A 71,889-nucleotide genomic window follows, 5' to 3' on the forward strand; every position below is an offset into this window, starting at 1 on the left:
ATTAAGCAAATAATCCTTGTTAAACAAATCCAAGGCTCCATCTGGGGCGCTTAATGCACATATTGCAAATGGAAATATCTCCCTTGTCATTCATGGGAGATGTTCGCAGGTGTTTGGTGGATAGAGATGTGGGAACAATTTGTGGATAGCAGATTCGGAGTGATCATAATCGAACACTTTCAAAGGTGTCATAGCACATAAAATCATATGTATCTACACAGCTAGTCTGAACTGAAAATTAAGTAATTTCCTATTATTGATGATACAAAAGTGTTGTACTAGCCTCTGTTTAAATCATATTTACAACAAAGGGGAAAAGAAAAGAGGGCTCCCAAAATTGCATCCTATTCAGTGTCTAAGTGTAAACCGGCAATGGTCATGGTTAACATATGACACAGGGGTCACCAATATTTTCTGCATGAAGCAAGCCACATGAAATGCAGGAAAAGAATGGTCAAAGAATGGCTAAAAGAATAAGAAACAGTTTGACGATGGTGTATTGGAGACAAAACACATGACGGTGGGTAGCATGACTGGGATGAGGTGGTCCTGCTGCAATCTCAGAACTGTTCCTCCTTGTCTGTTTTGTTGCTTCTGGAGTATAACTATGTGGTCCGACAGCAACAGCAGGAGGCACACCGGTGGAGTTATGTGGTTTTAGTGGGAACGTATTGGAATCCTCGGTATCATAACCTGAAGGAGCAAGTCATGGAAGGATCAGTAGATATGAATGAAAAAACAAAATAAATAAAAGGTGAAATAACACTTACAGTCAAACTTCTTCCAGCCCAACACAAGTTTCTCTCGATCAAATACAATCCGGTAGCCAGTCATAAAGTTCTCTGCATTGATGTTGACACTGGATTTCAACAACCTCTTACACAGGCACATTTTTAGTCCATTAGAGATTAAGCATCATATTACTTTGACCCATGGCAGATTGTTACAAGTATTTTTTTGCTTATTGATGTCATTTCTGCAAATTGTTTAGCATCAGTGAATGCAGAATTATGGATATAATTACATTTCTCATTTGAGAAGCAAAGCTTTTCTATATAAGAAACTATAACATAGATTGAACTTAGATATCAAACTCATGGGCATCTAGCAGTCTGGGAGTGCACCTAGTTATATTTGTCAATTTGACCAAACCATCATGTTAGTTTCTTGGAGAGTAAAGGTTCAAGACATGAATTTGAGGTACACTAGTTGATAAATTTAAATAGAATCTCCTGGTTGAACATGTTCTCAAAGTACCTAGCACAGGCTGGGGATAATAAATGAACAAACGTTTGTAAAAGACTTGAGATGAGGTTAATGTGCATGTGTATTTGACTACCATTTGTGTGCTATATGAACATAACTTCTCTCTTTAACCTGTCTTCTACAGTCAATTGTTGTTAAACAGATACTGAAGAAAACAAATTGCTTGAAACAAAAATACACTTACGCCCAATTATACTCAATTCTCCACTCTTGACAACAGCCAAACAATATACAAGCTCAGCCTGCACATTTTGAGGTACAAATAAGTTCAGATAAGTTTCAGGATATACCATTCCTCCCCCTTTTTCCAAAGCAGCATCTTACCTGGGTGGAGATTACAATTATTGGATCATAAACAGGAAACTGACTTCCACCTCTCATGGTTAGACTCATGCTGGGTATCAAACTACTATTGGCACCAGGCCTGCATATTATCAAGAAACCAAGTTAGGCTTACAATAAAGAAATGGTTAGGCTTTTATTTCAAAATCTCCATAGAGAAATATTAACAAATCAATATAGAGAAATGAGTTAGGAGATAAATGACCGCATATTGTAACAATATTCAAAAGGGATCCTTGGATCAGGTGGACGCCGTCTATCTTGTGCCTGTAAATTGAACTGCACATAAGACATAAATGTGCATTTAGCAATTTAGACCAAGAATCACTAGACATGGTTAACTTTCATGGATCTAAATACTTACACTCTCTGTAAGGCGTGTATATGCAGGATCAACAAGGTAGGTGAAGGAAGTACCAGAATCAAAAAGTGCACTAAGATTTGTATCAATGATGCTTGTCCCAACACGCATTTGAGTTATGCTGATATTATACATTGGACTGCCACAGAATATTTTATGATAAGCATTTGGTTTTCCTGTTAACTTCTATCATTCTTGACTGAGAATATAGATGAACACTCACTGTAGTTGGTCAATATTAAATGGTGTTTCTTCTTGGTCTGAGCTGCCTTTGTCTCCAAAGCTTATCCTTCCAATTCCATCACTTCCAAAACACATAGAAAAGGAGTCTGCTGTCAGTCCCTCCTTGGATAAAATGCTAGGAACAGATACCTTTTCCATACCAAGACCAAATAAACCATTGGGAGCTGCAACATCTAGAAATGAACCAGTCTGCACCTGTCCACAACTGCATGACGAAGTGAAATTATCAGGCTTAACTGTTATAGAAGTGAGATATACTGGGGAGCAACATAGACCAATCCCAGGACAGGAGCATGAAAAAGCTTAATTTATTGGAGAGATAGCAAGTTAGCAACCTATCCAGGTCAAATGTCCAATCCCAGCTTATGCACCAAAACTATGAGGTCAAGTGTCTGAGAACATCACAACTTGGCCCCAGGCCCTAGAATCCCCCATACAGTTGCCCTGTAGAAACCCCTTCTCTGGCAAGAGAGCCAGCAAGGCCAACAGCTCCACCTGTATGGGATATTTGCGTTTGATGCTAATGGCCTTTCTTCTCTCAGCAAACATCCAAACTAGATGAATTAAATAAGAAAAAAACTAACCCAAATGTGATAATTGCATCAACATCCTGTGGACGACTATCATCTGTTATTAGGTGCAAGACATCTTCCACTAGAACACCAGAAGTTGATGTGTCAGCAGAAACATATGAAACCATGTAAGGGCAACTGCTGAATGTTCCAAGGCAACGATTACGGTGTGCACATAAATTATTGTTGCAAGTTACTTTCTTGCTTGTTGATGATCCTCTAGGATTATAAATATTGAGCTCAAAATCCTGTAATAAGAAGATAACGAGTTCGAGGTAAATGTCATGGTTTACTGAAGTACATAACATGAGTTGGAACATCAAATTTTTTTAGCAAAATAAAAGAAATTTTCATAAAATAAAATGATTTTATGATTGATGATGTTTTACCAAACCTCAAAGTACAATTTCCATCACCAACCGAGGGCTGGATCGTTGGTGTGTTAACTGGTTTGTTCCAGTGTTGACACGGAATCAAATCCCGCAATTAGCACTTTGGGGAAAAGGGGTCAGGGGAAAGTTATTACTGGTGCATAACGCCAAATACCAAAGAGAGAGAGAGTACAATTTCCATCAAAAGTAGAAACCAAAATAAACAACAAACAATATTCTTCCACTTCCCTTATGCCATAATCTAAAATCTAAATCTCTTTTCTTGATATCTATAAATCCATAATGACAAAGAACCCAATCTACCACAATGAATATTTAGAATATATTTAAGTACTGAGATTGCATTTCAAGCCGGTTGATCCTCTACATATCAGGTCATACATTCAAATTGTGGAGGCTACCCATGGTAAAGTCATAGTTTTATGCCAATGGCTGTTCCCTGAAAATCAATGTTTAAAATGTTGATTTCAATGAAAATGTAGACCACTTAAACATCTAATGAAGTAGCTCCGATAAGAGATGGAACCAGTAGTTTTCAAGTCACCACTTTCACAGACATCTTTAATCTCTTAAAGTTGGCATCTTCTGGGATCAACCAGGAGATTCATCATCTACCAAGTGAGAAACATCGATTGACATTTGCTAATAATAGGCGCTAGTTTCTTATGAAGTGAAAACTGTAATTATGCTGATAATTAGGATTTGGGAGGTTATGAGAATGTTAGCCCAAGATAAACTGCAGTAATAAGCACTAAGATGTAACTCTATTCAAGGCAGGGAACAAGAGCTTTTCATAAAAAACAACTCTTGTAACAAAAGAGTTGTTAAACAATTAGTACCCATGCAAAGATGAAATTTTTACATCCCCAGGTTTAGAGATGATATGTTTTTGATTATTGATAAAAAAAAGGATGATATGTTTTTGACAAGTTGGTAACTTCTGCAACAAATGATGCTCTTAAAAATATGAAAAAAATTTCTTTTATTGGGAAGGTTTTATAGGTTTTCGGAGTTTTTGAAGCCACATCCGCATGGCATGTTTGTAAAGAAGTTATCTGTTGCAAGTTGAAAGGGCTAGAAGGTCTAGGAGATGGAGCAAAAAGGAAATGATTTGAAATAGTAAGAAATGATTTAATCACTAATAATTTAACAATGGATATGACATTAAACAGAATGGAATGGAAAAACAGGTTTCATGTAGATGACCCCATATAGTTGGGATAAGGCTTGGGTGATGCAGTGTTTTCGACCCATCATTAACCCGGCCGGTCAGACTGTTGAACCCATCATCCAGTCGCAACTTCAATTTGGGTTAACCCTAAACCTGCTCTTGCTTTAAAATCCATTGACTTGGTCAGCAACCTGTCAACCTGGATGGTTAAACTGTTGGCCCACTTGACCCGGTCAGTGGATAATAGGTTACAAATTACAAAATATGTTTTTACATTTTTTACGTTTAATTTTTTTAAATAACACCTATATCCATGTATTTGGCAGAAATGTGAATGCTAAAATGGATGAGTGGAAAAACTAGAAAGGATAGGATTAGGAATGAAGTTATCCATAGGAACCTAGGAGTAGTGGCTCAAATAGGTGATAAAATGAGAAGAGTAGACTAAGATGGTTTGGGCACGTGCATAGAAGACCACCAACTGTGCCAGTTAGATGAACTGCTTTATTACCCATTGAAGGGGCTAGAAGAGCTCAGGGTAGACTAAAAAGGACATGGGTAGTAGTAAGCACTAGGGATTTCCTACTCACTTTTCCTACCCACTCTCTACTCGCCGTGAATTGGAGCCACACATCTCTATTATGAATTGAGAGATATGTCGCTACAATTTACGGTGGGTAGAGAGTGGGTAGGAAAAGTGAGTAGGAAATCTGGGCTCAGTAGTTAGAAATGATTTAAGTACTAATAATTTAACAATGGATATGTCTTTAAATAGAATGAATTGGCGAAACATAATTAATGTAGCCGGCCCCATCATCATCGTATGTGAGGGCATCCATAAAATTATATATTTATGATATGAAATATTATGATAAGGTTCAACTCGTAATGGTGGAGCTGCTTCGAGGGAGCTTGCCCTCCTGAAAAGAAAAAGGGGATTGGGGAAGAAAAGGAAATATTCTTTCTATGATTCTAACTACTGAGGCCTCATATAGTGATGGCCGTATTACAAACCTCATGCACATGGGAAACCTCACAATCTCTAGCAACCTTCATGTAGTTTCCTGGTGTAGACAAATCGAACAGGAGGTTTCGTGGGCTGCTTCATGTTTGTGACCATCATGGGCCAGGGTTGTGGGCTAACCTGTGTCCTATCATATTATTTTCTGCATATATAATTATGTACATATAGGTGCAATTAAAAAATTAAACCTAAAAATAAATTATATGTTATATATGCAAACTTCGGGAGACCATAACCATGGTTCAAAGTATCGATACTCTAATATGCAAATTTTGCATATTCAAAACTTTAACTTTTTGTCTATTCTTTTGTCAGATGTGTTGTCATATCATATAAAATTATATAAGACAAACCAAAAAACTCACAAATTACTAGTAGTTAGCATTTCAGAGAGCCAAAGATACATTATGACATGCCTGATACAGGGAATATTGTATCAATTTTTTGAACCTTGGCCATAACTTTGCACTCAGTGGGAAAGAAAAAAAAATCACATAGCCTTTCATCTTCCCTCACAATTAAAAATGAAAACAATGGTTGAAAGGGTTCGGCTGTATTTTCTTTCTTTTTCATCTATATTGAAGTTCTTTATTTCCTCAACTCCTTCTAAATTGGATTTTCCTTCCATGGCTGTTTAGTGTGGTCCTGCCCCACCTAAAATCTGGGCTTTCTGCTGGGAGATTGCTCATAAGAAATCAATAAATGTGAACTGAACATCTTCAAAATAAAAGGCCTCCTTTTTGTTGCATCTGTCCTAACATGTGTGTTTTATGCAGAGCAAGTTGCGAGTCTACCTTGCATTTATTAATCACCTGCACATTTGTAGCTTGCATTTGGGCATTCTTCTTTGACTTCTTTGAATACAGGTGAAATCCCCCAAGTAAGGTGGGTAGCCTATTTAAGACTTCCTATGAACAGTTTAGGAGGAAAGAAATGGCAAGAACATTGAAAGATAGGAGCCATACAAGGGAAGCATTGTTTTTTTTTTTTTATCAGCATATACAAGGGAAGCATTGGGTGAAGAGTGAAAAGTGAAAACTTTGCCCAAGTTTGAATGCTTCACCACAGATGATAGATATCATAATGAATTGGTAGAACATTGCAAAATCCTAACCATGAGAGCAAGAGCAACCAACCTATATATCCTCTTGTCAAGATGAATTTTGATGAAATGCAGCTTGGGTCACCCTGGAAATTTGGAGATTGGAGGAGTCTTTAGAAGCTCCCATGGACATATAATTGTTCTTCACACAGGTCCTATGGGTTATGGGAACTCAACAAGGGCAGAAATCTTGGTGGTATTACATGGATTAACATTTGGTTGGAATCTTAAGTACACGAACATTGTGGTGGAAGGAGATTCAAAAGTAGTGATGGGTTTTCGATAAGGTTCCCACCTACAAGGGGAGTTCAAGCTTGCAGCAAGATGGAGTTCGAAGAAAAGAAATTTGTGTTCAAAGATTGCAGAAACAATGGTCAAGTTTGTTTGAAAATCAGGGAAGAGAAGAAAACAACCATTTTCCTCTTCAGAGATGCAGTGGTTTGGGTGAAAGGATTTGTGGATGGAGCAGTCTACACAAAAAAGATAACAGATGGAAGGGGCAGCTGAATATGGAGAGGAAGAATTTCATAGCAGAAGTGAAAAACAACAGGAAGGGTTGGTATATAGTGATAACAGAATGCTTTGGGGAAGGTAATAGGAAGATGGTGTCTATCCCTGAAGGAAATAGAAAGACAGGGTGGAAAGGTTTTGCAGAGAAGTTACAGGAATACCTTGTGTTGATGGAGAAAGCTGAGAATGCTCTACAGAAGACTGTACTGGAGAAAGATGAGAGGGGAGAGATGGCAACTAATATGATTAACAGTGGAGAGCAATCAAGTCAAGGGGCAGAGGCAGAATAGAGATCAAATCTCACAGTAGTGTGCTCTGTGAAGTCGCACAAGTTGGAATTGGAAGTGGATCCCAAGACCCTTCTTGGCTCCTCCACAATCTGTTTTCCACTTCGAAGAAGGCGAAGAAGGAAAATATGCAGTGGATCCCAAGACCCCCTTACAAAGAACAGGAGATGGGTAGGAAGAGTACAGATCGCCCTAATTCAAGGTACTCTAGGGTGTGTAGGGAAGATTTGGATGTTGAAGATGATGGATGGATCAATTGTGAGACTTCAGATGAAGAGGAAGAAGATTCGACAAACTCTTCTGTGGCTGATAGCTTGGAGGAAAATATGGAGGTGGTAGCCCTTGAGGACTAAGTGATCGATACTACCATTCTGTTTGGTGTCAATCAAGGTGTGGCAAGCATAACCCCTGTTCTGATTCCATCTAAGGATTTGAAGAACATAAATGTAGTCTTGAACTGCCAAACTGGTTTGAAAAGTGAGAAGACTGAGAACAAGAAAAGTCACAGTCTCACAGACAAACAGAGAGCAAGTGAGCACTGAGCAGTGCGAGTGTGCGTCAAACGAAGACGCCGAAGAGGATTACCTACGGTCTGCGACTCTGTGACAAGCCTGCAAATCGCCAAATCGGTTCCAGCCTTCCAGGTCGTTGGCTCGTTGCAACTTGCAAAGCTGCAACCTGCAAATCACTGCGACAAGCTCAAAAGCCCTAGAAAAATCGACAAGCTGCAAATCAATTCCAGTCAGTTGATTTGGAGTTTGTATACGGGTTTCATATGGTACAGCCTCCATAAAGCGGCCGAATCCTTGGAATGGTTGAGCTTGAAAACCCACTAGCAGGAGACTACAATCTGGATAAAAGAGGATGGGATTCATAGGAAGAGATTTCACACCCTACTAGAAGACAAAATTTTGCTTTGTGCCTCCACTCTTTTTTTGCAAGATAGTGAAATGGTATTTACATTGGCAAGGGAGATGGGTTCAAACACCTTCCCCCTCTCAACTTACCCAGATGGCCTCTTCCTTGGCTGAGGAGCCACTAGGTTTCAAAATATGTTTTCGATGCTGAATCCGGGAGACATAGATGGGTTTCTAGGGAGTGATGACTCAGCCTTGACAACCTTGCTATGAGGAGAGTGATGACTCAGCCTTGACAACCTTGACACATAGATGGGTTTCTAGGGAACTAAAAAGATCACATGATGGAGTTTGCACCACCAAGGAGATGGAGAAGAGTTCTGAAGATTGAGGCAAAAACATTTGTTTTGGAAGAAGTTTGGACAAGAAGAGGGGCTGCCCTGAAGATAGTGGAACTAAGAAAAGCTTCGTTGATTCTTGAAGAGAAAGCAATATCCTGGCTTCAGGGATTCCTGGAAGGAGCGAAGAGAACATTAAGAACAATAGAATGGAAGTGTAGTCTTGTGGAAGAAGGAAGAAGGTATGCTGCTGAAAGAAGAGAAAACAACAAGGGAAGATTTGTGGGTATCTATGAATATTATGGTAATGGTATGAAACAGTTCACTTGCTTCCCTGAAGGGAGAGAAACATCGGGTTGGGATAGGCTAATTCAGGCAATGTAGGATTTTCTGGTGTTAGTGTATGAAAGACGAAGTTCTCCAATCAGAAAGGAAGAGGGTCAGAAGAACCTTGAAGAGAAGATGGAATTAACAGACTGGAAGGAAACGCAAAATAAGAGAACCAACACAGATAAGGATGTTCAGATTGATGCAAGGTTAGGGTCAATGAGAATGTGGATCAATAAAGCCAAAACAGAATGGGAGAACAAATTAGTGTTATCCATGAGTAAGGATGTTACAGATTGGAAAGCCCTGGGTGAAGAGATTGAACAAATTTTGAAGGTATCAGAAAGACTACAGATTATTCCTATTGATGGACAGCTGCGATTCTTTGTAAAAAATCCCTGGCCGGATTTTGAAGCTGTGTCAGCAGTAACAAAGCAAGGATTGGCAGTGGTAGGAAGATGGTCCCCAAGTTGTAATGAGAAAACTGTAAACCCAACAGATAGCATTGAGTTGAGAATTCTGGGGCTGCCTTATCATCTATGGTCAGATGAGATTCTTAACAGAATTGCAAAGTTGTCTGGCGCGGAACTCTCGACTGTGGATGCCTCAGATCTTCAAGCTGTGCATATAGAGGTGAATGGAGCGAAACCAGAATTCATCCCACGTTCTGTAGATTTTTTTTTTTTTTTTGATAAATACGTTCTGTAGATGTTTTCTCAGATGGTCAAATGTTCAAAGCTTGGATAGCCTCCTCTGTGGAAGCTCAATGGTGGAAGGAAGGACTGGAGAAGATGATGCTGACGTGGCCAAAATCTGGTCTCGAGGAAACCTTGGAAAGAGAGAACAGAGAAAAGTAGGAAATTTCATGAATATGGAAACTGGAAAAGACTGAGAATTGGAAAGGTATAAATCAAGCTACCTCTCAAGTGTGGGATTTCGAAGCAGCAGGTCAGAAATTCAACGGGCAGATGTAAAACTTTTGCTCAGGCTTTGCCATGTGATCACTTAAGTGGTCACGTGACTACTAAAAGAGGTCGACCTTTGGACCTTTGTTTGGGTGTATCATCATCCCAAACTTCTGTAGCAATGGCAAAATTTACCTCCAGATGCAAATCTCCAGCTGCAGACTCGATGAGAAGCTCTAGTTTGGGGCTTGCTTGGGTGCCAAGACTGGTTTCCTACTCTACTAGTCCAGAGAAGCTGAATCCCAGGTACAATAGAACAAAGAACAGAGATGAAACTTCAGATTCAGGGTGGGTAAGTTTGGAAGACATACAGAAGGAGAGAACTCTGGAGGTTTTAGCCTTGGAAGTATTCAAAGCAAATGCCACTCTCGACTTGGGGAAGGAGCAGAAGATGGCGTGAAACTACTGTTTGATGAAGATCTTTCTACTACTCTTCCTAGACTCTTAATCCAACCTGACAAAGGGGAAGGAAGATTAGGCACCACCTCGGGGGAAGTAAAATCTAGAACAAAGATTAGTGAAGTTCTGTGTTCAGAACAAGACCAAATACAGGATATTAGTAGGGGCTGTAAAGTCAACCCAGAACCTCTGAGTAGAGCTACAAACTGCCCTGTTCCCACGGCTAGCTATCTAGAGGGTGATTCTGAAGGTTATACCTCTGACTTTAGCCCAATGATTGGGGTTAAAGGGTCGCCAAATCCTCCAGTAATTCCTACCTATTTACAAAAGTCTCCTTTGAACCAGATTTTTGTTGCTACTAATGTTTCTTCTAGTCCTGTGTATGTTGTGCTTACAGGGGAGACTAACCCAACCATGCAGTCTGCCAATCAAAATGATCAAGTACAGGAAACAGAGGTGATAGGAGAGTTATTTTCAGAAAATGTAGACATGGAAGTCGGGGATAGAATTTGGGAGCTGATTATGGAACTGCTTACAATTCAGGTGAAGGAAGAGATGGCTGAACAGATTGAATGGGATGAGGAGGGTGACACTCCTAATCCTATTGTTGAAGAGGAAGTAAAGGGTGATGGTAGATTAAATGCAGAAGATGGGTCAAAAAAACAAAAGGGGAAAATAAAGAAAAAGGGTCCAAATAGAAAGAAAGAGGGGAAAGAGAAGCTAGAGGAGCCTAGTTCTAAAGGAGCTGGTGTAAAAAAGCAGAGAAAGAAAAAATTAAGTGAGGTGGAAAGGCTAAGATGTGAGGTGGATTATGATAAAGGGAGTGTTGCAAAAAAGGAGAAGCGGTGAGTGGTTTGTTTGGTTAAAGGGTTTTTTGTCGCGGTCTCCATGAAATTGATTAGCTGGAATGTAAGAGGGTTGGGAAGCTCAAGAAAAAGAGGAGTGATTAGGGATTTGTTGCGAAGAGAAAAACCAGATATTGTGTTGATTCAAGAATCTAAATTGTCTGAGATAGATAGGATTTGGGTAAGAAGTATTTGGTCAGCAAGAGATATAAGTTGGGCTTACACACAATCTTGGGGAGCTTCAGGGGGAATTATAACTTTGTGGAAAAATGCAGAGATGGAGTGTACCGAGGAGTTAATTGGGAGGTATTCAGTGTCCAACAAGTTGAAGAGGAGGATGGATGACTGGGAATGGGTTTTAACTAATGTGTATGGTCCCACCTCTTATAAGGAAAGGGAGGGACTTTGGGAGGAATTAGCAGCAGTGAGAGGTCTATGGGAGGGACCCTAGTGTCTAGGAGGAGATTTTAATGTCATAAGATTTTTGAGTGAATCAAACAACCCAAATCACAGGATAACAACGAGTATGAGGAAGTCTAACCTCTTCATAGAGAGCTTTGAGTTGCGGGATTTACCTATTCAGAGGGCAAATTATACTTGGTCAAATTTTCAAAAGGTTCCCACTTGCTGTAAATAAGACAGATTCCTATTCACAACTGACTGAGAAGTGGCTTGGTGGGGCTTAGTAGTTACAGCTCTACCAAGACCTGTTTTAGACCACTGCCCAATAAGTTTGACCCAAGAGAGATTGGAGGGTGGCCCTTGCCCTTTTAGGTTTGAGAATATGTGGCTTCTGCACTCTGAATTCTTGCCAAAGGTGAAGGAGTGGTGGGAGGAAGATCAAGTGGATTTCAGATGGAAGGGCTATAGATTCTATAAGAAATTGCAATTGCTGAAAGCAAGAATTAAGTTGTGGAATAAAGAGAGTTTTGGAAAGATTGAGGAAAGAAAACAAGAAATTCTAGGCAGAATAGAGGAGCTAGATGGTGAGGAAGCTGAGAGAAGTTTGAGTTCAGAAGAGAGGAGAGAGAGATGGGGATTGAAGAAGGAGTTGGAAGACATCCTAAGAAAAGAGGAGGTTACTTGGAGACAAAAATCTAGATGTCAATGGCTCCGGGAGGGGGATGGCAATACCAGTTTTTTCCATATGTTGGCAAATGGGAGAAAGAGGAAAAACTCAGTGTTGAAATTGGAATGGAATGGGCAAGTATTGACTAGAGATGAGGGCATAGCCTAAGCCTTTGTGAATCATTTCAAAACTCTCTATGAGAGTCCAAGGAGGTCTGGAGAAAACTTAGAGGACCTGGACTGGAGGGTTCGGAACAGAGAGCTGTTGGACTCCTTGGAAAGGAAATTTGAGGTTCAATAAGTCAAAAATGCAGTTTTCTCGATGGTGAGATCTAAAGCCCCAGGACCTGATGGTTTTACGATGGCTTTCTATCAAGATTGTTGGGAAATAAATGAGGGTGACTTGATGGAGGTGTTTGATGAGTTCTATGAGAGGGGCAAATTTAACTTAGGTGCAAATGCAACCTTCATCACTTTGATACCAAAGAAAGTGGATGCAATTCAACCAAAGGATTTTAGGCCCATAAGTCTGATAGGTAGCATGTACAAAATCATTTCCAAGGTTTTAGCCCTAAGAATAAAATATGTTCTTCCCTCGATGATTTCTCCAAATCAAGGGGCTTTTGTGTTTGGGAGACAAATAATTGATCAAATCCTTATTGCCAATGAATGTTTAGAGGTTAGAAGAAGGAAAAAACAAAAGGGAATGGTGTGCAAATTGGATTTAGAGAAAGCTTATGACATGGTGGATTGGGAGTTTTTGTTGGAAATTCTTAAGCATAGGGATTTCGGAGAGAGATGGTGTAAATGGGTGAACGACTGCATTACTTCATGTCATTTTTCAATTCTGGTAAATGAAGCAGCAAGAGATTTTTTTCCTGCCAAAAGGGGCCTAAGACAAGGAGATCCTCTATCTCCCTTCCTCTTCACTCTAGCAACTGATGTGTTGAGTGAGTTGATCATAAGGGAAGATGCCAACAATATGATTAGAGGCTGGAGAGTTGGAAGGGATGAAGTGGGGGTTACACATTTACAATTTGCAGATGGCATTATTATGTTTTGTGAAGGGAAAACTGAAGAACTCATGAACCTAAAAAGGATAGTCCATAATTTGAGAGGACCTCTAACCTAAAGATTAATTGGGGCAAGAGTTGTGTGGCAGGAGTAAACTTAGGGAGTGAAGAGGTGATTCGATTAGCTGGAATATTGGGGTGTGAGGTAGGAGATTGGCCATTACAGTATTTGGAACTAGCTTTGGGAAGAAATCCTAATATGGATAGTTTCTGGTACCCAGTGATTGGGAGATTTACAAAGAGACTTGCGAATTGAAAGAGAAATTACATTTCTTTGGGAGGTAGAATAACCCTGATAAAGTCAACGTTGGCTAACTTACCAGTGTATTTCCTATCTACCTTTAGGATATCGGTGAAAGTAGCAAACCAACTAGAGAAGATTATGAGGGACTTCCTTTGGGAACCAGGAGACACCAAAAGAGACTACTTAGTGAAGTGGGAGGTGGTTTCTAGAAGTAGAGATGAAGGGTGACTAGGAATAGGAAATCTTAGGCTAAGAAATACAGCATTGTTGGGGAAATGGTTGTGGAGATTGCCTTTAGAACAGGACAAACTTTGGCATAGAGTATTATTAGAATTCATGGATTGGCAGACAATGGTTGGGATGCAAGAGTCGACCCCGGTGCTCTCCTTGGAAAGCTATTCATGGTATTTTACCTTCATTCCTTCCTTATGTCAAATTTGATGCTTGTGCAGGAAATAACGTCTTATTTTGGGAAGATGCTTGGGTTGGAGACACTCCCCTTAACGAAAGGTTCTCTTTTATTTATTCACTCTCTGAAAATAAAAGAAAAGTGATCTCTTCAGCCTTTACTAATAACACTTGGGACTTGGGTTTGAGGAGAGGGTCTCAGGGAGTCAGAAAATGACAATGGTGGATGAATTAATTAACCTTCTAGGGTCAACTTACCTGGATCATCTTCTGTGGACTACGCATTTGGAAACCTTCCCCTTCTGGTGTGTTCACTTGCTCTTCCTTTTTTGATACCCTCATTCAATCATCAAACCCTGTAAGGAGCTTTCCTTCAAAGGAGATTTGGTGTCAGCCTGTACCCCCAAAAGTTCAGGCTTTTTGTTGGAAGGTGGTTATCCAAAAAATCAATACTCTAGATATGTTGCAAAGAAAAAGGCCAAATGTTTGCCTATCACCCCATGTTTGCAGCCTCTGCTTGGGATCTGGTGAGACGATCACACACCTATTGATTTCTTGTCCATTTGTATGCTTTATTTGGACTTGGTTCTCTTCTATCTTTGGCTGTAGGTGGACACCTCCCCCAGATGTGGCAAGCCTTCTTGACCCAAGCTTTTTCAGGCAACTAAAGAGATGTGGAAGATTAATGTGGAGAGCCACAAGGGCAGCTATCTTATGGTCAGTTGGGAAGAAAGGAATAATAGAATCTTTAAAGGTGTGGAGAAATCCAAGGACGCAATTGTAGAAAGGATAATTATTATGACTATTCATTGGTTGAAAACTTTGGATTTGTTTAAAGACTTCTCAGCTGAAGACATTTACAGGAATTGGGAAGTGGGTGGCTTCTACAACTTCCATGAAACCTATTGTGCAGGAATTGTGGTCCCCACCAACACGACAAAGAGTGAAATTGAATTTTGATGGGAGTTCAAGAGGTAACCCGGGCCCTTCAAGTATAGGAGTTTTCAAAGATGAAAATGACAGAATTGTGGGTTTGTTTTCAGGACCAATAGGAGGGGGGGCCTCATTGAGAGCGAAGGTGATGGCCTTGCTTCAAGGTGTAAGATATGCAAAACAGTTGGGGTTACACCAAATTGAGATTGAGGGAGACTCTAAATTGTTGATCAAGTGGCTGCAATCTGGTAAGTTGGGAGCTTGGATTTATAGACAGCCCATAAGGGAAATCCACAACACAACAAGGGAGATCAGTGCATGCTTCAAATGGACAAGGAGATCAGCTAATGGTTTAGCTGACATGTTGGCTAAACAAGGGACTATGAGGGAGAGTATGTTCTGGGCAGTTTTGTAAGAAAGATAACTGGGGCTCAACACCTACTTAGGGGTTGCCAGCTGTACTTAAATCTGGAAAGTTATTTAATGAAGTTACTGTTTCCAATAAAAAAAATGAGCATAAACAATGTTGAGAGTGTCGTAGTTGAAGGGGGTGAGAACCTGGAACTGAATGGGGAAAAACCTAACCAGTTGACGGACAAAGAGCAGGCTATTGGTGAGCAGGTAGGAGGTGATCGTTGGCAGCCAGGTAGTGATGACCAAACCAAAGATGAGCTACAGAGCCTAAGGAGTTTGTTGAAAGATAAGTCTATGGCAGGAAATACTTCTCAACAAATAGGTTCATCTAAGAGAATTGTTGTGAATTCCTTACACTTCTGCTGATCCTCTCCCAGAGTCCACCCAAGGTATGGCTGTGAATTTCCAGTCTGGTACTAACTTTTTGTCTGTTGCCTCTAGTCCAGATTCCCAACCAGCCATCTTGCCACAAGTCCATTTGTACCTTTGGGGTGGATAGTATGGAGAGAAGGGGTTTTAAGGAAGATGAGGAGGAAGTGGGGGAGAAGATTTGGAAGTTAATAGAAATTTTTTTAGAACTGAAAAGAAAAAAAGCATGGGTAGAAGCAAGGTTCAAAGTTTCGATACGCCAAATTGGGTGTATCAGACTTTGTATCGACACTCTTTTATATATTTTTTTAGTTTTTTTTCAAAATATGTTCAGGGGGTCCGTTAAAGGCCTCGTTACCCCCTAAAACAGGTCATACCCCGAAACTCCTTACATTTCGCGTATTGGTGACCCACCAATACGATACATATCGGCCGATACATGCCGATACATAATGAAATTTTGAACCTTGGGTAGAAGTCTAGGGGGTGAAAGTATAAATGGGAACTGGCAGACAAAGGAAGTAGGGAAAGAGAAGAATGAGGATAAAGGGGAGAGATGGTACCAAGGAAAATGATAAGGAGGGTTCGGTTGAAGAATTTGTAGAGAAACTAGGGTGTAAAGTGAAGAATCCGAATGATTTGATGGTTTTCCTACAGAAAGGAAGGGAAGAGAGCAAGTTAAGAAAGAGGAAGTTGAGTGAAGCTGAAAGACTAAGGAGAAACGTAGAGGAAGATAAGGATTTCAGTGAGAGAAAGGGAAGGAGGGGGAATAACTAAAGGGGGGAGAGGGAAGGGAAACCAAGGAAGTGGAATTCATGTAAACTTTCGCCAGACTATTCATGTTGTCTAGTTCAAGAACAACCCAATCTTCTTTAAAATATCTTCAAGAATCTCCAAAAAATCAAAAGTAGAATAAAGCTGTAGTGATTTAATCAAGAAAGAGGAGAGAAACTGAACTGATCTGAGCATGCACCCTTTCATTTATATCCCATTACATAAAGATTCTAGACTCAAAATGACAGAAATTCTCCTACCACCATAATGAATGAATAAAACAAAAGAATAAGAATAAGAATGCCATGGATTTTCTCAAATTGATCAACTTAGGCAGTTGGGCTGTGTTTGGTTTGAATTGAAGGAAAAAGTAGCGAAAGGGAAAGGTAGGGAAACCTTTACAAACCTTGTATAGGTTTCCCTACCTTTCCCTACTTTTTCCTTCAAACCAAACATAGCCTTAAAGATAGCTTGTTAAGTGTTATCCAACCAAATTCTCATGTATGCAAGTGATATGAGAAAAATTATTTGGTTTTTCATGTATGAACAAAAACATATCATGCCTTCCAGCAGCTAATCCTGTAAACAGACTAGAATTCTTCAAAGACAGGATTGCTATGTTACACAAAAACTTGTAGCTTTTCTAATGTGAAACTTCAGATTTCAATTGGCCAAAGTGAACTATCTAACATTCTACCGTGGAGAAATTTAAATTTTTATCCTCTCCAATATGAGTTCGCACTCCCTTTGTTTTACTTCCCACCAAATGCCTTGTCTTATTTGTTTCAAAAGAACGCACTACACTTGAAAGAAGAAAAACAAAATATTTGGAACATACACTACAAAGAACAAAATGATATTTTAAAAGAAACCCACAATCATGGACAAAAATTAAGACACACAGGAAGACCAAAACTGAAAAACTGTTGACAGTAATAGAATCGATTCAATACAACCAGGACTTGTAAAGTACAAAAAGGATCCTGTCTCATACTCTAGTCTCTCTGCGTGTCTGGGTATAATAAGGTAGCTCAATTGGTTAAAGCTCTGCACTGTCACCACGTGGTTCCAGATCATTCTTAAAAGGGCAATTAAAAGTAAAAGGAGTCAATGCACTTCCACCATCAAACTATTCTAATTCCATAAACCCATTTGACTTCTCATCAATTTAACTCAAGGAAAGGCAACGAAAGAACTTAAGTGTCAGAATGCTTGAAATACCAACTCGGCCAGCAAAAGAAAGAAAAAGGAAAGAATGAAAACTACATACTGATCCATAGCTTGTATCCAACGTTGGTGTGCACTTGTTGCAATCACAAGGGACCCAAAATAGGTCACTCCCAGTGTCAAGCGCCACCAGAAACTTCTTTCTCGGCGTCCCCAATGAAACAGTAGTGTAGTGCAAACTGAATTTCCACAAAAATCAAAGGAGTTGAGAGTAATAAGCAAATATAGACTTAGACCAAAAACTAGAATCTCTTATCTCCAAGGGAAAAAGGGAGGGGGGGGGAGGGAACAGAAAAGAAATGAAACTTAGAATTCTCAAACAAAATCAGAGAACCAAGAAAAGGAAGAAACAAAAACTAGAGGTACTTTATGACACGTACAAGCCCAACGAGCTAATCCGGTAAGTCGAGTTCCCATCAGAGAACGTGACGGGTCGATCCACGTCCTCAAGGCCACGGCCTCGCAAGATCCGGTCGCGATCAGCCAATGCAGCATAGTAATCGATACTACCCTTCTCCGGCCAATCGTCGGGGCCGATTCCCTTCCCGATCATTTGGGTCCATCTCTTCACTGGTTCCGAGAACCTATGGTGCATCTTAAAGCTGAATACCCTGCCATGACAGCTCTGAGGAGCAAATACCCATGTCGAAACCGACAGCAAAATGAGAAGAAATCCAAAGAAAGAAGCCATGGCTAGAAGAATCCGATCCGGAACGCTTGAATACTCATAAGCCCTAGAAAGATCCGAATTGGAAAGAAATCCTAGATCTTGGATGGTGAAAGAGATTTGAGTTCACCATAACCAGGGCACGATAGAGAGAGGGAGATAGACAGGGAGAGATCGACACGTTAGAACATGAACCGGCTCCTCTCTTCTCTGAAACTGTAAACTGTTGAGGAAAGTAGACACCACATTTCTGGTGTAGAGGAGTTGTGTGGGAAAATGGGTCCCGCCTTGATTGATGATGACAGTTGAGGACGTTAAACAATGTTCTCAACAGCGACATTTCAGATTTTAACCATCGCCGTTAGAAAGTAGAAACTAGTCGCGCGAGCGATAGGATGAGGATGTGATTAGGGAGACCTGAATTCCTACACTTCCTACTTCCAACACTAAAGCACAGATCCTTTCGAGGGCAACGCCTGTAAGGTTGCAAGAGACCGTTGGGACGGTGTGAGCACGGGCTTGACCGATCTTTTGGGCTTGTTCGTTTTGCATAAAAACGAGTGTTGGTGTATTAACGTTGGTCCCACGGCCTGCTATATAGCTAAAGCATTCAGTTAATTGAGTTTCCCGCCTTCTGCCTTACCACTCCGGTAAGAAATCAGATTTGTTCCTCCATGCTACTTTGTTCTCGCGGTCTTGCAATCTTGCATTAGAAAATAGAAATATCTTCTCACAAGGAAAAAAAGGGTACTAAGTGGGGAGATAATCCCAATCTACAACTGTAAAAGACTATGCAAATGGTGTTAACCCGGTCTTCTAAGCATTGAAGCCATTCTCTTCCAACAAACACCCAAGGCAAGTTTCCCCAAAAATCAATTGCTCGGAAAAATCGATATAGCAAAAAACAAACGAGGTCAAAAATAAAACACCTATGTGTTAGAACAGTGTATGCCCTTCGCTCTAATCAAATTGATCTATAAATACATTTATTGTAAATGAATAATAATACATTATTGTTTTATATTGATATTAATATGTTTATGTGAAATTACCCTTTAAATTGGACACTTATGAGACTCGTGTTAATTTAGCATGTTTTTAGCCATTGAATAAACTTGAGAGTTTATTCTGCCAAGACTGACACTAATGTATTACCAAAGAAGTTGGGGTAGCTTGTCTCAGTTGCTAGGGTTAGACCCAAAGCACATGCAATGTGTGTTTGATTGAAATCTTGAAACTATACCATTTCCAATTATGCCCTGGACCTTGGTGATTGATGGGCAAAACTGGAAAGTTATATATAACCCCTAGATAGGTGTTGGACTGGATTGTCTTTGATATATCAATTAGTGAGATCCATTGAGGGTCAAAACCTGTGTATGTTGGGGCAGTTTGAGAATTCACTTGAGTGGGTGATCATAATGATAAGATCGGCCCCTTTGTCGGACAAAGTGAATGATAGGGCTTACATTCTCTTTGATGGAAACTTAAACTGTCGGAAATGGATTTCAATTGTGTTTGAGATTTGGTTTTGCAAAATATATTTATATGATATATATTAATGTTTTATGAAAAATGTTTGCAAAAATGAATTAATTTTTGGGATCCATTCAAGTAGAGAGCGTGACACTGTACCTTGTAGCCAGGGGAGAGGTCATTCCCTATCGTGCAGTGTTCTGATCATTATGAGCCAAGAGGTTAAGTGTAAGAGACCATTACAAGGCTAATTACCTGATGGGCTTTATCTTACTTAAATCCATTATCCTTCGGTCTTCAAATGATGGTTGAATTCAAAGATCATTTAAGTGTAAATATTGGACGCATATTGAACCCATAGTGATGTGCTAAGAGGTTTATTGTGTTTAGTAGTGAATTCGGCAAAACCTTTAAACAAAGGTTGTACCGAACCCATGTGGACTTATGTGAGGTCATTATGGGGTCTCACATCATACAAATCAGGCCTAAGTTGGCAATGCAACACTCTTGTATCGTGAACCTCATAGTTGATGGGCCTAAGGCTCATAATTAATATGATTAATTAAATTGTCATGTGACGTGTGGCGAATCTGAGTTTAGATCTGGGTATAGAGCACCTAATCTTATAAGAAGATAAGGTATATCTCTAATTAGGGTCCATATCTAATTTATATCTGGATTATCTCCTAATTAGATTAGGGGATAGCTCCATAAGAGATTATAAAAGAGGATGGGGTGGGCCATGTTAGACAATGTATGCCTTTAGCTTCAATTAGATTGATGTACAGATACATTTTATTGTAAATGAATAAAAATACATTATTGTTTCAAGTTGACATTAGTATGTTTCTATGAAATTACCCCTTAAACTGCACACTTATGAGACTCGTGTTAGTTTAGAATGTTCTCAGCCGTTTGATAGACTTTGGGAGTTTATCCTACCAAGGTTGACACTGATATGCTGTCAAAGAAGTTGGGGTAGCTTGTCGCAGCAGCTAAGGTTAGACCCAAAGCACATGCAGTGTGTATTTGGTTGAAATGTTGAACCCAAACCATTTTCCAGTTATGCCCTTGACCTTGGAGATTGATGGGCAAAACTAGAAAGTTATACATAACCCCTAGATTTGATTATAGTACTACACTAGGTGTTGGATTGGGATGTCTTTGATGTGCCAATTCGTGAGATCCATTGAAGGTCAAAACCTTGGGTATATTGGAGTAGTCTGAGAATTCACTTAAGTGGGTGATCATAGTAATAGGACCAGCCCCTTTGTCGGACAAAGTGAATGATAGGGTTTACACTCTCTTAATGGAAACCTAAACTGTCGGTAGTGGATTTCAACTATGTTTGAGATTTTGTTTTGCAGAATATATTAATATATATATATACGTTTTATGAAAAATATTTGCAAAATATTTTAATTCCCGGGATCCATCTGAGTAGAGTGTGACACTGCACTTTGTAGCCAGGGGAGAGGTCCTTCCCTATCAGACAGTGTTTGATCATTATAACTCGAGTGGTTAAGTGTAAGAGACCGTTACAGGGCTGATTACCTGACGGGATTTTTCTTATTTAAGTTAATTATCCTTGGGTCTTCATAGGATAACTGAATTCAATGATCATTTAAGCATAAATGTTGGGCCCGTTTTGACCCCATAGTGATGTGCTTAGGGGGTTCACTACATTTAGCAGTGAATTCAGCCAGTCCTTTTCACAGAGGCTGGTTCGGACCCATGTGGACTTATGTGAGATCATTGTGGGGTCTCACGACATACAAATAAGGCCTAAGTTGGCCATGCAACACCCTTGGATCGTAAGCCTTATAGCTCATGTGACATGGGGCGAATCTGGGTTTGGAAATGGGTATGGAACACATATCCTCTTAAGAGGATAATGTTTATCTCTCAATGTAGTCCATATCCAAATTAGATTTGGATAATATCATAATTTGATTAGGAGAAGTGCTCCAAGAAGAAGAGGGCGAACTGAACAAGAACACCTCTCAATTATGCTTTCTCTCCCTCTCTCTTCTTTTGTCTTCCAAGAAACCCTAGTTCGACTACAGCTTATTTGGGAATATAGATAAGTTTTTCTCTAATTTTTGTTAGAAAAATCCAGAGGAATTTCGTGTTCACCTCCCTAGTTTAATCTAAGCAATTGGATTGTAGTTTTGCTGAAAACTGCGTTGTTGAACCGACTTCAAGAATACACTGTGCCATCTTCAGTAGATGTTGGTTTTAGGACTGATTTGGGCGTGAACTTCCAACTTGGGATCTGCGTTTGTAGTACCCGTATCAAGTATATGTCTCCCTCTTTGTTTGGTTTCAAATCTGGTCTGGTTCAATGCAAGACCGACATTGAAAAATGCAATTTTTCGAAATATAGGGAATTCAGTTCCTGGAAGTATTAGAAAATTTTTGAAAATTTGCCCAGCCATCTAGCATGGTTTGGCCATTTATATGATGGATCCTAACCCTTCCTTCAGACAAGTCCAAGATAGCTTCATATTTTTGCAGTTTCTAATTCTCTTTGCACCCTTTTGTCTCCCAATTTATTTCCTATTCGACATCAGCTATCTGGGACTAATTTAGATCAGTTTTCCTTTGATTTTTGCAAGAAAAATTCACGGGATATCAAGCTCATCATCCTTAGTTCGATCAAAGCAATTGGATCTCAGTTTTACAGAAAATTGTGTTGTTGAATCAGCTTTAGAAATACACTACGCCATTTTCATTGGAGGCTGGTTTTAAGACTTATTTGGGCATGAGTTTCTACCTTGGGATATGCATTTGTAATATCCATTCAGGGTGTTGCTGATATGCATTTGTAATATCGGCTTAGTGCAAGATTAATCCTAAAAAATGCAATTTTTCAAAACATAGGGAATTCGACTCCCGGAAGGATTATGAAAATTTTGAAATTTCACCCAACCATGTAACATAGTTCGGCCATCCATATGATGGATGCTAATCCTTCCAACACTATGAAGCAAGGTCTAAAGTATCGATACAATACGCATATCAACCATATTGTATCGGTACTTAGAAATGGCCAAAACACCTATTTTTTTTTTCAAATTTTAGTTTTTTGGGAATCTTAAAGCATGCTTTTTATTATTAAAAAAAGTTGAGGTAAACCATGGAAGTTGGTACAGGCGTCTTGGACTGTATCTTTTTCAAAAGATACAATACGATACGATACATCGGATAAACCATGGAAGTCGATTATAATTAACGTAGGAGGTGTACGAAATGCAGACTCGTATTATCACTATCACTGTATGTCTGTATCACATAGTTGAAAGGGGTAATTGTTTTAGGATGAATCAATTATCAAAACGAAGGAAGTCGAGAACATTGACTTAAATGATATTTGAGGGAGGGACGAGTTTTGAGTTTTGACTACAAGGGTTCAGGCTAGGAGCCTACGACCATACCATGACCAGGGTTGTACCGCTGTACTATTACTACTACCTCCTGCCCGAGAATAATGCGTGGCATAAGCAAACGAACTCAAAATCATTCATGTGAACCGCAAAAAGTTGGGTCAAGAAGGGTTTTGGTCCTTTTGGCCCTTTGGGGTCGGGCCAATGGACGATAGTCCTGCCATTGTGCCAAATGCTAGTGGCCAGACTTTAGTCTTTAGTCTTTAGTCTTTAGGCAGTCAGACCTTAGCTAGGCTTCCACTTCATTTCAGACTTTAGTCTTTACCTGCCGCATCTACTCGGGCCAGTGGCCACGGCATCTCTTTTTGTTATCAAGCAACAGGTTCCAGTTTTGCTTTTACAGAAGAATCCTGTCCTACCGTTACGGTTTGCTTGTCAGTTCCTCTTCTTCAGCCTTCATTGTCAGTTTCTCATACATACAACAAGACGGAATGGAGGACATGATAGTCTGTCTGGCCCACAGGCGTGCCCCCTGTTTATGATTCATTTATAAGTACCATAGGCGTTTTACCACATCAGCACCATATAGGCGTTTTGAGATTAATGGTCAATTGTTTGTTTGGCTTTGAGTTAAAACAGCCATAAAATACTTGGCATGGAAATCCATGTCAGGTGTTTCTCTGGGAAGCCAAGTCTCAACTAATGTGGTGCTGCCGTGCTGGCATGGATGAAAAGCAAACATTTTTCACTGAACAGGATTCAAGCACATACAGTGGTGTGTTTGTGTTTTCAGCTCAAAACATTACATCTTGAAACACCAATGGTACCGAACACAACCTTAATTGGGGGTTGTAAATGGTTCTTCCTTTTGTCCTTTTTCCCACAGAATAAACCAGTTGAATGGCACATGCAAAAGTGGGGAGAGAGAAGAGGAAGAAGAAGAAAATTGAGAGATGAACAGAATGGGGCAACATTCAACATTTGCATGGAACCCACGTAATATTCTGAATCAATAGTTGAGGCTAATGGGTGAAGACTAGGTGCATTAATTTCAAAATGCCTTGGTGTAACAAAGTGAAGAAAATGAAAAATAATGAATAAACATATGATTGGAAATAGCAAAGTTACTTTCATGGTCTCACCACCTGACCTAAGTAAGAGACACTGGTGGATGCTAGTTATCTCATTATTATCATCATGATCATCTAAGCCTTGCACCAACTATACTGGGTTGCCCATAAAAAACTATAAAAAAAAGACACTATATACGAGTACCAAATGTAAATGTTCTCGTAAATTTTTGCAAGCTTCCATGAAATAAATTTATTTCCATAACAACCAAGGTACTGAAATATAGGTTTAAGATCAACAATCCCATATTACACAAGTCTGATAGCTTATGTTTAGCCGTTAAGGATCAAGCTATCAAGAACTATGACTTGAACTGAACTACTAAAAGCTATCAATAACAAGAGTGCAAATATCAAATCAACTTCATTTTGTACATACTGGATCACAGCTTGAATAACCAATTCAAAGGCTGCATTTGATTTAGATGCCACATATTAAGGTCCTAACAATCCTAGTTAAGTAGTCATCAACGGTATGCAGATAATATGCCCATCAACTATTAACAATGATCTAATTAAAAGTTGCCACCTTTGTTCCACATGAAACACCTAAAACGTAGACAGCATGAGATGTGTAAGGTCTCTCAGGTCAAGGCTCAGAGGAAGTAATGAATATCCTATCTTCCTTGACTCTGTGCACCAATAAGTGGATCAATGATGTTCTTCCATCCTTTATAATCGATAGCTGAACCAGGATCAGGCAATGGGAACCCATTAACGAAGAAAAAAGGTGTCCCTGTCACCCCTCTTGAACACCCATACTGCAAGACAAAATTTTCCAGTGAAACAGGACAAAAATAATAGGAATTTGAGGTGCTCATTAACTGGCATGATCAGACCATTTTATCATGTGGGAGACCACATAATATTGCATATATATCATCATCATGGCATTTCATGTGGGAGACCAAGTAATATGATCAGACCATTTTTTGTTTCTACCGAAAAAAAAAAGAATTTCATTTGTAATCAACCAAAAGTGAAGTTCAAATTCTTACCTTGAAGGAAACCCTGGTTGCTAGATCAGTTTTCCTGTCACTAAACCCAGATTCAATTTCTGATAACAAGTCTTTTCCAAGTACTTCTGCCACAAACTTCCCAATGAGATGATCAACAGATTGTTTGGACTTGTTATAGGTTTCCCTATTGTAAAATATCTCCTGTATATATCCACATTCACCAAGTTCAGTAAGAAGGGAACCATGAAATCCATCTTGAAAGAAAATTCATACAGATTACCAAAGATTGATCAAGTTCAGCATGTGTGGAACCTGAAAATTCAATATCAAGGAAGTTCATGCACATGAGCAGCTAGCATTTGGATAAAACAATTTTATTACATCAGAAATCAAATTCATTAGTAAAAATTCTTGGCTTATGGAGTTCAATTTTCAGTTTGAATCTTTGCAATAATATTTGAATTTCAGGTCAAAGCAGGGGAGAGAGAACCAGGAAAGAGATGTCTCAAACACTATCATTGATCACATAGCTTTTGAGGATTAATGGGAATGGGGATGCACTACCCCCAGATTTGTGTAGCGTCCTCTCTTTCATTTCCAACCAAAAAAAAACTTTGAATTTCAAATGTATTTCTTTCTCTTTCTCTGATCAGAAATCATATTTAATCTTTGCTGCAAAATATGATGATGCCTTACTTTTTGTGGTAAATTTGGATGGTTGAGAATCTCTCACTTTTCCATGTCATGAACACAAGAAGCAAATGATGATATTAATCTTTACATATCTTTGACAGAATGAAGATTGACCATAGAATGAAAACTGTGTTTATGGATATAACAAAACATGTCCTTTAAATTTCAATAAGAGTTGCATGTTCTCAAAAACTGTTACCAGAGAACTCCCCGCATGGTTCTAACATTTTCAAAGTTCTTCTAATGAGTAATGACACGGTTGACAAAGTAGAATACTAGACAAAAAGTGAAGGATAATCCAATTAATTTGCATTCGAAAGGACAGAAAAAAGGAACTTGGTAGTTGAAAGCAGAGAGTTCACTCTAGCAGTGTCAGAAAAAAAAAAACAAGTCCGTTACCTTCATTGGTCCTCCTCAACAGTTTTCTGTTGGATGCCTTCAAACTAATTTGGGTATTATACCAAATGAAAATTCCACATTAATCTGTTTTATCATCAGGCTTCATCTAAGGGCCAATTAAAAGAACCGCAACATTCACTTTCTGATGACACTCATACCAAAGTTAGAGAATCATCATAATCTAAGCCTTATCCCAACTTTAAAGCCCCAAGTAATCTCACAGAGAAGGCAACTTCCTATTTCGGCATAATGCTTTTTCGAGGGGATTCCTGTACTAGTACAAGTCCTACTCCTGATGTCATCCATAAAGTACAAGTAAAGCAAGAGAGCATACAAAATGAAGCCTGTGGCAAAAGAGACCATGAGCATAGGGACAAGAAAAGACCATGTGAAGACTGTACTGGCCAAAGAATATGGATACCCAACATTGGGAAATCATGACTGTTATCACCACAATAATGACAATAACAGACACTATAATATAGATAAGATTTTCAAATATAACAGTAACATATTATCATAGGATATTATTTCAGTATTTTTCTTTGATGAAAATAATTAAATGATACTCAACATTCTAAATTTCTAAATTATAACACGAATATGGCCAGTAAAGCAGGAAAACCTGTCCTTAATGGTCATATTAACCACAAGCAGACATAATTACAGCAAAAACAACAATGCCTAATTGTGACCTGTTGTAAATGTGGATAACATAAGATTTTTCAAGTTTTTTGGAGTGCTATTTCACAACAAAGGTGTTATGTAATTTCTTCAATCTATTTGGAGTCACTTGGTCAACCCCTTGGAGATTGTAGATTTATTCTCCTTCCAGTTTCTTCACATCACCACCAAAAGAGGGAATTTACTATGGAATTGTACAAGGGCAGAAATTCTATGGAGGGAGGGTGTAATGAACAAATAATGAAAATAAATATCAAATCATAGAAAGCACCATCAACCTTTGCATGATCACAGAAGCACAAGGGGCAAGACAAGGGATGAATTTAAAGGAATCAAGCTTATTCAATTCTTAGACGATGGTTGATGATATCTAGTTTTTCCCCTCCAAAACAAGTAATTTATGAACTGTGGAAAGCACCAACACAAGGGCATATTAAATAAAATTTGGTGGTGGTTTTCTTGGGAACCTGGGGCAATTACATTGTGGGAATTATTAGATGTCATGCAGGCAACATTTTGGTGAGCTATTCAGGCCCAGGTGGGCTGAGTAGCTCTGTGAGGGCTGATAAATTTAAACAAGTGCTGAAATTAGTGCATGGCATAGGATGGAATGGGCTTGTGTGGAAGGTGATCAGTAAGTTGTTGTTAGCTGATACAATAAAAAACCAAGTGACCTTGGAGTTTAAGATTTATGATTATGGCATTAGCTCTATATTCCAATCTGAACTGCTCATTCAGATAGATTCCAAAGTATGCAAACAGCTTAGCAGAAAACTAGTAACGACGGCAGTAAAGAAGAATGAATTAGAATGGGCATTGCCTAGGCCGGGTAAAAATTTGTATCTATATATAAAATCTAAAGAGTGACATTACTAGCCAATAGCTGTTTTGTTGTTCAGTCCTACTTAACCAAGAGACTTTGAGAGTAGTCTTGTTCATCTTTTTATTTACCAATCAATGAAATTCACTGTTATTTATATATGCAAAAAACAAAAAACATAAGATTTCTCAAGTTTTCCATGGAAGGCAAAGAAGTTGCACTTGACATGGGATGAAATAGACTGAATACTCAAGGTTTTATGACTTAATAGAATATAGGACCCTCAGTGGTCGAATGTCTGAATTAGTACATATAACCTATCTAAATCATTCAATCGAGTTTAATTTGGTTTAAATGGGCTTTCACCAATATAACAGAATAGGCCCAAGCCATTGGAGACCCATCCTTCAACGGCGCATTCCCTTAATGTGGAGGCCATCTGGTGGCTTTACCTAACACATTGTGGGCCTTTGGAAGATCTTTTTTGCTTTTTTTTTGGCAAATTTGTACCGTTTTTGTTATCTAAAAGACTTTCATTTAAATATCACACACCACTTCCCAAATGAATAAAGTGCCAATTTCATACTGGACCAAGGAAGTTGAGATATCACCATGAAAACTAGTAAAGGTGTTGAAGATTAATTAGTTTTATGATGTTTTTCTGAGTAGATGTTTTATGTTAGTTGTTAGATAGGAAGTGGGGACCACAGTAGTTATGTGAGTCCAAATTTTATTATGTTTTTGAGTGCTATATATGCTGTTTTATGTTTTGCCGCCCTATAAGGGCATAGTTGTCTTTGTACTGTTCTATTATTTTAGTATAAATAATAAGTGAAGGGGGCAGCCAGATTATTGCTCTCTTTTCTTTTCAACTTCTCTTCTCTTCTCTTCTTCTCCTTCTCTCTTCAAGAAACTACTTTTCTTTTATATTTTTTAATTCAACAGATTTCTACTTGGTATCAGAGCATCGACTAGGGTTTCTTGAAGCACTCTCATGCAGCCCTAGATCGGCCGGCTGCATGAAGTAGTAAAGGGCTGATCAATCTGTTATAGATTGCCCAGTTCTTGGAGTTTTTGGTGGGATCTAGTCATCAGGAAGGTGATCTACTGTTCGACATCAACTGGAGTACGGGGAAGAGTCCCAGAAAAGTTGGACTCTTTGTTTTTTATTTGATCTCGGGTGCCCAGGTATTGTTAGTTTTCTTTTGATTTTCTAAAGAAGGCGGTTTGGTTTCTAGAATTTTTTGGGCCTCCCGGAGTGATCGATTCACTTTTCTCTCTGTTGGGAGGCGTGGGGAGGAGAGAGATTCCCCCCCAGGTAGGGTTTTCTTCTTCCAGAAGGGTTGGTTTCTGTGTGTGTGATATTAAATTATTTTTTGAAGGTCTCCAATCTATTTTTTTCTAACTGTTGAACTGTTTGAAATAAGATGGAGAGTTGGAATACCGAGATGAAATCTACCGGTACTGTGGGACTGGGTGTTAGAGGTAGTAGTGATATTTTTGGGTCTGGGATCATTGCTATAGTAAAACTTGATGGTACAAATTATTTGGAGTGGGCACAATCAACTAAGATGGCTATTGGTGCCCGTGGAAAATTAGGGTATCTCACTGGGGAAGAGAAGAAACCTGATACAGACTCTTCCCAATGGATGCAGGAGAATTACATGGTAATGTCCTGGCTGTGTAATTCTATGTTACCTCATATTGCAAAAAATTTCCTATGGGCTAATACTACTAAGGAGATTTGGGATGGAGTGACTGAAACCTACTCTCATAAGCAAAATGAAGCCAGAGCCTATCAGTTAAAAAATCAGGTGATAAGTATGAAACAAGGAGAAAAAACCTCTTGCTGTGTATTTCTCCATGCTGAAAACCCTATGGCAGGAAATAGATCACTTAGAAACTGTGGCATGGGAAAGTGTAAATGATATAGCAACTTGTCACAGACTAGTAAAGAGGAATAGGGTTTTTGAGTTCTTGGCAGAGCTGAACCCTGAATTTGACATTGCTAGGCAGCATATTCTTTCTAAGGAGGGTGTGACACTCTCTCAGGCCTATGCCTTTGTCTCTAGAGAGGAGAGTAGGAGGAATGTAATGCTGATACAGCCTGGGATTGACCAGTCGGCTATGGTTGGTACAACAAAACCTAAGCCGAATGGAGACTGGGGGAGTAGTGAGACTAGAAGGGAAGACAAGAAGGACTTGGTGTGTGATTATTGCAAGAAGCCTAAGCATACCAGGGACACTTGTTGGAAGCTTCACCCAAATCTTATGCCTGCTCGAATAACAAACAATAAGGGAAATGCAAATGTAGCCACTACAGGAGACTCTTCAACCCCTCTCTCCCAAACTGATTGGGAATCCATTGCAGTAGCAGTAGTGAGAACATAATTGGAGAGGTTTGGACAGCTTATGAGTAAGAAATATTCACCTAGCTCTAGCCTTCCAGATGGACAACAGAATGCAGGAGCCAACTACACCACTTTCTTTGCACATACAAGTAGTTCATATGCAACTGCAAATCTTGCATCCACTTCAGGTAAGGAGGGACCTCCCTGTATTATAGACTCAGGAGCACCTGACCATATGACTAATGCCCCTACCATTTTCAATTCCTATAAGTTGTGCTTTGGTAGAGACAGAGTCTCTATAGCAGATGGTTTACATATGCCCATTGTTGGGAAGGGGATAGTTAGAGTGACCAATGATATAACTCTGTCTTCTGTTTTACATGTCCCTATACTTCATACCAACCTATTGTCCATTAGTTCTTTGACAAAAAATTTGAATTGTTCCATGACATTTCTTCCTGGTAATTGTGTTTTGTAGGATCTGGAGTCGAAGATGATTGGGAGTGGTCGTGAGGTGAATGGAGTCTACCTTCTGAATGAGATTTCGAGACATTAGGGCCATCATGTTAGCAACAGCAGTAGTAGTGGGTCAGAGTCAATGAACTAGATTATGCTTTGGCACAATCGCTTGGGACATGTTTCTTTTAGTTCTTTGAAATGTCTTTTCCCAAAGTTGTTTGAGTCTGTTCAGTTATCTACTTTGGAGTGTGAAAGTTGTCAGTTAGGAAAGCATTATAGACAGTCTTTTAAACCAAGTAATAAAAGAAGTATTGCTTTTAATATCATTCACATTGATGTATGGGAGCCATATCATATCCCTTCCATGGGAGGATTCCGTTACTTTCTCTTGTTTGTGGATGATTATACACAATATTCTTGGATATATTTGATGAGATCACGTGATGATGTTCCTAAATTGGTACGACATTTCCACCAGATGGTTCTCACATAATTTGGAGTGAGAATTAAGGCTTTTAGATCAGATAATGCCAAAGAGTACTTTGAGAAGGACCTGACCACGTATCTCTTAGAACATGGTGTAGTTCATCAGAGCAGTTGTGCATATACACCGCAACAAAATGGAGTTGTTGAGAGGAAAAACAGACACATTGTGGAGGTGGCAAGGAGTTTTATGGTGTGTACTTCAATTCCTATGCAGTTCTGGGGAGATGCAGTTCTTATAGCCGTGCATTTGATTAACCGTGTTCCTTCACGAACTTTGGGGTTTAAGGTGTCATTTAGCCTTCTTTTTCCAGATGGAGAGATATTTCATATACCTCTAAGGGTTTTTGGTTGTGTTTCTTTTGTTCACATTCTTGGCCCTCATCGCAAGAAATTGGATCCTAAGGCCAAGAAATGTATTTTTCTTGGGTATGCTCAGAACCAAAAGGGGTATTGCTGTTATGACCCAGTGTCGAGGAGATGATTTATCACTATAGATGTTACCTTCTTTGAATTCACATTCTTCTTCTCGAGTAGTTCTCCTCAGGGGGAGAGTTTTGGGGAGGAGAACTCACAATTTGTTCCTCTTCCTATTTCGGCGGTGCCTCCATCAGTTCAGCCAGCACTTGCACCTCCAGTTTCATTACCTGAGCCACTATGGGCAGCCTCACAGAAATATTAGCACCGACAGATGATGGTTGACTCCACACATCCTCAACCCACACCACTCTCTATCAGTCCTTCTGAAACTCCAGATTCGGCAGATACAGTTCCAGGTATTCCTCTTGAGCCTAAGCCTGTTATGTTTTCTGATGATAATGTTTCTGTCCCTAACACCATTGTTGCAGTTGATCCCACTGACCTTGATCTTCCCATTGCACTTCATAAGGAGAAGAGAAAGTGTACAACCCACTGCATTTCACACCATATTTCTTACAGTGCCTTATCACCCTCCTACCGTTCTTTTCTTTCTTCCTTGGATTCTGTGTCTATACCCAGGAATGTTACTGAGACTCTCTCCAAACCTGAGTGGAAAACAACCATGCAAGATGAGATGGATGCTTTGGTCAAAAACCAAGCTTGGGAAATAGTTGATCTCCCCCCAGACAAGGAGACAGTCGAATGTAGATGAGTATTCACAATGAAGTATAAGGCCAATGGCAAGACAGAGAGGTACAAGGCAAGGTTGGTAGCAAAAAGGTATAATCAGACCTATGGTGTTGATTATCTGGAAACCTTTGCACCAGTAGCTAAGATGAATTCAGTTCGTATCCTTTTATCTCTAGCAGCCACCTATTCATGGCCCTTGTTCCAGCTTGATGTCAAAAATGCTTTCCTCAATGGTGATTTATAGGAGGAGGTATATATGGACATTCCAGCAGGCTTTTATGAAAATGTTGGTAAAGGAAAGGTGTGTAGACTCAGAAAATCTCTGTATGGACTGAAACAGTCACCTAGGGCTTGGTTTGATAGGTTCAGAGGGGCATTCATCCGTTTTGGATACACACAGACACAGTCTGATCACACCCTCTTTGTGAAAAGGAGAGATGCTTTGGTGTCAATTCTGATTATGTATGTGGATGATATAGTGGTGACAGGAAATGATCTGGAGGAGATTGGTGATATAAAAAAATCATTGTAGCAAGAATTTGAGATCAAAGATCTTGGTGAGCTCAAATACTTCTTAGGGATTGAAGTTGCAAGATCCAAGCATGGGATCTTCATTTCACAAAGAAAGTATGTACTTGACCTACTGCGAGAGATTGGGAAGATGGGGACCAAACCAGCAGACACTCCTATTGATCCAAATCACAGAATTAATGGTGTGGATGGTGAGTTGGTAAAGGATGTGGGGAGATATCAAAGAATGGTGGGCCAACTGCTGTATTTGTGTATGACACGACCAGATATTTCTTATGTTGTCAGTGTTGTGAGTCAGTACATGCATGCACCTCGGGTTCAGCACCGGAAAGCTATTGAGAGAATACTTGAATATCTGAAAAAGCACCCTGGCAGAGGCATTCTTTTCTCAAATCATGAGAATCTGAAACTAGAATCCTATACAGATGCAGACTGGGCAGGATGCTTAGATGACAGGAGGTCTACATCAGGAGTGTGTACCTTTGTAGGTGGAAACTTGATCTCCTAGAAGAGTAAGAAGCAAGCGGTTGTGGCAAGGTCAAGTGCAGAGGCTGAGTATAAATCCATGGCTCATGGTGTCTCAGAACTTCTTTGGGTTATATCTCTTTTGAGTGGGATTGGGGTGAAAGTAGAGGAACCTATGATGTTATACTGTGACAATCAGACTGCAATCAATATTGCCCACAATCCAATTCAGCATGATAGGACAAAACACATTGAAGTTGATAGACACTTTATAAGAGAAAGGGTAACAACCGGAGAAGTTTGTTTGCCTTATGTCTCTTCAGAGTTGCAACTGGGTGATGTTCTCACTAAAGGGGTGGCAAAGAACAAGCTTGAACATGATCTACACAAGTTGGGAATGTGTGACATTTACTCCCAACTTGAGGGGGAATGTTGAAGATAAATTAGTTTTATGATGTTTTTCTGAGTAGATGTTTTATGTTAGTTGTTAGATAGGAGGTGGGGACCATAGTAGTTATGTGAGTCCAAATTTTATTATGTTTTTGAGTGTTATATATGTTGTTTTATGTTTTGCCGCCCTATAAGGGCATAGTTGTCTTTGTACTGTTCTATTATTTTAGTATAAATAAGAAGTGAAGGGGGTGGCCAGATTATTGCTCTCTTTTCTTTTCAACTTCTCTTCTCTTCTTCTCCTTCTCTCTTCAAGAAACTACTTTTCTTTTATATTTTTTAATTCAATAGATTTCTACTAAAGGAATTCTAATGCAATTGTTGGATTGTCATCAATTTGCCAGTCAAATCGTAAGGTGAGAAACTCCTTAGAGAACAATGGTAATTTAAGAGAACTTCAAAATATAGTTTAGATCATCTTAAGCCACAATAATGATTTGATAAAAGAATACATAACAGGACATTGCTTGCTGCAATGGTAAAATCTAGGTCTGACAAGCATGAGAAAGTAGGCTCCATAGTGGCTACTTTGTGCAAAAGAAGAATACCAAGGCTAAGTCCATATCCAGTCCACCCCTCCCCAGACCCTGGATAGCAGGGACTATCCTTGAGTAATGGTCCTTACTTAATAAAGAATACATCCATCAAATTCTACAGGATGTCAAGAAAAATAATAAGGTAGCTGAAGTTAACAAGATAGTGAATGACAATATTAAAATTAGAATATAAATTTTGTTACTGAAAATGACTATCAAAGACCTGTAACTAAAAGTCCCAGAAACCAAAAAAAAAAGTGCCAACCTGATGCTTGAAGAACATTTCCAGTACTTGGTATGTGACAGATGCATTTAGTTTATTCACAATATGTAGTGCACGGCTGGTAGAGAAAGCGTTGTCATGGTAACTGCATTTTTCACACAGATATTCATTAGAGGCTTTTCGTTTCAAATCAATAAAAAAAATGCATCATATGAACTTAGACCATCTTGCACAGTAGGAATTGACATTACCCAAAGAAATAACAAGAAGTCTAAGCTTTACACAGGATTAAAAACCTTAGGTTATTAAATAAATCTCATAATCGAAAGGAGAATAATCATTGAATAAGTCAAAGAGACCTTGTCCAAGATATTGGCATCATCTTACACAAACCCTCTGCCCTAATTTAACCCATCTAGAGCCATACCTTCTAATTAAGCAGAGGCCATAAAATATCTTCTCAAATCTCAAGCCACATTATTTTTGCCTTCATATTAGTGCCTTCAACTTACACAGTGACACCAAATCAACACTCTCAGTGGTGTAGCCATTGGTCCCAGTTGGTCCTTGTGGTACATGATCATCTAACTCTATACAGGAATGAGAAAATAAGCAAGGAGACTCTATACATTAACAGGAAGTTATTAAGGTTTAGAGCATAAGGAGAGACCGTAGGTATATATGGAAGCATAGTAAATATGCATAGTACATACCAAAAGGATCAAGCACTCTCATAGTTTATGCTTGAAAGGTGTAGAGCCACTACACAGATATGGAATCCTTAAAGTCCTTCTAAATCCAATTTTCTGGTCAGGTCGATGGCCCTTGACAAATGCCTTTCCAGATCAAATCTTTTAAGGCGGGGCATTCAAATTCTGGATTTATCCTGTGGTCTTTGTGGGTCTGCTACAGGATCTACAGATCATCTGTGTCTTCACTGTCCGTTCTCCTCTCAGGTTTGGATGCATTTTCTCAAAGCATTGGGTATCAGTTGGGTCATGCCTAGGTCGGTTAAGGAGCATCTCTGCAGCTGGAATACAAATGGCCTAAGTAAGAAACGGAAGTTGATGTGGAAGACAATCCCTGCTGCTGTCTTGCGGTCCATTTGGGCAGAAAGGAATAGTAGATTTTTCTGTAATAGATCTAAAAGTCTTGATGATGTAATTCAGAGAGCAGTGGGCAAGTTGATTTCTTGGATTTCTACCTCTGAGGAGTTCAGAAATCTAAACTTGTCTTATTTGTTTCAGTCTTGTTCCTGGTGGAGGTTGTAATTCCGGCTGTTTTCAGACTGCCTTCATGGGTCTGATTTCAGTCTGTATTTGAGTTTGTTTTTGAATAAAGTTACATTACCTTTTACAAAAAAAAAAAAAGAAAGTAAGGTGTAGAGCCACTACAAAAGGAATCTTAGGTCCATCTGCCTCACTGAAGAAGTTACTGCAAGGGACCACAATTAAGATGAAAAGGCAAAACTGGGGCCCATGGAAGCAATCTCAAGCCCAGAGAGATGGGGTATTCTTCCAATTTTTGGCCAATAGAAAGCATCTTAGATGATGCTTGCTCAATGAGGATGGAAAAGAAAATAAATCAACCAGCATTAGTAATAAGAGAACAACAAAGGAGAACAATATTGCATAAAATCTGATAGCTCAATGTGGATGGGCTTTGTGACTAAAAATTCTCAAGCAGAAGTTTTCAAAAGAAAAAAGGACTTTTGGCAGGTGGGAGTTGCAAAGAGCTCCTCTCATGTGTAGAAGGCTATTCTCTCAAGCAGGGATCACCTTGCAAGTGGTTCTTGCTGATCTGTGGGTGATGGATGGAAAATAAGCATTAGTCGTGACCCCTGATTCCCGATCTTCAAATTTTCATGCCTGTGATCACTAATCCATCGGTGGAGAATATAAAGGTGAAGGACCTCCTGGACACGGGTAAGAAGTGGAATAAAAGGTTGGTGGAAGAGAGTTTTTGCCCTATTTATGCCAAAGCTATCCTAAGCATCAGACTGCAGGACCCATAGTCAAATCCAAAGGACCACCTCATATGGACTCACATGCCTAAAGGCTTATTTTCTGTTAACGTAAGTCTGCGTACAAGGTGCTTCAGGATCAGCAATGGAGAAGATCCCAGTGTGGTTGGGACCTGAAATGGAATGTTATCTGGAGCCTAAGAATAGTGCAGCCAAGTGTAATCATTTTCCTGTAGGCGTGCCTTTCTAATGCCATGCCCACTAAGGAGAACTTAGAAAGAGACTAAAGGGCTAGACAGTGCCTGCCCTTTGTGCTGGAATGAGCCTGAGACTGTTCAGCTCCTATTGTTCGTCTGCCCCTTTGCTCCACAAGTATGGTTTGCTTCTCATCTTGGAATGAAGACTGAGTCCTCCGAAGAAAGGCTGGGGGAGTGGATTGAGGAATGGAAGTGTCTTCCATGTCAAGGTGTCAAGAGTGATCAATTATTCCTTGTTGATGGTGCCTTCCTAGCATGAAACATATGGAAGCAACGCTACAAATTTGTGTTCAAGAAAGTAGGACTGATGGCAATCCAATTTCTACTGTTCTCACTGCCCAAGCTCAAATTAAAGAAGCCAGGAGGAACCTCTGTGCTGCTGCTCACCATACTCAGGAGGATGTCTCAGAAAAGCCGGAAGTTGAGACGATGGATGGTAGCCTCCAGTTGAAGGAGTAAAGGTAAATATTTATGCGGCAATCAGAGGGATGATGGCTGGATTTGGTGTTATTTTCAGGGATCAAAAGGGTGCCCATCTCTGAAGCAGATCTATTTGCACTCCTCCGTGATCCCCAGCAGAGGCTTAAGTGCTGGCCATCAAAGAAGGAATAAATCTGGGCCTGAGCTTGAATTTCCAGAGGTAGTTGTGGAAAGTGATGCTGAAAGTGTTGTCAAGTGCCTGTTGGAGGAAAGGCGTCCTCCTCCTTGGAAGATACAGGGTGTCCTAGAGGAGTGCAGGCATCTAATTTAGATAGCTCTTCTATGTCAATTGTGTTTGTTTCCAGCAACTGTAATCGTGCTGCACACCTCCTAGCTAAGCAGTCTGTTAATTCGTGTAAGGATTTTGAATGGGACAGTCTTCCTCCTCCCTTTATCGAGGAAGTCGTCCGTGAGGAGCTATTTGCATAATGTTGATTTGTTGAACGGAATCAGCCTAACTGCTGCTTTCAAAAAAAAAATCTCAGGTTACAAAATAATTTTACTAAGAAACATCATTTTTGTATTCAAATGGTTATAAAGGTTAACCAAAAAAAAGTGTAAAAGGAATGGAAAGAATCCATTCAGACTAGGATAATAGAATCGAAGATAAGAACAGCTATAGAGCAATAAGCATTAAATCACAAGAACCGAATTTCAGCTTTTTCAGGAAACCATTTATACCAAACAGACACTCGTATGAAGAAGCGAAACAGACGGGAAAAAAATAAAATGTCAAAGTAGATTAATTCAATTTGATGAAAGCACAAGAAAAGTCAATCTCATCATTCAGTAAAATTCAATTGGGTATCGAACTAGAACAGATAAGAAATACAATCAACAATTCAATTCTTCAAACAGACAAAGAAGAGATAAAAGAGAGGCTACTGACGGCAACGGGAAGGGATGAACAAGGAGCCAAAGGCGAGGGCCATAGTACTCGAGTGCCTGTTTCAGAGGAGGCCAAGAGTCCCTGCTGTCTGGGCATACCGGGTCGAGAAAAGCCTCAATCACGATGGTGTCGTCGTGAACTCTGCGGTCTTTGTAGACAAACCCGTCATACTTGGCGGGAATTGAGAGCTGGGCATCCACCGTGCATAAGAGGAGGGAGATGCAGACAAAGACGGAAGCTGAAATTAACATAGAAATTCCTTGCCTCGGTTTCTCTAATCCCATCTCTCTCTCTCTCTGTAGACTCTAGCCGCTTCTGTCTCTTACTCAAAGAAGCATCTCTCTTATCTTTATCTCCTATGGCTAGAAAATGCTATCAAAACTCGACTCGACTCTGCTCTGTCGCACTCAAGTAAGAGGATACTTTGGTCAGTCTGAAGTCTGAATGTGGTCATGCTCTTGGTAAGGTACGGAATTCGAGATTGGAGAACGGAGGTTTCGAGGTTATGGCAAAATAATTTGATTGCAACTGGTCAACAAATGCCGTGGTAATACGTAGTAGAAATAAGGGTGTCAATGGACCGTTTTTGAGTTGGATCAAAATTAATTTGGACTGATTGCACGGACCAATAATACATATTGAATTGGACCAGTTTAGATTTAATGGTCTAATCTCTAAAAGTATTAATTGGACTGGATTGGATTTATCCATCGGCAATAGATTTATATTGGAATTGGATCATATTGAACCAATATCACGTCCATTGATGGAAGATAAAAATAGAGGTGTCAATGGCCCAGATTTAAATCAGAATAAATCTAAAATACAACCAGTTTGAACAGATTAGACGGTCCAGATGTTGAATTGAATTAATCCAAAGTATTCATTGGATTGGAATGGACAATAGCGCATTTGTAATGGATTCATATTAGATTGGATCAACCAAATTCAGTCCAATGAACACTCCTACCTAGAAAAGCATCCATCAGACTTTCTGATGCGGTTGTAAAACCAAGCCCGGAAATTTATGGGCTTGGCCTAGGTCCATATCATGCCTGTAATTTTTTAAGTTTGGTGGGCTCAAATCTGGGCATAATTTATTATTATTATTATTGAAAATAAACAGAAACAGAAATGTAGTACAGAATGAGGAATAACACGTCCCCAAAAGTCAACAGAACAATTCTTATTAATAAATATTACACAGGTGAGAGGCTCAGTGCAGGCCAGCCAATGATGACCCCTATCATAGTACCACTATATACCAATGCACCTTTCTTTTTTGGAGATTTCAGAACTATCAAAAAGTCAGTAGTAATAAAGTAACAATGAAGCACAAACCTAGCAACTTTACGGGCAGCCATATTTGGTGATGATTCATTGAAAATGAATTATGAATGAATGTAAGCCCTCCTCAATATCAAATTATGGCTTAGTTTGTAAAGAATATTTGTATTTGTACTTCTTTCAAATAGTGTTTTTTTTTTTTTTTGCTACTTAACAAAACACAATAATAAGTTATTTGGTAGGTTGTATACTCTTTATTGGTCTAAGCAAAAAGTCATGTATTCAAGGTTACTAATCAAAGGTCACTACTACTTGTGAACCACCACCCAAAAAGCTAAGAAAGCAGAATTTGATTATTGTATTTTGTACACCCATTTGCACAGCTCTTCTGTGCAAGCCTTTTCTAGTAGCTTCGCATTTCATGGCTTTGTTGGAGGCTGTTTAACCAATAATAATGCATTGTGCCTGTCGAGCACTCAGAGTCATTAGAGTGGGTGATGACTGATCTAGGGTCTTTATAAATAAGTATAATTATAAAATAAAAATAATTATTTTTGTTTATATTCTTATCACATGTAAAAAGGTGGGAATTTTAATTAGAACCAACATATAAATTTATTTATTTATTTTTACCTCAGCGTAGACATATCAGCAGGCCTTATTATTTTATTGGGAAAATTTATGATATAGAAAAAGCATCTTTTTCATATCATATCAGATGATATGGACCAATCAACATTCGACTTGTCTGTTTCGGTGAATACGGGTTATCCCATGTAACCTGTTTCAAAAACAAACATTTAAAAAAGAAATTCATTTCAAAATAAGAAAGATGTTAATGTTTTCACGGTTAAACGTCACCCTCCCCCTTCTATCTTTCCCTCTAAATTCCAAGTTTCCAACCCCCATTCCTCTCTCTATTGGTGGCCGTTGTTGAGGTCTCCTCTTGTGGAACGTCTTTTTATTCTCTCTTATTGATTTCTCTCTGCTTGGGACCTTGGGCACTCTCTAGTCTGTTTCTCGCTTTCTCTCTCACGCATACTCTGCTCTTCTCTTTTTGCGCTTTCAATGATACAAAAAGATGCACCTTGATCTTCACCTCTGAATTGTATGGGTTTATAATATAAGATCACATTTTTTTTGTTGTCGAGAGAGGGTGAGAAGCAAATCAAAATGAAATGTTGGGTTTTCTGATCTTGGTTTTGGGCGCCATCTTCTTGCCGGTGGTGGTGTTTTGTGGATTTCCGAAGAGGTTGAAGCTCGAAAGAGCCTTTCCGATAAACCAGAGAGTTGAGCTGAGTGAGTTTAGAGCTCGTGACAGTGTAAGGCACCACCGAATCTTGCAGGGTGGGGTCGTCGATTTTCCCGTCAAGAGTACCTACAATCCTTACACCGTCAGGTAATTTTTTCTGTTTTTTTGGTCCGTGGTTGATTTTAAGCTCTGGGTTCAATTGAAGATGACGTTTGGCTTTCGGGTTTTGTTTCTTGAATTAGTTTCTGTTCTTGGCTGAAATTTGTTTCTCTTCTTCCTTTACCTACTCGTTATTTTATAATTTATATTGATGGGCTTTTGATATTCTTTGCTTCTTTATTATTTCCTTTTCTTTGTTTAATGGGCTTTTGATATTCTGAGGTTCTTTAGTTTGCAAATTGATAGCTATGTGGGTCTATACTGTTTTTTCTCTTTTAATGTAGTTCATATATGGGATTTCGAAGATGTTGATTCATTTTCTTTATTTGTTTATCTTCTTCGGCTTTTGATCTCTTTAAAACTCTACAGGGTGGGGATTTATTGTAATGGTTTTGACACATTTCTTTTTCTTTGAACCAAACTCTAGTTTATGAGAGTGAAATTGGGGACTCCTCCAAAAGAATTCTATGTCTAAATTGACACTGGAAGTGATGTCTTGTGGGTCACCTACAATGCATGCAATGGTTGCCCCAAATATAGCGGCCTAAATGTAAAGCTTTCTTTATTTCTTTCTTTCGCCTCCTTCCTCTTCTTTCATTTCCATTGACATTTTTGCAGATGAAATCCTTGCCAAGACTATTACATTTTTGCAGCTTGCTTTGAATTTCTTTGATGCTACCACCTCATCCATAGCTTCTCTAGTATCTTATTCAGATGAACTATGTAATTCAGCAGTTCAAACTTTAGATGATGGCTGCATGCTCAGAATTCCAAGTGTGGTTACTCCTTTCAGTATGGTGATGAAAGTGGGGCATCGGGTTATTATTGTACAAGATATGTTATTCTTTGACATAGTTCTCGGGAATCGACTTATAAGTTTTTTTGGATATTTTAAATTTTAATTATAACATAAAATAATTAGTTACCAGTTATTATAGTAAATCTGGTAATTGCTGTAAATGTGGCATTGTGAGGGATTTTCGATACCATATGGTTTTCCATGTCATAGTCGGACCCTATTTTATTATGGGTAAATTTTTGAAATCTCCCCTGATAACCATTGCTAAAACTTGGTAATTGCAATTATTTCATTTGAACTTTATGACATAGTTGCAAATAGATTCCCTCCATGAGATCTTCTAACAAAAATCTTAAAAATGTCCAAAATACCCATGTAGTTACTATTGAGGCTGGTTTCTATAGAAAAACAATATAAATTTTATAAACAAAACAAAGAGAATTTAAAGTTGCAGTTCACCTTTGAGTGATTGAAATAAAGGGAAAATTTGAAAAAAAAAATCAGTTTCAAAAAAGAGATTGAAAGGGTTTGAGCTAATGATTCATATGAAGATAAATTTTAGAAACTAAACATTTTGGTCAAAAACAATTTCATGGGTATTTTGGACATTTTATGCCTCCTTTTAGAAGATTCTAAAAAAAAGGGGTCTACTTGAAACTATGTCAGAAAGTTCAAGGGAAGTGATTATAATTACCAAACTTCAAGAAAGGTTTCAGCAATTTACCCTTTTATTATTTGTATAATGAAACCCATATACAACATCTCTAACATTCTCACTTTTTGCCTTAAGAATTTAAAGGCTTTTCCATTATAGTTTGAGGGTGAAAATGGCCCTTTTGAATCTTTAGGGTAAAAAATGGCCTCTTCACAAAATTCAAGGATTGTTAGAGCCAAAAATCCCTATATTATATAAAGTGATACTTGCTTTAGTGTTATAAAAACCTTGTATCTATACTTGCATACATGCATAGCTCAAACTAATTCAAACTAATTCATCCATAAGGATAAAATTGCAAAATGGTTATTTCTCAAAATAGAACATTAAGATTTCAAACCACATTTTTCTACATATATATATATATGTATATAAACTTTTAAAAACATTGAAATCAATGTTTTTTTCTCTCGGCGAGAGGGTTTCTCTCTCTGTGGGAAGGTTTCTCTTTGCGTAAGAGTCTCTCTCTTGGTGGGAGGGTTTTTCTCTCACATCTATGGATGTGAGTTTTCATTTATTTCTCTTCATATCAGTGTTTATTGGAGAGGTTCTTTGGATAGATTTGGGAGACAACGGTTTTGATCCAAGCCTATGGAGCAGACTTGGGAACTTTGGTTTTATTCATTTTAATCTTCATTTTCCCTCTAGTCTTTTTCTTATTTCTATAGGGCCTTGGTCGAATTTGTGTGTAGTATGCTAATAACCATTTGTTTTGTAACGATGTTATCATTCCTGGCAAGCCTTTTTCCAGTGACCTTCAAGTTCTCTCCAATGACATTCAAGCTCCAAATGTTTCAGCTTCTATAACGATATGGATGGATGTTTTTTTTTGCACATTTTGCATCCCTACAGTTAAGGGAGCATTAGGGAGAATTTTGTAACAGCTTCAAATGTTTCAGCTTCTATAACGACTTGAATGTTTGGACGGTGAAGCATTAGGGAGAGTTTTATAATAGGAGGCAATCTTAAGCCTCTCCCGCTTTCACGTTTTCAATTATGCCATGAATTGAGTGCCATGGTACCTATTTTCTCTATACCCCTTGAGGGTTTTGCATAGTTGATACAGATTCATTTGGAAGGGAGACGCACTCTGTTGGAGGCGTTTAGCCGACCTTTTTGGCGTTTAATTTTTCTACTTTATAAACTAAGCATTTATCAATGAACTTGCCGCGTCAAAAAAAATGTTGTTTCCCTTATAAGAGATAATGTCAATATTATATAACAAGGACTAAGTAATATAATTCCAAGCGAAGCTTGAGAACTTCTAGGACATGGCATCCAAATCAAAGAGTATTTGGACAATAAACAATTAAACATACACAACATTTACCCACAGAAAAGAATAAATACAAACATAGTAACTCGCCCAAGATAATATTCTGGGAGTTAGCTATACCAAATCGATCATTTCATTCTACATTCTGTCCTTAAGGAGGGGTACCCCATTATTGTGAAAATCAAAAGACAGATAATCATCATGCCGTTCTTCGCATCAACAAAGCCTACAAAAAATAAAAAATAATTAAGATTTAACATCAACTGTGAATAGAAAATAACTTCATGTTTCTGCACAAAACCCCAATTCTCCCCCACCCCTCCGAATAATATCAGAAAATGATGAATGCAGCCATTGGTAATCCAGGATTATTCCATAAAGCTCATATTGATTTTCTAATTAACCTATCCAAGGGCATGTTAAGCTAGTCACAATAAGAAAACTGTGCTTTCTTGCTTTAAGAGGAACAGAGCCTGGAAACCAGCTGGACCTGCACTCCATCCAAAAACAGGTCTTCCCAAATTTTTCTTCAGTCTTCAAATCTATGATGTGATTAGGTGAACACCATCAAACCAATATAAAGGGCTCAAAGCTGAAATCTTCGTAGTCGGAGAGGCCACTATCATCAAAATATCCAAAGTAATCATCATAATAAATGTCAGAAATTCCAGATGAGAACGAATCAACAAAAGATGGATCATCATGAATTTCAGCACTGAACTCATAATCATCGGTGGAATCATTGGGAGGTCTCAGATGTCTGATCATTTCTCCACATCTCTTTCCCAAGTCTCCTGCTAGATCAACATTGAAACACTGGCGGAGGTCAAGGGATTCAAGATAGAGACAACCATCAAGAATGGCCTGCAGACCATCGTTATTCAGCTTATTTCCAAAAAGATGGAGGTGGCGTAACTCAGGCATGCTTTTTGATATAGCATGTGCTTCTTCATTAGACTCGATATGTGGGCTCCTGTACCCGTGGCAGTTCAATCTGAAGGATTTCAACTGAGGGCACGAGTTGCCCACAGCTTCGAGTGCTTCTTCTGAGATTGAACAGTAGGAAAGTTGTAGCTCCTCCAATAGGGGCAGCTTTTTAGCTGCTTCCATCAACCCTTCATCTGAAATCTTATAGCAAGACACTAACCGAAGGCATCTTAGAGGACTTGACCTGAAAATGAAAATGTAATCAGAACAATATATTTCCATATAAAAAAAGTTAGAACAAGATAGAGGGCTAGATGCAACACTGTAGGTAAAATGAAGAGAAGCAAGCAATATGTAGACAGACCAGATAGCCATTAGATGTGAGAGAGAGAGAGAGCTATGAAGACCTTTTACGCTCCATTTGGGAAGAGTGTAGATACAAATATATCTCTTTCATAAAAATGCAAAGTTGGCTTAGTTTTGCAATGATAGTTTCATACTCTTGCCAAACAATTTTAGTTGTGATGGGTGCAAACACAAATTCCAAGACTGAAATCCACCTTTTTTACATTGACCAACTTTGAGTGCAAAAGTTTTTGGATGCAAAGTTTGCTCTCATTCTGAACTTTTTTTTGGTAAAGAACTATTCTGAACGTAATGGCATTTTGGACCATCTATTGAAATGGAAGACACATGACACAGGATTGCTCCCTCCCTCACACATCTCTCTGATAATAATTTGCAGCACATAGATGTCATTGTTACATGACAGAAGACACTGTACGAACAGCAAATTTAGTGTACATATCTATCTAGAAGCTTAAACATGGAGAGTTTATCCTACTTGTGAGATGGTGAGCGCCACATGCTTAAACATCAATCACATTCTAGAATGTGTGCTGCACAGAAATGTATAGTCAAGTGTGCTGCCGAAGGGGAGGAAGGGGGGAAGGGCAAGGGTGGAGCCAAGTGCACTGATGAGTGCAAGGGTTGCACAATCAGGTGCCAGGTGGTGTTCAGTCAGGTGTGGGGTTGGCAGATGCTCTGCCGCTGCTAGGCTGTCCAGCATAGTGGGCTCCAGCTAGGAGCCTAGACATAATATCTTACCATGTTCATCAAATCCTAACCATCTAAGGGGAAACAATTTTGTCTTTTAAGTTATAGTGAACTCTAGTTATGGTGTTACTTCAACTATCCCAAATGACTTTACTATGTATTTCACTAAAGAATGATAAAACATTTGTTAAACTACACACCTCAACCAAAAAACCAAGAAAAATGCCAAACACTGGGACACAAACTATACGGGTTGCAATTGGGAGGTTGGGCATGGTTTGAGCTTCAATCCACCTATATAATCCACTGACCTATGAAGGACAAATTTGAAGTCTTAAATGGGTGCCACCCATTACCCAATTCAACCTGCCCAACCCATCATTCTCATTAAAAGATTCTTGGACACATACATGCATGTCTTGGGTCATAGTAGGTTGTCAAATAGTACATAAGGATTGGGTTGACCCAGTAACTGGAAAAATTAACCCAACTAGAAGGTTATAATTCTGGACATTCGGGTTGTGGTGTGCTGCCATGTGGCACATCTTGGTTGGTTTACCCACTTTACCAAAGAACTGACACAAGTGGAAATTTCATCTTTTGGGAGGATCACAATACTAAACACATACGCACACCAAAATATGTAAGTAGATGAAAAACGATAAATGTTACATCGGGCATGTGTAATTTGCACATCTCATCCAACCCAAGCATATTTTGCTCCATTTCCATTGGAGGGAAAAAAAACATAATAAGCAGCCTATTTTGCCACTTTTCACATGTTCCACAATCCAGCATTGAATCTGACACCTAGTCCTAATCATCCAAAGTGGTGTGCATCCTCAATCCACCATCGAAGAGACAGGAGGGGGACTGTTAGAAACCAAAAACAGAGCAAGCCAATTATTCAGAAGGTCTACTCAAGGAAGAAAACACGTGGGACTAAACCAGGTGTACAACAAACTAACTAATGAAAGTGGGAATCTGGATTCTTGAGTTGTTACAGCTGTCACAAAACTACATTGTACATGCAAAAATAAGTGGATTGGGAATAAGAGAGGCTTACCTTGAATTCGATTCAGATCTCTCTCTCTCTATCCTCAGCTTTAATTCCTACAATATCTCCATTCATTCTATTACCCATTTGAGATTTATATCTCCATTTGGTATCAGAGGCATAATCCAAGCAACATCCAAACTATAGGTAAACCGTAGTACAGAGCTTTAACCCTACAAGAATCAGGACTATTAATCATTAGATACTACCTAGAACCTTTAGCTAGAACCCAAAACTGCAGTCCCCTTGGAGAGATCACTTGGCTAGCACCCAAGTTGTTAGACTAGTCACCTAACAGTTCCCCCATGGCTAGAACCCTTGCACCCAGGGCGAAGTCGCTTTTGGCCGAAAAGGATTGGTGAAAGGCCGTTGAAGTTGACTGCATGTTACCAGTTAAGGGGAAGGATAAGATGAGGAGATTGTTTAGGTCAGGATCTAGTAATGAAAATAGTCCTGAGGAATATGGTACAAGCTCATCCCTTACAATGTCTATGTCTATAAAAAATATGGAAGAAATAAACTATAGTAATATCGAGGAATCTCTTCAAAACTGGACTATACCTAAGATAACACCCTCCGAAATATATGAAAAAGGAGTATTCAGTCTAAATACAGACTTTAACATTAGAATAGTAGAAAGAACGATTGCTCTAGGCAACGAATCAGAAGATTTTCATCTTATAGATAGAAAGGTGATAGAGGCTTATAAAAAAATACATTGTCATTGTATATACACTTTGGCCTAATACAAGTAGCCATAAAACCATTAACAAGGTTGGGCCTCTAGACAACTGCTTTAGCCTGTCTAACAGATTCAAGGCATAATAAATTCAGTGATTCCTTAATAGGAGTAACAGAAAGAAGTCTTCATCAAAGGCTGATATACTTTAATGCTTTCCCTAATTTCTCATTGTCGTTAACGGACCCAGGGATACAAGAAGCCTTAACCTTAGACCCAAGGCTTCGATTTGAAACCAGGATCAGTGAATGTAGCATTAGTCTATATGGTCTATTTTAAGACCACGAATACCATCTGTCCTAATACCAGGATCATCGGAACAAGGGGAATAACTACCCTATTCTAGACCATCGCTAGGAATAATATAACTATTCCTAGGCAGATTATGTGGAAAGATGTAAAACTACCGGACAGTTGGTCAATAGCTAATATAGAACCTCCCAGACCCATGGAGTCCATTGAATTAGTATCGGTATTCAGTAACCAGGATGGATCCGTTGAGTTGCGGTTCAGAAGAGCCTCTACTTCTTCAAGGTCCTTGTATGTTGAACCATTAGAGGTAAGATCTTCTCATTCAAGAAGATCGGTAGATTTGTTGGAACCATCTCGTCCTCCTCTTGGCATTATATATGCTACCTATAAAACCCCTATAATAGAAACACCACCTTCAAACTATCACGCAGCCCAGAGGAGTAACCCCTCAGTGAAGCAGATTTTGAGATAAACATCTTGGAAATTGAAAAGAATTCCAAATAGATAAAGACCTAATAAAGTTAGACTTTAATTCACAACCAATAAAGAAAAAAATAGTTCTTTGAAAACTTCTCTAAAAATGAGAGAGAACGTACCCGAGAATTATGGTACGAAGATAAGTTAGAAGTAAAAGAAAATATTCCCTTTTGGGATTGGTTTGTAAAGCAAAAACTAGGGATGGCAATTTTCCCCATTTCCCCGATCCCCGTGGGGATCCACCCCGAATGGGGCAAGGATGGGGATATTTTCCCCCACAGGGATGGGGATGGAGAAATTTTCATCCCTGTTAGTAGGAATGGGGTGGGGATGGGGAGAGCACTCCCCGCCCCGTGGGGACCCCGATCCCCGCTTCGTGGGATCCCCACTTGTATATATATATATATGTATATCTGTATGCATACGTTATATATGTAAATATGTAAACACACATCTATATATTAATATTTTTAAAAATATGGTTGAATATGTTTGAATATTTTCTAATACGATTGTAAATGTTAATTATTTTATTTTTATTTTTTAAATAAAATAAAAAACAAAAACAAAATGGTTAGCATTATAAAGAATCATGGGGAATGGGGATCTCCGTGGGGATAGGGATCCCCGTAGGGATGGGGATGGGGATGGAGATAACCTTGTCCCCGTTAGCGGGGATGGGGACGGGGACGGGAATGGGGATTTTCACGGGGACGAGGGGATGGGGAGAAGCTCCCAATCCCCACTCCGCCCCATTGCCATTCCTGGCAAAAACATTTCTAACACATAAAACCACCAATAGAAGAATTAGATAAGATCCAGCTCTCATTTAGTTCAGTTGTAATCCAGTTATCCAAATTCCAATACGGGTCCAATAGAAATCGAAGAGATAAGATTCAGCTCATAACCGAATATTAACAAGTCAAATTTGGATCTAGGTATGTCTGATTCAAACGGATCCGTTTTCAAACCTGTATATATGTTCTGTGCATATAATATGATCCATAATCCTGGTGGGTACGAGTCTGTGCACTCGGAAGAGTCCGTATTAAACAATTTTCACATTATTTCATAATCTTCTTCTATCAATACAACATCCAACTAAAATGATAACGCAATTCAGCACAAGTACGATTTCAAACACCGAAAAGAGGGTTCTTATGGAATTTAAGAAAAAAAAAACGAAAACAAGCTCAAACTAAGAAACGTATTACAGGCAAGCAAGGATATACGAATATCTTACTTATCGGTGATACGCTCCAGAACTTTGTCGGTTGTAAAATGTTCCGCTGAAAATTCGATCAATTGCCCGTCGCTCCTATCTATGGCATTCAATGCCATTTTCTCCAGATTCTCTACGTCATAATCAGTGTGGTAGTAATCCTGCACTTCCCGCATATCTATGCATCGCCAAAGTTGAGGTGATCTGGAAAGCTTCCTCCATGAAGAACATACAGCTTGAGCTCGGACAAGGACTTCAATGGCACCAAGCTTCATAAATATCAGATATAAAACGTCCGCAGGCAATTCAAGCCAGTTCCTCACTTCCTCGGGTGAATCTAGACTCACAGATTCCATGATTAGGCAACGGAATGAAAACCGCGGAATAGGTCAAGGTCTCAAGGAGTCCTCGAATCGTTTGCTCGAAAGAAGAGGTTTCTTAGGGTTTCTCAAACCAATCCGAAATTCTAGGGAGAGACCGGGTTGACGATGCTATTCTCAAAGAAGGCGTAAGGTTGACGGTATGCCAGGCCTAATGAAAAACCAGTATCACCATTTTCATCGTCTTCAACTCTCCTTCTCGCGAGCTCAAAGTGTGGTAATCAAATGAACTCAGAATGATTGAATGAACGATGAGATAAGGTCACCTGGACTAGTGGAGTTTTTCTGACGTTTCGTGACTTCTTGATCTGTTTACAAGTGGGAACTTATTTGACAGTTGGATTGGAATTTCAGTTGTGAAAAGAAGGAAGAGCCTTAATCATTAAGTATCGATAAGAGTAAAGAGCTTTTCACCACAAAAGGTCACACCGATTTTTATAAAAAAAAAAACAAAAAGTCACACCGACCTCCTCCATTCATTCCCCATGGAGTTTTATGAAAGGGAAAAACATTAATGGTCCGTTCGATTTGTGGATAAGATGGGAATCACCTATTATTGATGTGATGTATTTTTAGGACTAATTACATTTAGTTGTTTTTTTAAAGATAAAACCAGAATATATTACTCAGAAAAGCAAAATACAAAGTTTTATACAGAGGGAATAAAGGAAGGATAATGAGATAAATTTGACAGAGTTAAAGTTAGAAAGCAGGTTAGGTTGGTAGTTGATATAAGCAGTCTAAGAATAGTTCAATGTAGAGAAGATGGATGTTCAATCGCATTGATCACCATCTGAGAATCTGAACAAATTATAAGGTTAGATTTCCCCCAGTTGATGACTATAAGATATTCCTTGGTAGATTGCAAAAAGTTTTGCTTCCTCTATTGATCTTAAAAGTTTTTTCCACTTGCAACCAAGGTTTAAAGTATCGTTATGTATCGGTCGATACGTATCATTCTGGAACCCTTTCGATACACCCCTACAGTGGGTGTATCAGGGGTTTTGACCGGTTCAGGGGATGGAGGGGTCCTAGATCAACTCTCCTGAACCAGTTAAAAAAAAAAGGTAAAAAAACAAGTATCGAAACACCCGATACACCCTACCGGTATATTGGGTGTATCGATATTTTGAACCTTGCCTGCAACTTGTAAGCACTCCAATTGAGTAGTTAGAATAATAACCCCAAAAGAAAAATAAGAATGGATATGTTTTCCTACATCTGTAAAGATTATACAATCAGTATTATGATTAAGATGAAGACATAATTGAGGAGGGAAGGCTGGATTTGGAGTAGGATTTGTTGATTTATCCAATACTTGATCAAAGATAGCATTTGTTTTTCAAACAATTCATATATTAGAAAGATCAGAATCCTTAAAAACTCTTTCATTTCTTGTGAACAAATATAGTATAATGCAATAGCATACGAGCTAAGAATTTTGCGAAAATCAGATTTGTTTGGAAATTTTTGTGCAAGACTAATTATGCCTTCAATCCAATTAAGATCAGAAAAGGAATCTAATATAATGTTCCAGGGAGATGCAAAGAGAATAGTTTGAGTAAAGGAACATTCAAGGAATAAATGATTAGTAGATTTTGAATTGTTATTTCAAAAGACACAAGTTTGATCTTGATCTCGGTTGAATATTTTAGTTTTTACTAGGAGGTAATTATGTATGATACGCCAAAATAAAAATTGATACCGAGGAGGACAAGAAGTAGGGGTGATCATTTCAGCCTGGCCCGCACAAGCTCGACCCGCAAATTTTGGGCTTAGGCTTGAGTTTTGTGTTCAGGCCTGGCCCGGGCCCGGGCCCACATCAAACCCGCAAATTTTAGAGTCGGGCTTGGGCTTAATACTTCAAGCCCGTCGTGGCCCACATATATTTAAACTTACATATTTTGTATATAATGTATACATGTTATTTTACATTATATTATAAAATTTATATTATATATAATATTTTATATTATATAATGTATGAAATAAGTTTATGTGCATGTTATGTCATTTAATATAAAATATTATAGCTATGTAATGTTTTATATATGAGTGACATATATTATAGCTATGTAATGTTTTATATATGAGTGACATTGGCCCAGAATCAAGCCCGATCCAGCCCGGGCCTGTATAGACTTGGGCTAGGGCTTATGTTTCAAGCCCTGCCCAGCCCATGATCGCCCCTGCAAGATAGACTCCAAATCCATTTAATGCATGATTTCAAATGATCATTCAACTGAGGCAAATTATTTTGGATTAACTCTTTATAAGCCATTGAAGTTGAGAATTTTCTTGAAAAATGTTTAGTCCAAATCCATGAAATGGGAGTATTTGCAGGAAGGATAGATGTGTGGAGTATGTATGATTCTTCTACAATATCAAAAAAAGAATGGATTACAAGTGTATTCCAATCACCATTTTGGATTAGATTGGTAAAAGTATAATTCAGAATTTCTGCAATAATAGGGTGATTGGTCATGTGAAAAGAATTATTATTCTGGATCCAAGATACTTGTGAAATTGGATTTGTGGAGTTTTCTAAAACAATGAAACCAACCTCATGAAAAAGAGCTTGAATTTCAGGAGCAGTAGATTTTCAAAAGTAAGAGTTGGTACGTGGAATGGGTCGAGGAAAATTTTCATTTAAAGGGATATATTTCGATTTTCATATCTGAGCCCACCATTTATGTTGTTCATTCAGATAACGCCAGGCAAGTTTCTTAATTGAAAATTTTAATTATATATTAATTTATTATTATTTTATGAATATATATATATAATTATTATTTTATTAATACTTTATTATTATTTTATCAATACTTTATTATTATTATTTTATTTTATTAATATTTAATATCTTAATATTTATCATTAATTTATAACTATTCTATTAATATATTATTAGTTTTATTATTTTAATAATATTTTATTGTTTCATTTTATTAATAAACAAATAAGGAGAAAGGGGACTGCCTTGTCTTAAATCCGTATATGGGATAAAACTTTGCCGATGGAAACCATTAATAATAACAAAAAAAGGATACAAAAGAAATACAATAATTAATAAATTAAGTCACACCAGGTTTGAAACCATTTTCCGCCTTAATTGTCTAATAAAATCCATACACTACTCAAATAAAACCCCTCTCAAGTCTTAATTGTTTCTAGTAAAACTCTCTCTCTCTCTCTCCAATAGTCAAAGTTTGTAACATATTCACTCATCCCATAAAATCCCAATATAAAAAGAAAGCCTATAACCATTACAAAGGCAACATCAAACCAAGAAAGGTTTTACCCAAGTTATTACTTTATTGGCAAATTCTTAACGAAGTCTTCCCATAGAAACTCGAGAGGTTGGTTTAGATTGAAATGAAAAGCAGTCTTTTGAGTTCTAACATTAAGTTATGTTTGGTTTGAAGGAAAACGTAGGGAAAGGAAGGGAAATGTAGGAAAACATATACAAGGTTTGTAAAGGTTTCCCTACCTTTCCCTACTTTTTCTTTCAAACCAAACATAGCCTTAGAGTTAGAGAGTGCAAAAATATTGCATACCAACCATAAAAAGAAAGATATTTGCAATCCTATCCCTCACTCTATTATACTCATTTGGCATAGATTCCAATAAATAAGGCTTTTAGTGTTCAATAAGGTAGACAAAATGGATAGTCCACCATAAATTGAATGATTATTTTACGTGTTTTCCTTACAATAATTATTAAATATGATAATAAATAGTAATTATTAGATTTAATAATTTATATTTTATTTTGCTCATTGATTTTACTTCTTGTTATGATGTTATGAGCTCATGTGAAACATCATAAAAATGATTTGACTTTTGACACAAAAATGATTTGGTCACACCACATCTAAACAATTTAATTTGACATGGTTACACCACATTGTGCATCTCGCTATGTGCATGGGGTATTGATGGGAACATGAAAAAGACTTTCTTATTTGGGATAGGACTACAAAGGGAGGATAGGTAGGCCCATGTTTGATTCATTGGTATTCAAAACCAAATATGATCTTATCAGAAGAATGATTATTTCCACCCTCAAATAGAAGCATTCTTTTTCAGGCATGTGTCTACCTAATCTAAAAAATGTAAAAGGTACGAGCTTCAAATGATAGTTACCTCCACACTCAAAAAGGGTTAGTGGTAGGCTGTAGTTACCTCCGCTTAAAGAAAAAGAAAAAAAAAACGCATTCCAATTGATTAGATTAATCCATAAATTGGGTTATTATTTACGATATAAATGATGGGTGTCAAACAAAATTGATTAAAATACTAACCTTGCACTTAGTACATATTATTTATTCTTTAGTATTATTTTTAAAACTGCCACTATATGAAAGGCGCGAATCAGGGAAATTTCCCTCCTCCTCCTCCTCCTCCTCCCTTTTTATCATTCTCTTCACACTTCTCTCTCTCTATTGCATTTGAACTCTCACTATTGTGAATATTGAATGACTACCCAATACCAGAATGACCACCGGATGACATCTAACAACGACTTCGGCTCTCCCTTTCATTTTTGCTTTTTCTTCCTTATCTCGACCTTTTCTTTAGTAAAGTACCACTTGAACATAGTTGCTAACCTTCACCATAAATTCCAACATCAGACGACTATCAAAGTTGAATCCTTGACTCAGTCTCAACCCTTGTATTGTCTAACCCCACACACTCAACAATTCCAGTTTTGGAAATCACTAATCCTATCTGAATATCACCCTATCCATAAGACTGTTATCAAGAAGGAAGAACCAAATTATGAAGAAATGAAGCTCTCTGTGCCCAACGACTTTGGTTCCACTTCCAGAGGCTTGAGTCCAAAGGAATATTACTCTGAGGTCAGGGTTAGGTATGCTATGGGAATTCAGCTTATTATTCAATTCCAATGTCAAGTTCTAGTCGAGAAATTCGTTGTCAGTCCCTTGATATGTGGGTTGTTTGGTGTGATTTGGTTGTGTTTAGTTGTTGTATCTCGAGTTTTCGATGATGGGTGGGCTGATGAGGTAATGCTAGATTTTGAGGTTCAAGCAGAAGGCAATTAGTACTTTTCTATATCTCCTATTTTCTTATCTTTTAAGTGTATATGCATTTTTTACTTCAATTTATTCATCCACATATCTTAATATAACATCTACGTTTTCAAATAGTTTTTTTTTTTATAGAAACCAAGAGGGGCTACAATAAGGCGGGGAGTAGCGCGTCCCCAAAAAACAGATTTACATATACAAGCTAAATTTTAAGGAATATCACTAAGATTGAGACTTACTGTACCCTGTAGGGATGAAAAGGCTTGATTGACGAGCCAATCTGCTGCTTGATTAGCTTCACGATAGACATGATTGTAGACCAAGTCTTCACTTGCTCGATTCTTCAAATCCGAACACTCTTCAATGATATTCTGAAGGTTCCAGGGGGGGTCGATGAGTCGTTTCAGACAAGAAATCACGATCAAGGAATCGCCTTCAATGATGATGGAATGGTTTGGGAAATTCATTGCCAAGTTGTGGGCCTCCCACGTGGCCCAAGCTTCCGCCAAGTTGATTGTCGTAGAACCTAAGTGGTAAGCATTGTAATCTACCACTTCACCTATGAAGTTCCTAGCTATGGCTGCGATTGAGCACAACCTATTATTTAGCCGGGACACATCGAAGTTAATTTTGATAGTACCAATTTTTGGAGTTTACCACACAACATATTTGCATGATTTATGGGATTCCACCCCATTAGTTTTCAAATTAGTTTCATAGTATTCAGAAAAGGCCGATAGAACTCTTTCATTCACCACTTGAATAGGGGGTGACGCATTATTAAAGGATTTTTTATTTCTATTTTTCCAGTTATACCATAATAAGAATGCACACTTTTCTCTTTCATTGTTTCCTCCAATGTCTTCAAATACTATGGTTCAAATGCGATTATAATGATGACTATGGGGTCTAAATGCCAGTTTGAAGTATCTATTGCCCATAACTATTTAATTAAAATTAATGTTACTAGGTGCAAACCTAAGGCACATTTTGAATTTTTTTTATAGATGCCAATACAAAAGATAACTTTATTAAAAAAAAAACAATTTTTAGGATTCTGTCCTTGCCTCTTGAATTCCTCATTCCCTCTGATTTTTTATGCATTCAGATTCTGTTATAGCTCAAAATACAATATGCATATATTTCATAGTTTGGATTTGATTTGTTCTTTGATGTATGTGTTTGTCGTATCCATGCCAGCATGATGTTATATCAGCTATTTTGGAATTGAACTTGTTTCTTGCTAATTACCTTGTCATGCTTATTTGTCCAAATTGGGAGTCAAATAATAACTCCAATAAAATGTTTGAGGGAACTGGAATTCGTATGGCAACTTGCAAAGACTTGTTATAAGCCTTTTTTTAACTTTGATATTGATGACATAAATTGTTCATCCATTTGTTTTAGCTCATGGTTCAATGGATTGATGTGTTAGCATTTGCAATTCTGATGTCTTGTGATAGAGTCCAATGTAGGCTCCAAAAATAAAAGAAAAGAAAAGTGTCCATTTATGTGTATCATGGATGTACTTTTTTTGTGCTCTCTCTCTATGTATATATGTATATATATATGTATACTATAAAAAGTGTGAATAGAGTCTTAAGATTTCTGAATTTTTTTGGACTAAAATTCCCCCTTTTTTGAAATAGGGTCCCTATCTATTATGAGGGCAAAAAATGTAATTTGAATATTGTTATTCATTGCATTCAATTCTCTATCGTTAAATTCCATTTAAGGTATTAACTCTCATTCACCCTCATTTAACCATATATTTAAGGCATTTTTGTTTCTTTTAATTACTAAATTCCACTAATTAAATCCATACATAAACAATTATAATAACATAAAACTTGTTCTTTTGGAATTGACTTCGAAAAGCTTTTTATGTCGTGGTAAGAAATTTAACAATTTTGGGTCAAATAGGCCAACCCATGTTGCATTGTTGCCACAATTAAATAATAAAAGAATTAAAAACTTTATAGAATGCAAAAAATATAGAAAATAAAGAAAACTTTGGGAGCATCTTTAATATCATATATTCATCATATTAGACAAGAATAAGTATGATAAATAAGAAATACTTTTATTAATGATGGAAATTGAATATAAAATTTAAAACCAATTTCAAATAAAATTATTTTCCAATTCTCTCTCATTAAGTCTCATATCTAAGGTATGTATTCTCTCATTAAATCTTGCATTCAAGATATGTTTTTTTCATCATTAAATTCACAACATTGATTTTAATAGTATAAAATAAATACTTTAAAAAACAACTTGAAGATAAAACCATTTTCTTCCCTCTTGGTGGTGGGTAAGAAATTCAACCATTTGGGTCAAATGGGTTAACCAATAATGTCATAATCAAATAATAAAAAAAATCAAAATAAGTAATATATAAAAATACAAAAAAGGAATTGAGCATATCTCTAATATTGTATATTCATTATACTAAATAAAATTAAGTATGAAATGTAAGAAATATTTTTATTAATGATGAAAATACAATTACAAATTTAAAATAAACCTTGAAATTAAATAAAATGATGTCATAGTCAAATAATAAAAATTTTCAAATAAAAAACAAAAATAACACAAAAATAAAGAAAAAATTAGAGAACAATTTGGGCACATATTTGATGTTATATATTTATAAATAAAATAAAATATTGGGTCCATGTATAATATTATACATTCATTATATTGAACAAGAATAAGTATTATACATAATTTTATCAATGATGGAAATGCAATAATAAATAGTTTGGGTGGTGGGCTAGTGGTTTGGGTCAAATGGATTAACTAACGATGTTATAGTAAAATAATAAATTTAAAAAAATATAAAAATTATAAAAAAATTGGACACGTATCTAATATTATATATTAATTATATCAAATAAAAATCAAGTATGATAATGAAATTTATAATTTAAAATTGATCTAAAAGCAAGTCTATTTTCCTATCTAGATGGTGGGTCAATGATCAAACTTTTCAAATAAACTCACGGTGGTAACATAATTGAATAATAAATATTCAAAAAAGATAGAACACAAAAAAGAAAAGTATACAATTTTGTCGAAAACATTTGGACATTGTTGCTTATAATAATAATAATAATGATAATAATAATAATAATAATAATAATTGCCATTGCAATTTAAAATTTCAACGTGCAATGCACACACACACACACACATATATATTGATGAAGGGTGATTTGGCCCGACCTCATAAACGGGTGACACGTGTACGTGACTCGACATAAATGACAACTTGACATGAGCAGGTCGGCACGTTGACGTGACTCAACGCAGTTGACAGCTCAGCAAGTATCAGTTCACCTCAGAATGAGCTCGGGTACAACAATGTCCCGAGCTGAAGGTACTTCGGGTTGGGTCCATCGCAGTTCGTGAACTAAAACGACCAAGTACACGGTATCCTAGACCCAAGCAAATGAGCCACCTCGGATACAACTTACCTCGAGCAGAATCACCTCGGCATGCCACCAGCAGCTCGAACACAAGTAGCTCGCCACAGGATTCGTTATCAAGTAGCCCCGAGTCCCGCAAGATGCTTCCTATCTAACAACCGTACCTATCAATCCTGAAAGTTGCACCCACGTCCTTTGTCTGGCGGTGCAGTGCCTGCCAATTCTGAGAACTGCACTCATTGTCCCTCACCTGGCGGCGTCGTGCCTGCCAGCCCCGGTGATTTCTCCTGCCTGGCGGACCGTACCCTACAACGGTCACAAGAGCCCACCTACTCCCCAGTTCTGACGAGGATAGCCAATCATTCCGAGCCGTTATCTAACAGCAGATCGCCACTGCAGAGATTTGGGAGCAGCCCCTTCGAACCTACCAGAACATTAGTATATAAAGACTTTAACCCCCCCCCCAAGGGCCAAGGTATTGCATATTCACTACTCCCTAGCTTTCTCATCATCTTGCAAACTTATTTCCTTCCAACTCGCCGCTAAGTACTAACTTAAGCATCGAAGTGTTCCCGTCGGGTGAGCAACCCCGGGTTCCTTCATTTCTCTTCACACAGGTATCCCTTGCCCGATGCCAGCTAGAAGCTCAGTCACTTCCAGCTAGGAGTGGCCGGATTGTGCATCATCAATTGGCGTCGTCTATGGGAAATTGTTTCATTTCTCTTCTAGCAATGCCGGGTAGAACAACGGAGCTAACACTTCTGGGGGGCATCTTCAGGCCCCCGTCGTGCGTATTGGACAGTTCACTGTACCCCTCAACACCTTCGGGGTCCCCACGCTGGACCTACCCCAGGTCACCGAGGCGGTGAACACCTCGTTCCCTCATGCGGTGAACACCACCTTCACTGAACCCCCCATGGTTCCTCCTACCGTGGGGCAAAACCAGCTAGGTGACCTAGTGCAGTGCGTGTAGGCCATCCAGGCCCAGATGCAGCAAGTCCAACAGCTTTAACACTATCAACAACAAGTTTTGTTCTGTTTCTATCAGCAGCAGTTCCCAACGCTGCAACAAAGCCGACAACCAGCCCAGCCGTGGTGTCCAACAACGCCGCAGAACCAACAGTCGCTCAACCGCCGCCAAAACAACCATCCTCACCAAGGAGAAACCTCCCTAGCCTCATCCCGTAGCAGGAGGGAGCCAGTGGCTCCCATCACCTCGCGGCTACAAGGCAGATCAGAAAGCACTCGCCCCACCAAGGTCAGTCCGTCACTGCGCGTGCAACCAGAAGCCTCATTGGCAGGTAACCAATTCGAAGTCCTAGCCGCGAACTCTAAACAAGACCTTTCAGTCCAAAAAAGTCAGTACCAGTCTGATTCGCACCAAACTAAGACCCGACCTGATAGCACCGAAGCAAGCAGCACCAATGCAGATTCCACCAGGAAGCAGCGAAGGCGACGTCCCAAGGCTCGCTGCGCGATAATCCTTGAACAGCTCGTGGAGCCTAGTCAACCTGAGTAACCCAAAGGTAAGACGGGAACAAGCCCGGGAGTCACGAGGACCACCCCTCTTCTCTCAGTATCATCTTCGCTCTCCCCTGATCTCCCGGCAGCACCCATGCCAAAAGACTTCAAGGTACCTCCTCTAGACAAGTACGACGAGTCGTTTGACCCGAGTGACCATGTGGACTCCTTCCAGTCCCAGATGCACCTCATTGGGGCCAGTGAAGCCTGCATGTGCGTTGCCTTCTCCACGACCTTTAGAGGAGTGGCACACATGTGGTATAGAAACCTCCCATCCGGGGCAATCCAAAGCTGGGGGCAGTTTGTACAAGCATTCACTTCGCACTTCGATACTAGCAAAAAGTGCTTGAGGTCACAAGAGAGCCTTCTCAGCATAGTCCAGAAAGAGGGAGAGTCCATCGCAGGGGAGCCTTCTCAGCATAGTCAATGACACCTGCCTTTTGATCCCAAACTTGGACCCCGCGGTAAGACTCACTACAACAAAGAGAGGAGTCACTCACCAAGAGTTCAAGTGGCACGTAGCGATGAACAAGCCCAAGGACATCACCGCTTTCCTCAAGCTCGTCGACCATTTCATCGAGACTGAGGAGAAAATGAACCAAAAGGTCGGGGCCCCGACAGAAAAGAGGAGAGACGATGACAAGACGCACCACGGAAGCGGTAAGAGGAAAAAGAGCAAACCCCGACCAGGGGAGACACTAGGTCGGGGTGGCACCCTCGAGCTCCTCCAGAGGAAAGGATGAGCTACACACCCCTCAACGCGAGGCGAGGGGAGATCTTGATGATGATTAAAGACGCTCCATTTGTAAGGTGGCCACCCTGGATGAAGGGGGACCCCGCCACTAGAAATAAGAATTTGTATTGTCACTTCCATAAAGATCACAGTCACAGTACCGAGAGCTGTAAAAGTAATAAAAGTCAAGTAGATCGGCAAGGGGAGCAGAGGAGAGATGCTCCCGAGTCTAGTAATAGGCAGAATGAGCAGAGACCACCGCCCGAAGAGAGGCTTGTCCGCAGAGTAATCAACACGATCACCGACTGATCCATTGTCGCAGGCTGCACCTCGGCAGCTGGTAAGACCTCGGTCCGCGAACTGGAGTGCGAAGAGCAGAATCCGCCGAAGCGCCCACGACCCGCGGACCCCATATCTTTCACCAAGGATGATGCACGAGGAGTCCAATACCCCCACGATGATGCGCTAGTCATCAGGATGAAGATCAGCGACTTCGAAGTTAGACGCATCTTGGTGGATTCAAGAAGCTCGGCCGATATCCTGTTCAGGAACACCTTCGACAAGCTATAGCTTGGGGAAAGCGAGCTCCAACCCATGAGTACCCCTCTAGTGGGCTTTAGAGGAGAAGAAGGCCCCGAGGCCGGATCTCGTTGCCTATGGAAATCGGAACGTGGCCCAACATTGCGAGGTTTGAGCACGCCTTCCTAGTGGTTGCGACACCTTCCCCATACAATGCTATCATAGGACGACCCATCACCCACGCACTTCGTGCGGTGATAACAACCTACTACCTGACGGTGAAGTTCCACATGGACTTTGGGATCGGTGTAGCCCGGGGCGACGAGCTCGAGTCTCGAAAGTGTTACGTCACAGCCCTCAAGGGGAAGGCCAAGCTAGTAGAAAGCGTTGAGCTCGAACGGCCTGTAGAGTATCCTGAAGAGCGAGCTTCACCGACCAAGGAAACGACTCTCATCCCGACTTCAGAAGATGACCCAATCAGGACGCTACAGATTGGGGGAGCGGTCAGAGAACCTCTTCGAACTCAACTGGTAAGTTTCCTACTCAAAAATTTAGACGTATTTGCATGATCCGCGGCAGAAATGCCCGGTATGAACTCAAGAATAATAACTCACAAGTTAAACACTGATCCCCTAGTCGGGCCCATTAGACAAAAGAAACGCAACCTCGCCCCAAAACGCTGGAAGATAGTCGATGAGGAGGTCGGGAAACTTCTTGCAGCCGACTTCATCAGGGAGGTCCATTACCCGAGCTGGGTGGCTAACCCCGTTTTGGTAAAAAAGGCCAATGGTAAATGGTGCATGTGTGTCGATTATACCGACCTGAATCGGGCTTGCCCAAAGGACTATTTTCCGCTCCCCAAGATTGACCGTCTAGTGGATGCGACCTCAGGGCATGAGTTGTTGAATTTCCTGGATGCATACTCGGGCTAAAAGCAAATCAGGATGGACCCTACCGATGAAGAAAAAACGACTTTCATTATCGAACTAGGCCTGTATTGCTATAAGTCATGCCCTTCGGACTAAAAAACACCGGGGCAACCTACCAAAGACTTGTGAATCAAATTTTTGAGCCATTGATTGGCGACAAAGTTGAATGTTATGTAGACGACATGGTCACCAAAATCCAATTTTTGGATTGTTTAATAAGTGACTTGCAATGTGTATTTGAAATCCTACGCAAGTATAATATGAAACTAATTCCTAACAAGTGTGTCTTTGGTGTCACCTCGGGAAAATTCCTGGGTTACAGAGTTAGCCAACGTGGCATCGAAGCTAACCCTAAAAAGATAAAGGCTATCTTGGACATGAAGCCCCCTCACAAGCTGAAAGAAGTTTAGAGGTTGAATGGCTGCATGGCGGCCCTGAGCCGCTTCATGACCAAGTCGGCAGATCATTGCCTACCCTTCTCCAAGGCAATTAAGAAAAGCAAAGACTTTTAATGGACCGAAGAGTGCCAGTTCACCTTCGACGAACTGAAGAAATACTTGACCAGCATCCCGGTTTTAACCCGACCCGAGGAAGGTGATGTTTTAAAATTGTACCTCTCTGCGAGCGACGAGGCGGTCAGCTCGGTACAGATAAAGGAAGTAGATCGGGTCCAATGACCCATCTACTACGTGAGCAAAGTTTTGCAGGGAGCCGAAACTAGGGACCCAGAAATCGAGAAGTTGTTGTATGCACTGATCACGGCGGCTCGAAAGCTTCGTCCATACTTTCAAGCCACACGGTCATCGTTCTTACCAACCAACCCCTGAGGCAGGTCCTGCTCAAGCCTGAGGTATCCAGAAGGTTGACGAAGTGGGCTATAGAACTCAGCGAGTACAGCATCAGGTGCGAGTCCTGAACAACAATCAAGGCTCAAGCCTTGGCCGACTTCGTGGAAGAATGCACCTTTAGCACTACAACCTCTGAATCGATGATCGAGTACGTAGGGGAAGCCTTAACCAGCACGAAACCAATCTCGATCAAAACAAATCCAACCTGGGACGAAGAGCCATGAATCCTTCACGTAGACGGTTCGTCGAACCAACAAAGAAGAGGAGCCAAAGTAATCCTATACGGGTTGGGCAGAACAAAGCTAGAGTACGCACTCCGGTTTGAGTTTGCAACATCCAATAACGAGGCAGAGTACGAAGAACTGATAGCCAGGCTCATGCTAGCAAGCGAAGCACCTCGTCATCTGCAGCGACTCGCAACTCGTGGTCAACCAGGTAACCGGCGATTACGAAGCTCGCGACCCCACCATGGCCACCTATCTGACCAAGGATAGGGAAGCTCTACGCGGCTTCCAATCATACTCCATCAAACAAATTCCAAGATCTGAGAATGCGAGGTCGACGCATTATCCCGGTTAGACAGCACAAGCAACAACTCCATGAGGACCGTGTTTATAGAGAACTTGCCTTGGCCTAGCATCCTTGGGGGGCAGAGGAGGTAGCTCCTGTCGTGCAAGCAAAGCCAAGCTGGATTGACCCACTCGCGAGCTACCTGCTGCACGGGACCCTCCTTGTAGATCGCAATGCAACTAGAAGGGTAGAAAGACAGGCAACCAAGTACGTCGTAATAGACGGATGACTATACCGAAGATCCTACACGCTCCCCTACTTGCGCTGCTTACGACCCTCAGAGGTCGAGCTCGTTCGCAGCACTCATGAAGGGTTGTGCGGCATACACTTGGGGGGCAGGGCCCTCACCCAAAAAGCATTACGGCAAGGATATTACTGGCCCACAATGAAAGTAGACGCACTCGAGCTTGTCAAGAAATGTGATAAATGCCAGAGGCACGCCAACATCCATCATCAACCCGCTGCCGACCTAAAGTACCTCACTATCCCATGGCCCTTCGCATAATGGGGAACAAACATTCTTGGACCATTCCCACCAGTGACAGGATAGAGGAGGCTCCTAGTAGTAGCAGTGGAATACTTTACCAAATGGGTAGAGGCATAACCCCTAGCGACAATCACAACTAGAACGGTGCAAAACTTCTTCTAGAAGAACATAGTATGTCGTTTCGGACTACCCCGAGTTCTCATCTCCGACAATGACAAGCTGTTCGAATATATCAAGTTTCAAGACTGGTGTGCCGAGATGGGGATACAACATAACTTTACTTCGGTGGCACACCCCCAAGCAAACAGGCAAACAGAAGTCACAAATAGAGCCATACTCCGCGGACTGAAAGCCTGCTTGGCCCGAGCTAAAGGACTATGGGTGAACAAACTTCCTAGCATACTATGGGCCTATCAAGCTACCGTCAAAACCGCCATAGGTGAAACCCCATTTAACCTTACCTACGGCACGAAGGCAGTGATCCCATTCGAAATCGAGGTACCTACTCTACGCTTGGAAACATACGACAGAGAAGCAAATGACGGTGAGCTCCGCACCAACCTTGACCTGATAGAAGAGGTACGGGACCTCGCGTACATCTGGACTGCAACTTACCAGCAAAGAGTAGCTCGGTACTATAACAATCGGGTCAGGAAGCGGCACTTCCATGTCGGCGACCTAGTCCTTCGAAAAATAATGGTGCCTCAGCCCGGCGTAGGTAAGCTCAGACCGAACTAGGAAGGTCCCTACCGAGTAAAATGAGTGCTCGGAGAAGGTACGTACAAGCTCGAAATATCGAAAAGGAAGCAAGTACCTCGGGCTTCGAACATCAGTAATCTAAGGCAATACTACCTGTGACCGATGGACCCAGAGACGAACTAAGAGTCGCTCCTAGAAAGCCTAGGAGTGGACGAGCTGCTCCCAAAGCCCAAGGATTGACGAACTCGTCACCATACAAGTCCCAGCCGCCTCTTCGGCATGGGCACCCAAGTTTCAGTCGCCTCTTCGGCATGGGCGCCTAAGTCCCAGTCGCCTCTATGGCATGGGCAAAATTTAGGAGTGGACCCCAAGTCGCTCACAGAAGCCTAAGGGCCACAAGAAGACCTCAGTTTGCACCTCGGTCTGGGTGAAATCCAGGAGTGGACTACGGGTCCCTCCCTAAGCCTAAGGGCCACAAGAAGACTCCAGTTGCCACCGCGGCCTAAGTGAAATTTAGGAGCAGACTACGGGTCCCTCTCTAAACCTAAGGGCCGCAAAATGCCGAACTAACAAGGACCTATGCGCTACGTAAAACTTGGTTACCTCTAAAAAGAAAGACAGCTCGGGTATGAACCCTACAATGTCTGTTCCACCCATTACTTTTACTCGGCTTGGTAGCCCGGGGTAACCCGCACAGCCCGAAGTGACTTCACTTATGGTTATCCTTACTCATTGTCCGCTTGGTAGCTCGACAGTTCAGGTAATCTATACGTTAGATCGCCTAGCTCGGAGTTCACTCACACTTGGAAGTATTTTTACGCTCAAAAATACTCAAAGAGAAACTTTCATTGATAAAAGGAAGTTCAGATACAAGAATTTTCACCTGAGCTCAAAGGCTCGGAACAGTACTTCACAGTTCAGAAAGAAAGAAACCAAGGAGCCATCACTCAGAAGGGTCCACCGCCTCGACCTCAGTATCACCATCCTCCCCCGAAGAGTCGGGCTCTGCATCCGCAGCCTTGGCCACCTCGGGGTCCAAGCCCGTCATCATGAACCCACCAAGGTCAAGGTTGGGGAACTTCTGACGAACCAAGTAAGGACACAGCTTGAACCGTGCGTGGTAGGAGTTTGATCCGTATTCAACCTACAAGGCCTCGAATTCCGTGGACTCCTTGAAGCTCTCAATGGCCTTGTCCCTCTCCTGCGGGATAGATACCTCGAGGTCCACAATCTCCCACTCAAGACGCGCCTTCTCCTCATTCAACGATGAAATCTACCCCTTCTGGGTCAGGATCAGCTCCTTCTGGGCCTCAACCCCCTTCTTAGCCCTGAGCGCCTTGCCCCGAGCCTGATTCAGGTCACGGTGGAGCTTCTGCATCTGTGTCCTAGCATCGATGGCTTCCTTCGTACGGATCGCCGCTTGGCAAGCCAACGCACGACCAGTAGAGTTAGCCTACCAACAAGAAAGTCGAGATCATCAAAAAAAGGGGGGAAAGAGAGGCAGAAGGCTCACCACCATACAATGGGTGGCGACTAATCCCAAAAGAGTGCCCGGAGACAGCTCGGCCCACTTCGAGACTTCATCTTCAAAGACAGCGTCCCGACTCTTGTGCATAGCTTTAATATGATCAATAATGCAATCCTTCACAGCTGAAAGATAGCCTTCCGGTCCATCCACAGGTACAAACGAACTCCCTAGCTCTTAAGGATGAAGTCCCTCACATTGAACCTTGGCTGAAGTTGTCTCAAGAGCAGCAGGCTGGACCTCCTCCCGAGGTGCCTAAGGAGACGACTCCACAATCAAGACCTCGGGTGAATGATCGGCCTCCGGACACGGTCTCTTCGCGGCCTTCTTTCTCCCCTTCTAGGAGCTCCTCAAAAGATTTTCAGCATTGACCGGCATGACAGCTGCAAAAATAAAAGGTAAGATTAGTCACGAACTAATCAAGATCTTAAGAAAGTAAAAGCCCAAGACGACCTACCAGGACTCAAGTCAGCCTGCACGAGCTTATCTTTAGTTAGTTAGTCCGAGCAAAGGAAGCCGAGCTCCGCCCAAGACTTAAGCGTCTCTCTCGTCTTCAGGCCCAGCCTAACACCGGAAACCTGGACTGCCGGCCTCCGTTGGGTCGGGAAGGGCCACCTCTCGGGGTTACGAACTACGAAGTAACCCCGTTTCTAGGCCGAGATCTTGTTAGGGAGTGCGTGCAATAGCTTGTACCCCGGACAAGGGAATAGGTAGTAGGTTCTCCTATGCTCGGAGAGAACGCAGGAGGAGTTTTTCTTGATGGACAGGATCGTGGAAAAGGTATCGAGGTCAAGGGAAAGACAATACACGTAAAAGAGTGATATGGTCCCTACCACATTACGAATAGAGTTCGGGTGTAACTGATCTATGGTAATGTTAAAGGACTTTAGGACCTCGGTAATCAAAGGGTGCAACGGAAGGCGAAGACCAGCCATGAGCTGCTCTTCAAAAATCACAATCTCGTTGTGATCGTGTTCCCAGGGGAAGTTACCATAAGGAAGGCTGTAGGAAAACTCTCTCGAAAGATGGTACTAGTGAACTAGGGCCTGAAGTCGGTCCAAGGTCATGGTCGAAGGACCGAAGTTGTCTGGCACCCGACCTTGGTGGGAAGTGGATGCCAGACCACCCAAGGCCTCTCGGGCCTCCCGAGGTGCCTGTGCTTTGGAAGGGCCACGAGTTGCCTACGAACCCACAATAGCCCCATCCCGGCTACCAACCCGGGCCAAGGAGCCCACCTCGGCCTCATCAAGAAGGCCATCGGAACTATAAGATGACATGGAGATAAAACTAAAAAAGAAAAGAAGCGAAGGAAGACTCACCGAGAATAGACGACCTGATTAGGAAGAAATGATGAACTGAAAAAACTCGAGCTGAAGAAGCAAGTGCGACCTCAAGACGAGAACTGATAAACTTGTGGCGGAGGAAAATGGGTCCCAGATGTCACTATTTATAGCCACTATGCCAGGAAAGCAACGGTCAAGATTGAAGCGATCTAACGGCTCCTAAGAAAACTGAATGCACGACCCTCGAGACTGAAATAAATTTAGTGCATTTTTTGGCGTCCGCAGAGCCTATAAGATTGCCTGACGTTCACACGTGAATCGCACGCGACCCGTCCCACATCAGCCTGAACTCTGAGCCAAATCCACTTGTCGCATCATGAACTCCCCGCACCAGGTCAGGACCCCTAGCTCGGGGAGTAGGGGGCAATTGATGAAGGGTGATTTGGCCCGACCTCATTAACGGGTGACACGTGTACGTGACTCGACATGAATGACAACTCGACATGAACAGGTCGGTACGTGGACATGACTCAACGTAGGTGACAACTCAACAAGTATCAGTTCGCCTTAGAATGAGCTCGGGTACAACAATGTCCCGAGCTGAAGGTACTTCGGGTTAGGTTCATCACAGTCCGTGAACTAAAATGACCAAGTACACGGTAACCTAGACCCAAGAAAATGAGCCACCTCGGATACGACTTACCTCGGACAGAATCACCTCAGCATGCCACCAGCAGCTCGAACAAAAGTAGCTCGCCACAGGATTCGTTATCAAGTAGCCCCGAGTCCCGCAAGAAGCTTCAAATCTGACAACCGTACCTGTCAATCCTGAAAACTGCACCCACGTCCTCTGTCTGGCGACACAGTGCTTGCCAATTCCGATTACTACACTCATTGTCCCTCACCTGGCGGCGTTGTGCCTGCCAGCCCCAGAGGTTGTCTCCTGCCTGGCGGGATCATACCCTACAACGATCACATGAGCCCACCTACTCCCCAGTTCTAATGAGGATAGCCAATCATTCTGAGCCATTATCTGACAGCAGATCGCCACTACAGAGATTTGGGAACAACCCCTCCGAACCTACTAGAACGTTAGTATATAAAGACTTTAACCCCCCCAGGGGCCAAGGTATTGCATATTCACCACTCTCTAGCTTTCTCATCTTCTTGCAAACTTATTTCCTTCCAGCTCGCCGTTGAGTACTAATTTAAGCATCGGAGTGTTCCCATCGAATAAGCAACCCCGGTATCATATATATATATATATATATACATTGTGGCTATTCCCCAAACTATATATTGTGCTTCTAAGGTTTTTCTAATTACTCAATCCCTTTTTAAATTGGTGGCAGCAGAACCGAAAGTTCAAAAGCCTCGTGCTAAATATAGTGCAAAACCTCATAATATTCATGGTCAAGGGGCAGCAATAATATGGGTTAAATCTTTGAAAAGAATATACTACTATCTTATTCTCTTGCAACTTTTTATTTGGTTTGCTATATAATATTGGAATTGCCATAAAATTAGAACGATATTGATATACTTGGTAAATAGAATTGAATGTTTAATTCTCTAAAGAATGATAAACACATTTATGTGTATATTCTTTTGCTTTTTCATATTTGATATTTATCTTCGGTAATTACAAATTTGCATTTGTCGTTGTTGCGATCAAGGTGGGAAAAAGTACCTGATCAAAGGTTGCGCAAGTTAAGGTGGATTTGCTGAAGCATTCAAAGCATATGTTAACAACAATCTTGATGAAGTTGTTATTTTGAAGCTCATTGTGATCTCTATGTTCATTTGATCTTGGCTACACTCAATCACCCATAAATCATGTAATTTAGGTTTAACTATCATTATCTTTTGAACTGTGGCAAATACAAAAGCCTCCTTTCACATGGTAGTCGGCCAGAGGGTTAGTACCAACCCACCCATATTAACCCATTAACCCTTTTGTCACTCATGTTAGTGGGCCAGAGGGTCACAACCCACTTTGACCCTAACCCACCCATTCGACCCTCTATCTATCTAATGCAATTATTCAAGTCAGGTTTTTGTTTACCTTTTCTTTATTCTAACTTCATAAAACATACAATTATATATTTGAACTTCAAACACAAAAATAAAATAAAATTTTCAAATAAAAATAAAAATGCATAAAAACACAATATATGGCAAATATATATATCATGTAAAACATCAGAAATTATAGAAAATTTTAAAAATAATAAAAAATTAAATAAAAGTATGAAAGATAAATTGTAAAAAACATAGAAATTGAAGAAAATACAAAAAATTGCATTGAAGTGTACAAAATATGCAAGAAAATGCAAAAAAAAATTACAGTAAAATGCCAAAATACTGCATAAAATGCACAAGTTTATAGAAATTAGTGAAAACATATAAGTGATAAAAAATTTCAAAAAATATATTTTCAGCTAAAAAACCAAAAATTACAGAATAGTAAATAAAATAGTAAAAATTCAAAAATTTATATATTTCAACTAAAAACAATAATTACATAACAACATAGAAAATGACAATAAAAATTTCTAGAAATTATATGTTTCAGGTAAAAATAGAAACAAATTACCGAAAACACATAAAATGATGAAATCTTTCAAAAAATATATTCGACCAAAGATTAGAATAAAAGAAAATTGCAGAAGATAATCACATAAATGATAAAATAATAATCATCTGCCCATTATATATTTCAGCTAAAAATGATGTATCAAAAAAACTAAAAAATAATAATCATATAAAATATACAAAAATGATAAGAAACAAAAAAAAATTGAATGCAGTGGTGCCTCCTAGATCAGATCGTCCTATCTCACTCGCCGGCGTCATCTACTCTTAGATTGCTCACCCTTGTTTCTCTTCCATCCATTAAATCGCCGACACCATCTACTATTAGACTGCTCGCCCCTGTTTCTCTTCCATCCATTATATCGCCGGCATCATCTATCTTAGATTGCTCTCCCCTGTTTCTCTTCCACCCGTTAAATCATCAACATCCCCTCCTCTGTTCAATCATCGGCATCCTCTCCTCTGTTCAATTGCTGACATCAATCTGTTGAAACAAGTCACACCAATGTTGTTGCTTTAGAGATTGGGGAGAAGGAACGACGATGGTAATGGAAGTGAGAATGGATTGATATCGTTGTTGGTGGCAGCGACTTGAGCGAGAGAGAATGGTGGCAACAAGAGTGATTTTCGGTGATTTTGAAGCTTCCTCTGGCGATTTCAGCAAGCCCTAAACAGAGGAGAAAAAACCTTAATTGATAGAGGAGAAAGGCATTGTCGAAGGAGAGAAAGTTTTAAATAAGTAGACCCAACCCCACTTTGACCCATTTCCTCACACTCTAATGGATCACTTGACGACCCAACATTAGAATGGGTGGGTCAAATGGTTGGAGTCAAAATTGCTAGCCCTATGCATTTATTACATCATAGATATACTTGACATGTTGGAGACTCTTCACAGTGTCAATATTATTCATGGTGACTTCAAGTCGGATAGTTTTCTTATACGCCATTCCAGGTAATGAAGATCTTACCAGAGTAAAATTTGTTCTTAGTGTAAAACAAAATAGTAAATAATGTCATTCACCTGCTATAGTACTCCATAGCAATAAGGATGCATATATCCTACCATCCACTTGTATGAATTTAAATAATTTAATAGTGCCTATTTTTCTTGTCCCAACCAAGGTTCAAAGTATCAAAGCGTTAAATGCAAAAATTGCATATTATGCATTCTAAAGCTTCAATACTCTTTTTTTTCATCTTGACATTTTAGGATTAGGTAAAATAGAAGAGGATCTAATGATTGAACCTAGATCCCCCCATCTTTTAAGTCGCATTTCAGTGGGTTTAAAAACCAATATGTATTGTATGACATGGTCTCAAAATAAATACAGATATAAATCAGGTTTGGATCTAGTAGGCACGTTAGGTAAGCACAATGAATGAATACGTAATAGCTGTGTGACACATTTTCTAGTTAATGCACCTTTCATCCAAACGTTTTTGCTCCGTTAGACAGAAATTATCCATTATTTTATTATTTTTGTCAAAATAATTAAAAAGAAAAAAAGAAAACATAAATGACTCCCAATTCCCAATAGGTTTTTCTTTTTCATTGTTTTTATTTTTAATTATTTTGACAAAAATAATAAAATAATGGATAATTTATGTCTAACGGAACAAAAACGTTTGGATGAAAGGCACATAAAATAGGAAATGTGTCACACAGCTATTACGTGCTCACTCATTGTACTTACCTAACGTGCCTACTACATCCGGACCCAATATAAATCCTTGATTAACCAAATTGCACCTTTCAAAATTTAGCTTAATGGAATTTGAGCCTGGGGACCGGATGGGCCAGGTCAACGCTCAAACTATACGAGTTCAATCTAACCTAGGGTTGTCAATGGGTCAGGTCAGACCCGATGGGCCTAAATCAATTGGACTGGTTTTGGTTACAGGATTTATCTCGACAGGTCAGTTTTGGGTCTTAAGAAATTCCCGATTACTATCGGGTCGGAACCAGGCCCACCTTGTTCCGAACTGATTTTGATCCAACCCGTCCCTATGTATACCTACATATTATATACTATTAAATATAAATAAACATCATATATGTCATATTTACATAAGATGGGGCTAAAAGTGTCATTATAGCAGGGTTTCTTTCAAAACTCTACTGAAATGCTGCCCCCAGCCCCCTAACCCCTTTCTTTTCGTTTCTGAAGAGTCTTT

The 71,889-nt window shown here is 39.7% G+C and overlaps 3 protein-coding genes and 1 long non-coding RNA gene across 7 annotated transcripts; 1 reads left to right on the plus strand and 3 right to left on the minus strand.

Moving 5' to 3' along the window:
• Positions 1 to 227: 227 nt before the first annotated feature.
• LOC104604286 (aspartyl protease family protein 1-like) lies at positions 228 to 18,631 on the minus strand. The gene is made up of 10 exons (XM_010268572.3): positions 17,892 to 18,631; positions 17,555 to 17,690; positions 2,797 to 3,032; positions 2,193 to 2,417; positions 1,973 to 2,108; positions 1,814 to 1,887; positions 1,591 to 1,690; positions 1,451 to 1,508; positions 771 to 842; positions 228 to 693 (listed from the first exon to the last, which is right to left on the minus strand). The coding sequence occupies exons 1-10, from the start codon at positions 18,200 to 18,202 to the stop codon at positions 455 to 457; spliced, it is 1,587 nt and encodes a 528-aa protein (XP_010266874.1). The 5' UTR covers positions 18,203 to 18,631; the 3' UTR covers positions 228 to 454.
• Positions 18,632 to 24,337: 5,706 nt separating this feature from the next.
• On the minus strand, positions 24,338 to 38,456 carry LOC104604287 (uncharacterized). 2 transcript variants are annotated; one of them, XM_088889476.1, is made up of 5 exons: positions 37,923 to 38,450; positions 34,376 to 34,478; positions 25,410 to 25,441; positions 25,169 to 25,330; positions 24,338 to 24,931 (listed from the first exon to the last, which is right to left on the minus strand). In XM_088889476.1, exons 1-4 carry the CDS (start codon positions 38,204 to 38,206, stop codon positions 25,189 to 25,191), a joined length of 561 nt encoding a protein of 186 aa, XP_088745602.1. In that variant the 5' UTR covers positions 38,207 to 38,450; the 3' UTR covers positions 24,338 to 24,931; positions 25,169 to 25,188. The 2 variants fall into 2 exon arrangements, with proteins under 2 accessions (XP_088745602.1, XP_010266875.1); XM_010268573.3 differs by lacking the exon at positions 25,410 to 25,441 and having other exon boundaries at positions 37,923 to 38,456.
• A 4,850-nt stretch (positions 38,457 to 43,306) lies between these two features.
• LOC104604288 (F-box protein SKIP19-like) lies at positions 43,307 to 49,824 on the minus strand. Of its 2 annotated transcripts, XR_016077905.1 has the most exons (3): positions 49,162 to 49,824; positions 43,901 to 44,581; positions 43,307 to 43,636 (listed from the first exon to the last, which is right to left on the minus strand). XR_016077905.1 is itself a non-coding variant. In XM_010268574.3 (2 exons), exons 1-2 carry the CDS (start codon positions 49,494 to 49,496, stop codon positions 43,978 to 43,980), a joined length of 939 nt encoding a protein of 312 aa, XP_010266876.1. In that variant the 5' UTR covers positions 49,497 to 49,823; the 3' UTR covers positions 43,307 to 43,977. The 2 variants fall into 2 exon arrangements, 1 of the variants encoding a protein (XP_010266876.1); XM_010268574.3 differs by having other exon boundaries at positions 43,307 to 44,581; positions 49,162 to 49,823.
• Positions 49,825 to 53,876: 4,052 nt separating this feature from the next.
• Positions 53,877 to 69,197, plus strand: LOC148791107 (uncharacterized). 2 transcript variants are annotated; one of them, XR_016077907.1, is made up of 3 exons: positions 53,877 to 54,393; positions 54,507 to 55,104; positions 68,793 to 69,197. It is a non-coding gene; the product is annotated as an uncharacterized LOC148791107 (long non-coding RNA). The 2 variants fall into 2 exon arrangements; XR_016077906.1 differs by lacking the exon at positions 68,793 to 69,197 and having other exon boundaries at positions 54,507 to 54,547; positions 54,823 to 55,878.
• Positions 69,198 to 71,889: the final 2,692 nt, after the last annotated feature.

Source organism: Nelumbo nucifera, chromosome 6 (genome assembly GCF_055504915.1).
Source record: "Nelumbo nucifera cultivar China Antique chromosome 6, China Antique-T2T, whole genome shotgun sequence".
In the NCBI taxonomy this organism is placed as follows: domain Eukaryota; kingdom Viridiplantae; phylum Streptophyta; class Magnoliopsida; order Proteales; family Nelumbonaceae; genus Nelumbo; species Nelumbo nucifera.

Excerpts from the sequence above, each read along its gene's own strand:
- LOC104604286 (XM_010268572.3), bottom strand. The coding sequence starts at position 18,202 with ATGGCTTCTTTCTTTGGATTTCTTCTCATTTTGCTGTCGGTTTCGACA. Across the intron at positions 17,691-17,891 it reads CGGATTAGCTCGTTGGGCTT|TTTGCACTACACTACTGTTT; the intron begins GTACGTGTCATA and ends GTGGAAATTCAG. Across the intron at positions 2,109-2,192 it reads TTTAATATTGACCAACTACA|TCCAATGTATAATATCAGCA; the intron begins GTGAGTGTTCAT and ends ATTCTGTGGCAG.
- LOC104604287 (XM_010268573.3), bottom strand. The coding sequence starts at position 38,206 with ATGGGATTAGAGAAACCGAGGCAAGGAATTTCTATGTTAATTTCAGCT. Across the intron at positions 25,331-34,375 it reads AAATGTTCTTCAAGCATCAG|GAGATATTTTACAATAGGGA; the intron begins GTTGGCACTTTT and ends GGATATATACAG. Across the intron at positions 24,932-25,168 it reads CAACCAGGGTTTCCTTCAAG|TATGGGTGTTCAAGAGGGGT; the intron begins GTAAGAATTTGA and ends TTTGTCTTGCAG.
- LOC104604288 (XM_010268574.3), bottom strand. The coding sequence starts at position 49,496 with ATGGAATCTGTGAGTCTAGATTCACCCGAGGAAGTGAGGAACTGGCTT. Across the intron at positions 44,582-49,161 it reads CTGGAGCGTATCACCGATAA|GTCAAGTCCTCTAAGATGCC; the intron begins GTAAGATATTCG and ends TTTCATTTTCAG.